At 34.8% G+C, this 71,879-nt stretch overlaps 5 protein-coding genes, 1 long non-coding RNA gene and 1 other non-coding gene across 9 annotated transcripts; 3 read left to right on the top strand and 4 right to left on the bottom strand.

Annotated features, from left to right (window-relative positions):
- The first annotated feature begins 41,945 nt into the window (after positions 1-41,945).
- On the top strand, positions 41,946-44,998 carry LOC112290115 (chloroplast protein FOR GROWTH AND FERTILITY 1). 2 transcript variants are annotated; one of them, XM_024536081.3, is made up of 3 exons: positions 41,946-42,799; positions 43,737-44,095; positions 44,259-44,998. In XM_024536081.3, the coding sequence occupies exons 1-3, from the start codon at positions 42,455-42,457 to the stop codon at positions 44,716-44,718; spliced, it is 1,164 nt and encodes a 387-aa protein (XP_024391849.1). In that variant the 5' UTR covers positions 41,946-42,454; the 3' UTR covers positions 44,719-44,998. The 2 variants fall into 2 exon arrangements, with proteins under 2 accessions (XP_024391849.1, XP_090111368.1); XM_090255242.1 differs by having other exon boundaries at positions 42,357-42,799; positions 43,790-44,095.
- Positions 44,999-47,093: 2,095 nt separating this feature from the next.
- Positions 47,094-48,564, bottom strand: LOC112290542 (chlorophyll a-b binding protein, chloroplastic). Its single transcript, XM_024536902.3, has 2 exons — positions 48,368-48,564; positions 47,094-48,021 (listed from the first exon to the last, which is right to left on the bottom strand). The coding sequence occupies exons 1-2, from the start codon at positions 48,505-48,507 to the stop codon at positions 47,370-47,372; spliced, it is 792 nt and encodes a 263-aa protein (XP_024392670.1). The 5' UTR covers positions 48,508-48,564; the 3' UTR covers positions 47,094-47,369.
- Positions 48,565-50,274: 1,710 nt separating this feature from the next.
- Positions 50,275-51,513, top strand: LOC149987917 (uncharacterized). Its single transcript, XR_016505999.1, has 4 exons — positions 50,275-50,362; positions 50,671-50,803; positions 50,972-51,068; positions 51,309-51,513. It is a non-coding gene; the product is annotated as an uncharacterized LOC149987917 (long non-coding RNA).
- A 117-nt stretch (positions 51,514-51,630) lies between these two features.
- Positions 51,631-51,703, bottom strand: TRNAK-CUU (transfer RNA lysine (anticodon CUU)). Its single transcript has one exon. It is a non-coding gene; the product is annotated as a tRNA-Lys (tRNA).
- Positions 51,704-51,918: 215 nt separating this feature from the next.
- LOC112290543 (uncharacterized) lies at positions 51,919-53,413 on the bottom strand. Its single transcript, XM_024536903.3, has 2 exons — positions 52,878-53,413; positions 51,919-52,329 (listed from the first exon to the last, which is right to left on the bottom strand). Exons 1-2 carry the CDS (start codon positions 53,269-53,271, stop codon positions 52,319-52,321), a joined length of 405 nt encoding a protein of 134 aa, XP_024392671.1. The 5' UTR covers positions 53,272-53,413; the 3' UTR covers positions 51,919-52,318.
- Positions 53,414-53,616: 203 nt separating this feature from the next.
- On the top strand, positions 53,617-57,253 carry LOC112290541 (uncharacterized). 2 transcript variants are annotated; one of them, XM_024536900.3, is made up of 6 exons: positions 53,617-54,142; positions 54,355-54,585; positions 54,860-55,195; positions 55,454-55,883; positions 56,250-56,425; positions 56,731-57,253. In XM_024536900.3, the coding sequence occupies exons 1-6, from the start codon at positions 53,885-53,887 to the stop codon at positions 57,007-57,009; spliced, it is 1,710 nt and encodes a 569-aa protein (XP_024392668.1). In that variant the 5' UTR covers positions 53,617-53,884; the 3' UTR covers positions 57,010-57,253. The 2 variants fall into 2 exon arrangements, with proteins under 2 accessions (XP_024392668.1, XP_024392669.1); XM_024536901.3 differs by having other exon boundaries at positions 53,650-54,142; positions 54,330-54,585.
- Positions 57,254-57,522: 269 nt separating this feature from the next.
- Positions 57,523-60,627, bottom strand: LOC112290540 (ribonuclease H2 subunit A). The gene is made up of 8 exons (XM_024536899.2): positions 60,162-60,627; positions 59,966-60,037; positions 59,642-59,765; positions 59,075-59,162; positions 58,760-58,897; positions 58,509-58,596; positions 58,235-58,358; positions 57,523-57,997 (listed from the first exon to the last, which is right to left on the bottom strand). The coding sequence occupies exons 1-8, from the start codon at positions 60,244-60,246 to the stop codon at positions 57,862-57,864; spliced, it is 855 nt and encodes a 284-aa protein (XP_024392667.1). The 5' UTR covers positions 60,247-60,627; the 3' UTR covers positions 57,523-57,861.
- Positions 60,628-71,879: the final 11,252 nt, after the last annotated feature.

The following is a 71,879-nucleotide window of genomic DNA, read 5'->3' as shown; positions in this document are numbered from 1 at the left end:
GATTTCTCAAAAGTTAATAATCTTCCGGTGTCGTCTTGTAACACGAGTATACAGTGAAAATAAAAAGAAACGGGAATTTTATTAATATTCAATTACCTCAAATATTGGGAGCATCGACGAACTCCAGTACAAATACTGAGTGGTCAGGTTCAGTCACTCCGTTACAGTCAGCCGGGGCATACTGAAATGCTCCGTTCGATTCCAATAACGGGAGTCAGCAGGAAGAAAAGGACCAATTCACACGACGGGTTCGAGGAGCCAATTGGATCCAATTTCGATAATCCAATCCGGGTCCTCTTATCCAATATGAGACCTGAATTGGCCGGTCAACCCAATGCAGTCTAATTACGAGAAATCCAGGTCTTACTACGGGTCTTAGCCAATCTGACGCGAGGACCAATTTGACCTAATTACAAGAACATCCAGGTTACTACGGACATCTTTCCCAATATAAGACCTGAATTGGTCGCGCGACTCAATGTGGTCCCGATTACGGGGTTCGATTCTGTTTCAGGCTGTCCTGTTCTCTATGCCGTTTCAGGGAACGTTGTTTTCGGTAAATGGATTTCTTAAAGGTAAAAACGGAGGAGAAAGCTTGACTGCGAGAGCCAATTTCGGATCCAAGCTTGAGGTAGGAGCCAATTCCGGATCTAAGACGGAAGATTGAAGAAATTCAGAGGATAAGGTTAGGGGGGATATAGTTTTGAGGGAGAATCGGGGAGGGAGGAGTTTTTCAAGTTTTTGCAAGGTTACGAGTTCGGTTTTCATTGGAGGTTTTTGGAAGATCAAGGGAATTAGAGAGAGGAGCTTCATGCTTCGGGTCGGGGAAGGAAAGACATAGAATTTGGATATTTCTTCTTCGTAGAGTTTTGGGAAGACTGAGACAATCGCTGCTGAAGTCAGTGTTGTAATGGTGAATCGGGATTTTTAAATGAAGTGGGTTTGAATACTCTTGACTGTTTTGTAAAATCGAGTTACGTCTGTGATTGAAGGATTAAAGGGGTATCTACAGGATTGAGTCTGCGGAGTGAATGAAATTTATTGGGTTAATCTAACAGGACAGTCAGTGGATACAAGATCGTAAGTACAAAGGGGTATTGAAGATTAACAGTTTGAATTGTTCGGGGTTCTTTGTAACGTCTAGAGACCTATCGGCTGGGGCAAAAAAAAAAAAAAAAAAAAAAAAGACTTCGACAAGCAGTCGAAGAGCATCCGTATAGATTTACGGTACATTGTTGCAGTCGTTTATATTCCAGTAGTCAAAAACTGATAGATTGCTTGACTATCGGTGAATCTCCATACTACCTTCTACAGCCAGATGCCTGGCACGTTCTCGAGCAGGAAAGCACGTAATACGACACCGACAGAAGATTTAACAAATCATTTGTCAACGCTACATACAACAATAGAGATACAATTAAAAGAAGCTCAAGAACGGCAAAAGACCAACGTAGATGCCTATTGCAAGGAGCAACCATAATTCAACATTGGTGATAAGGTATGGTTACTTCATGGCAATATCAAGACTACTTGTCTTTTTGATAAGTTAGAATATTGTAGGCTAGTACATTTTTCTATTTGTAAAGAATTCAATCCTATTGCTTATCAATTATTTCTATCGGAGTCTATCAAAATCTATCCTCTATTTCACGTGTCCCTTCTTAAGCAATATAAGATAGTGAATATTTTGGAAAGAAAACAAATACCACCTCCTCCTATAGAAGTCGATAACAATCAAGAGTTTGAGGTGGAAGAAGTCTTAAACTTAAGGTGGCACCAAAATAGGTTACAATATCTTATTCATTGGCACGGATATAATATTAATGAATGCACATGGGAGCCATCAAAGAATGTTGTAAATGTATCAAAGAGAGTTGAAGCTTTTATCAATGAAATCCATCAAAATCAAGATGAAAAATACCAAATCTTTGCTATAAAAGAAAAAAGATCAAAGAAAGATAATATTCTACTTTCTATCTTTTTTTTTAGCTTCTATGTATTTGTAACATTAAGGAGATGGAAAACCAATCATCAACAGATTCAACTCAAGATCTTTCATTTACGGACTTAATAAATGAGACATTACAATTTTCACAACCTTCAAGACGACAAAATCAAGGTGAAGATCCTCAAAAATGACATGTTCTTCCTTGAATAGATGGCGAGATACAACATGTTTAGTATCATGACCTTAGAAGAGACTTTCGCTGCTTGATCATTTTATTAGAAGTAGAAATAACTTGTGGCAATGTTTCAAATATTTTATTTGAAGGAAGTTATAAAAACATCAATAAAAACTAAATAATGAGGTAGTTTTTTCATCTTGATATAGAATATTATTAATGGCTGATAAGGCCTATCAACCATCTTTGAAGAGAGCAAAGATCAGAGTATGTAGCAAATATAATTTGTCACATCTTGGACTTTGTCAACATATGAAGATCGCTCCTCATAGAACTCATCCCTAGAAGGAAAGGTAATGTCATGGATATATATATTTATCCCAATATTTATTTATATGATTAGGTAGAAGTAAATAAATATAGATTAATTTTATAAAATATTCTAAAAAAGCTTCTTAGAAGCTTTATAGACACAATTTTGACTTTAAATATATTTATAGGTTAGAAACTTAGCCAATAAGTTAATCACATGTTGGTAGCTTGTAAAACAAGCTAAACATGTGGCACATACATAGATAACTTATCTTACAAGTTAAGATATGTGGCTAGAAAAGTCAATACATTTTCGAGGTCTTATAGGACATTGTCACATAACTTCTAGTAAAGAGTATATATGGAGGCAAGAGTGAAGTCTTCTTCACTCTTGTCAATACCTTTCTAGTCTTTAGTCTTGTTTTAAGACTTTCTAATCTTCTTATTTTTGGCAATAGCCAGTCTAGTTTAATATTACATCACCTTTTGAGTGACTTTTTAGTTCCCTTCTTTAACAGAAGAGTATATTAAAGATTCTCTTTCTTTGAGATTTATGTCTTTGACAATACTATCAACTATCATTAAGTGTCAAGGACAAGAACATGATAAAGACAAATGAACAAGTAAGACTTCTCTCAAAGAAAGATGACAAAATAGAAATAACTTGATATATATATTAAGAAAGAAACTGGAATGGCTATTGCCAAAAGCCAAGAAAACTAAAGATCCTTGAAGCTAGACTAGAAGCAAGAAAGTAGTTGACAAGAGTAAAGAAGACTTTACTCTTGTCTCTATACATACTATCTTACTAGGGGCTAGGTGGCAACGTTCTATTAGACCTTTAATATATGATGACTTTGTAGGATACATGCCTTGACTTACAAGGTAAGTTTTTCTATATGTGGGCCATGTAGTTAGCTTGGTCTTCAAGTTAATAACATGTGTGACACATGGCCAACTTGTTGACTACATTTCTAATCCCAAAAAGTCAATTAAAGACACTTATAAAGTCAAAGCAATGTATATAAAGCTTCCATATCAAATACTATAGAATTAACTTATTTTTACCTACTTTTACTTATTTCTACCTATTTATATATATAATTACTGGCTTACATGCATATATCTGTTGTTGTATTACGTGTTGTTTTGCTTAGGAATGCACCAGGCACTTAGCTATAGAAGGTGAGATTATGTTTCAGAACTTGCTAAGAAATCCTAATAGGTTTTATTCATGCGAGAAGAATATAATCCGAATTTCAATTCAAAAGTATTTAAAACACTCTTCTTAATAGTCTTAACCATACATAAATCCCAATTGCCTTGTTACTTTCATATTTAAAAAATTTAGATTTTATCTTGTAAATTCCAATCCTAATCAGTGAGCTTTAACAAGCTAAAACATCTAATCCGACCATCCACTTGATGTGAAATTTTGCATGAAATTGCCAATGCAAGTCTACTAATTGTTCAAGAATTTTTAGCCCAATCTAACTTACAAATTGTGAGAAAACCTCCAAAAATTGCACCTATGTCACTCGGCTACCAACTTAAAAAGTGAAGCACAAATCCTAGCAATGATTTCACCTTTTTTAACCATTAACTTTGTTTCAAAATTGGTGTGTAGCTTGATTATTAAGTCTTCCAACACCATGCCAATTTTCACCTCAATCCGATTAATAGATCTTCAAATATCATAGAAATTCTATCCAACCTCAAATTGCCACCTTCTAAAATCCTCCTGTTCTAAAAACTAGATATCTCTAAATTGCACTGTTAGATTATCACAAAATTTTGTATACATTTAGCAAACCCAATAATCCAAAAAATATAAAACTTTCAATTGTAGATGTCATGCAAATTGCACAAACTAGCCAAAATTGCTAGCCCTAATTATATTATATAAAATCCAAATCACTGATATAAACCCTAACTTTGAACAATAATTTCTAACTCCTCTAAAATCTTCTCAATTTTTTTTTTATTTTTTTGGAATGAACTTCAAGCTAACTCTCAAACTCTAATTTCCGATCTTCAAATGAAACCCTATTTTGCCCGAGGCCGTCGTTTTAGTGCCCAGAGGTCTGATTTCGACCCTATCTCACAAACGATCGACCCTCTGATATCAATCTATCTTAAGGATTTTTTAGTCCAATCCTACTCTTAACTTAATTCTAATACCAACTATATTAATTATTTATTTCTTCTAATCTAATTTCATCAATTTATGGTCTTTCGAAGATAGTAGAAGAGACTCTACAACCTAGAAAGTAAAATTACTAACTAACCTTCAATCTACTAATTATTAAGATAAGAAAATAACCTAAGAGGCTTTTATAAAAGCCATGTTTACATACCTCAAATTATAATTAAACTAAGATAATTAGATATTAATTAAAAATTTAATTTTGATTATATTTTTACTATATAATCGTATTACATCATGATACTATGACATTACCTCCCCTTCTAGAAACAAGTTCTACAAGGAGTGATAATCATATGTTAAAGAAATCTATGATGCAAAAAATTATATTTGCCACATACTCTGATCTTTGTTATCTTTGAAGATGATTAATAGGGCCTTTCAACCATCAATAGTGTCTCATACTAGGGTGAGAAGTCCACCCAGTTATTTGATCATTATTGAGGCCTTCATAACTTCTTTCGAATAAAATATTTGGAACACCATTAAGAATTGTTCCTACCTTTAGTAAAATCACCAAACATTGGAAATCCTTTCCAAGGTCGTGATACCAAATACGTTGTATCTTGCCATCTATTTGAGGAAGAACATGTCGTTCTTGAAGATCTTCATCTTGATTGCGTCGTCTTGAAGGTTGTAACAATTATAATGTCTCATTTGGCAGGTCAGAAAATAAAGGCTCTTGAGTTGAATTCACTGGTTATTGGTTTTTCATCTCCTGAGTGTCACAACTATAAAGAAGCTACAAACAAAGATTGAAAGTAAAATGTTATCTTGCGTAGATCTTATTGCTTTTATAAAGAAGGTTTTCATCTTGATTTTGATGGATGTCGTCGATAAAAAGCCTCTACCACCTTTGCTGCATTTGCAAGATTCTTTATTGGCTTTCATGTGCATTTACTAATATCATATCCGTGCCAATGGACAAGATATTCTAATTTATTTCGGCGCTGCCTTGAATCTAAGACTTCTTCTACTTCAAACTCTTTATTATTGTCCACTTCTATAGGAGGAGGTGGAGCTTGTCTTCTTCTTGGTATGTCCACTATCTCGTATGATTCAAGAAGAGACATATGGAATACAAGATGGATTTTCATTGATTCCGATAAGTGTAAACGATATGCAACTGGATTGATTTGTACAGAAATCAAAAATGGTCCAAGCCTTTGATAGTCCAATTTGTCACAAGGACGAGAGGTCTTGATATTGTGAAGAAGTAACTTTATCACCCATGTGGAATGGTGGTTGTTCCTTATCACCCATATTGAATGGTGGTTGTTTATTTCGATAGACATCCGCATTGACCTTTTAATATTTTTGAGCTTCTTTTAACTGTGCCTTCATCATTGCATGTAGCTCTAATAAATGAATTGCTAAATCTTTCACAGTAGAATTATCAACTTTTAAAAAGTCAAAAGTATCAAGCCATGGATGATAACCATAATTTGCAAAGAAAGGTATTTGTTTTATAGAAGAATGTACTGTGTTATTGTAAGCAAATTCTACCAATGGCAAAAGAGTTGTCTAATCAACTTGTTGGTAGTTAGTGGTATATCTTAAATAGTGCTCCAAAACTTGATTAACACGCTCCGTTTGTCCATCAATTTGAGGATGGAATACCAAAGATAGTTTTATATGCACTTTTAGAATCTTGAAAAGAGTCCGCCAAAATCTTGATACAAATTGAATTTTAATATCTGATATAATATCTTTGAATAATCCATGATAACAATAGAAATTGTCAAGAAAGAGCTTGGCTATTTCTTTACCTGTGATAGATTTTGTACATGGTACAAAATGTGTCATCTTGATAAAACAATCTACTATCACGAATATAGAGTCATAAGAACGTGAGATTGAAAGATCCATGATGAAATCCATAGAAATAGAAGACCATGGTTGTTCTGGAATGGATAATGGCTGAATTAGTCTGTAAGGTCGATGACAAGGATTTTTTTGATCTTGAGCAAACATCATAAGATTGTATAAAATCTTTGACTGCTTTCCACGTTTGTGGCCACTAAAAATTCTTAGATATTAGTTCCAAAGTTTTACTATATCCAAAATGTCCTGCTGTTAGAAAGTCATGACGAGCTTGAAGAATACATAATCAAGCTTCAACTTCTAGAACATATAGGCATCCCTCAAAATATAGTAGATTCTTCTTGAATTCAAACTTTGAAGTATTATGAGACGTTGAAAGATTTTTCTTAATATCATGATTAAGAAGATCAGAAGACATACTTGACTGAACTTACTTAATGAAAGTTGAATCAACAATTAGTATTGATTTCATTGCTCGAAGATGAAGATGCTCTAGCTTCAAGAAAATTATTCGTTGTTGATCAAAAGCAGCATCTCCCTCCTTTGATGCAAAGTAAGATTGTCTAGACAGTACATCTGACAAACCTTGTTGTTTTCTTGGTCGATAAGTGATCTTGAATTTGAATCTTGATAAAGACATACTCCAACGGGCTTTGCGACGATTCAAAATACTTGCTGATATAAAATATTCAAGGTTCTTGTGATTTGTATACACTATGACTAGGCTAGAAGCACCTTCTAGATAATTGTACCATTCTTAAAATGAATCCATGATTACAAGAAGTTCTTTGTCGTGAATCTCGTAGTTGATCTCGGCTACTAAAAATTTTCTAGAATGAAAAGCTATTGAATGAAGTTTATTATCTATTTCCATTTGTCACAATACGACATCCAAAGCAAAGTCTGATGCATACCAAATTCCATAAAAAATGGCTTAGAAAAATCTATGCAATACAAGATTGGTGCAGAAACAAAGGCTGTCTTCAAAGCTTCAAATGCTACTTCTGCTTCTTGATTCCATTGAATTTTGTCTTTGCAAGTCAAATGTGTAAGTGGAGCTCCAACTTGAAAGAAGTCTTTGATGAAGATTCGATATAGTTGGTAAATTCTAAAAAGCATTGGACATCTCTTACCGTTTTTGGTATCTTTCAATCCATAATAGTTTGAATTTTCTTAGGATCTATCATAAGTCTATCATTTGAAATGATATATCCTAAGAAGTCAACTTCAGTAATATGAAATATACACTTTTCTATCTTGGCATAGAGTCCCGCATCTCTTAGTTTTTGTAATACTTGGCAAACATGAAGTTCATGTTCTTGTAAGTTCTTAGAATAGATTAAGATGTCATCTAGATAACAGACAATAAAATCATCTAAAAACTCCCGAAAGACATCATTCATTAGATATTGGAATATTGTTGGTGCATTTGTAAGTCTAAAAGGCATGACATTATATTTGAAATATCCATACCTTGTTCAAAATGCAATCTTCTATTCATCTCTTTCTTTGATGCGTACCAAATTATATGCTCTCTATAGATCTATTTTTGTATAGATCTTAGCTTGATTCAACTGATCAAGAAGTCCAAATATTTTTTTAGGAAATTTTTCATCTAAAAAATATGATGAGGCTCCTGAATTTAGCAAGACAGATGCTTTGAGATGTTGAGGTCTTAGAATAACATTTATCGTAAAACATGGAGAAGGTTCTGAAGAGAGGATAGGACCTCCACTAGGCGTTGTACAAGGTTCTAGCTGCACGGTCCGTATTATAGCTGGACAAATTTGTTTTCCGACATGCTATGTCCTTTCATCGCCGTACTCTTCATTTTATAGTTGTGTCGCTTCTTTGGGCAATGTTGAGCAATGTGCTTAGGTTCTCCACAATATAAGCACAATCCTTCTTGATGATGACGAGTCTTTTTTGGCTCAATAAGATGTTTGAAACATACTACATTAATTTGCATATCCTCTACTTTCAAATATATGTGTTGAAGAGATGTTGGTGTTCATATTGAATTATAGTAACATTGAGGTCCACTTATACGGTTCCCAGATTGGAATTCAAAAAGGCGATTATTGCAATTCACAGCAAAATCAATTACTTCACTCAATATTTGAGGATCAGGTAAGTTGAGCATTAATTTTTTTACCTCATATTGTAATCCGTAGAAAAATTGGCTAATAAGTGCAGCATCATCTCACTTAATATCAGTTGCAAGTTGTCAAAATTGTGAAGCATATAATATTATTGATCGATTGCTTTGTCATAAAATATGGATCTTATTGGTTGCAATACGAATTGCATCATGTTTTCCATATATGGATCAAAACTCTACCAAAAAAGCCTTTAGATTATCCAATATTAGATCTTGTCATTCAAAAAAAGATAAAAACCATAATAATGCTGAACTTGAAAGAAGCATACCAATGAATCTAATTTATAATCCTGGAGTTGGATAGCTTTAGAATTGAAGTCCAATCACAAGTTGTACTTAATTGATAAATCCTCTAAACTTTGATCTGGTGCCATCAAACTTCTTGGGTAGGATAATTCTTGGTTCTCTAATAGTAGAATGGCGTTCCACTATAAGAGAAGGGACATGATTTGGTGCAAATGTTGAAGCTGCTCCAATGATTTTTATATCTTTACTTCCTACCAATCTTGTTGCTACTTGTGGTGGTAAATTGAGTTGATACATCGCAAGTATTAACTCCCTCAATTGCTCTTGCATTTGTACCATTGCACTCTTCATTTCAGCAAATTCTGCCATGATAACACTAAAAAAAGAGAAGATGTCTAATATCGCTCAAGACAAATAAAAGAGAGGACTTAAGAACAAAGAAAATACTAAGGATAATATCAGTTTAAAAGAGGATAATCTACACCTTCTAATATGCTTATGTCTTATTAAGAAAAAGAGGTAATCCACTCTTAATCAAGATTAGACAAAGCTCTGATATTCTAAGTTTACTCTTGTTAATCTGTCAAGGACAAGAACATGATAAAGACAAATAAACAAGTGAGACTTCTCTCAAAGAAAGATGAAAAAATAAAAATAACTTGATATATATATTAAGAAAGAAACTGGAATGGCTATTACCAAAAGCCAAGAAAACTAGAGACTTTTGAAGCTAGAGTAGAAGCAAGGAAGGAATTGACAAGACTGAAGAAGGCTTCACTCTTATTTCTATATATACTATCTTACTAGGAGCTACATGGTGACGTTCTATAGGACCTCCAATATATGTTGACTTTGTAGGATATATGCCTTGACTTACAAGGCAAGTTTTTCTACGTGTAAGCCACATAGTTAGCTTAGTCTTCAAACTAACAACATGTATGGTACATGGCCAACTTATTGACCGCATTTCTAATCCAAAAAGTCAATTGAAGATACCTATAAAGTCAAAGTAATATCTATGAAGCTTCTAAGAAGCTTTTATATCAAATACTATAGAATTAACTTACTTTTACCTACTTTTACTTACTTCTACCTATTTGTATAAGTAATTACTTGCTTACATGCATATGTCCATGACATTAAGATGATTAGATAATTCTTTTGCCATTGGCAGAGTTTTTGTATAATAATTCAATATATTCTTTTATTCAATAAATACCTTTTTTTACTAATTATGGTTATCATTAACAAATTTTTATTTTTGAATTTTTAAAATTTGATAATTCTATAGTATAAGATTTGACAGATCATTTATTAGAGCTACATGTAAAAATAAAGGCACAATTAAAAGGAAATCAAGAACAACAAAAGAGTAATGCACATGCCTATAATAAGAAACAATCATAATTCATCGTAGGTGATAAGATATAGCTTCTTCATTGTAATATCAAAATAACTTATCTTTATGATAATTTGGACTATTGTAAGCTTGGATCTTTTTTTATTTGTAAATAAGTCAATCCTATTATTTATTGATTATTCTACCAAAGTTTATAAAAATCTATCCCACATTCTAAATATCTCTTCTTGAGCCATATAAGATAGTAAATATCTTGAAAATAAGATAAATGCCACCTTCTTCTATAAAAGTGGATAATAATCAAAAATTCAAGGTGAAAGAAGTCTTAGATTCACTTCAACATTGAAATAGATCAGAATATCTTATTCATTGGCACAAATATGATATTAGTAAACGCATATAAGAGCCAACAAAGAATCTTGCAAATGCAACAAAGAAGGTTGACGCTTTATTTGACAACATCTATCAAAACCAAGATGAAGAATAGAAGAATTGTCAAAACCTTTAAATTGAGATGAAGATCTTTAAAAACAATATGTCGTTCCTTGAATACATAACAAGTTATAATTTTTTTGATATCACAACTTTGGAAGAGACTCCCAATGTTTGGTGATTTTATTAGAGGTAAGAACAACTCCTAATAGTATTCTAAATGTTTTATTTCAAAAGAGTTATACAGGCCTAAAAATAATCAAATAACAAGGAAATCTTATTGCCTTGATATGAAGTACTATCAATAGCTAAAAAGACCTATCAATCATCTTCAAAAAGAATAAATATTAGAGTATATAACAAATACAATACATTGCATCCTAGATTTATTCAACATATAATAACCACTCCTTATGGAACTCATTCTTAGAAGGAGAGATAATGTCATAGACATAAATATTTATAGCAATAGTTATCTTTATGATTAAGTAGAAGTAGATAAAAGTAAATTTATTTCATAATATTTTTTAAAATAGCTTTTTAGAAGCTTTGTAGATGTTGCTTTGACTTTACATGTATTTGTAGTTAATTGGTAGGTTAGAAACTTGGTCAATAAGTTAACCACATGTTGATAACTTATAGAATAAGCTAACCATGTGGCATATATATAAAAAACTTCCTTTGTAAATTAAGATATGTGTCTTGCAAAGTAAACACATTTTGGAGGTTCTAGAAGACATCGCAACATAACTTCTAGTTAAGAATATATATGGAGGCAAGAGTAAAGCCTTCTTTACTCTTATGAATCTCTTTCTAGTCTTTAGTCTTCTTTCAAGACTTTTTAGTCTTCTTGTCTTTGGCAATAGCCATTCTAATTTAATATTGTATCATCTTTGAGTGATTTTTTAGTCTTTTCAAGTGACACAAAAGTGCATTAATATTTTAGGTCTTTAAAGTTCATGTCCTTGATAATATATTTTAGTTGAAATATTCAAAATATTTATATTATATGTATTTAAGATCTACTAAATATCATTGCAGATTATGTAATCTTTGTTACATAATCTTTATTACTTAATTACTAATATTAATAGATATCTATATTAATAAAAAAATTATATAAGATAAAAAATTTATAATTATAATTTTAAGTAAAAATATAAATTATTTCATATTTTAAAATATAAATTATTATTTTTTCAACTTAAGTTTATTTCATTTAAGACATATCAAAATGAATGTAACATTTGTGTTTTAAAAAATAACCTCTTCACTTGATCTATAAAAAAAACTATTTAGTAAAATATTATTTATACAAGTCAAGTAAAAATAGATAATTTTATTTTTTGCCTATTCTCTATTTATTACTCTTAAATTTAAAAATAATATAATATGTAAAAAATAAAGGCTATGTATTTAGATAAGTATATAAATATTTCTATGATTTGAACAAGATTACAATAGTCCACCTTGTCATAAGGACGAGTAGTCTTGATATTACGACAAAATAATTATATCTTGTCATCCATGTTGTTCAACCAAAATGAAGGTGGTGCATTAATTTGAGCATGTATTGTATAGGTTGTTCAACCAAAATAAAAGTAGTGCATTGATTTGTAACAAACTTGAATTTGATACCATGTGGCAACAAAGGCCACATCCTATCTAATGTATTTGACTTATTTAAAAGTATTGTATAGTTTTAGTAATCTTTGAATACTACAATTACTTTGGACTAAGGTTTTTATATGCCTTCCCTTTGGCTTTACTTTGATGTGGGCTAAGCATCTATCTTCCCTTCAATTTAGTTGTCAACTAAAGAAATCAGGTTGAAAATCAAGAGACATGCATGCACTTTCTATTTAAATGCAAGTTGGTATAAAATTTTAGTCCTTTCTCGTGCTAGTATCAGGGTAGATTCTTAGTTGCTTTCTTACTCCATGCACGAATAGGAAACAAAAGGACACATCTACTAAAAGATATAATGATTTTGTTGAGATCATTAAATGTAGTCGACGCTCTCTATAATATTTATTGTAGACTATAGTAAATACCATAGCTATAATATTTAGAGTCTAATTGACAACTACTATTTATCCTCTCCCAAATTTCTCTTCTTGTATACGAGACACAACCAGATCAATAGATTTTTATATGTGAAATTCTCTCTCTTTAGAAACCCTCTTGTATGTATGACTTACTATTACTCTTGTGTCTTTCTAAACATTTTCAACACGTTATCAACATGACTCTCTTCTACACACTATCACAATTTTTTTTTTGCTCTAGTCTTAACTCTTCAAACCTATTGCTACTCTTGCTCAATGTTTGCCTCATGATCTTGTTGCTCTTCTTGCTGGCCCCTCACACATTAGCTGCTTGCTTAAACCACTTGTTCCACTCTCTGCCTTGCTTGCTTAGAATACTTGTTTAGAATACTTGATCCAGCCCAATTCTACCCTAGCCTACTCCTTGCTGCCTGCTGCGCCCCGTGCCTACCGCCAAATTGCCATCGAACTGCCACCAAACTGCGGCCAAATAGTCGCAAAACTACCATCGAGTTGTCGCCAAGCTGCAGTTGTAGAATAGACATTAGCTCGTTTTTATAAAATATTGGTTAAATAGATTAATAGTCCATAGAATAGTCAGTTTAGGAGGACGGATGATTGATTCAATTATTAAAAGCGGTTATTATAGGATTACGGTTAGAATCTAGAAATCAGTAGTAATTATATAGGAGTTGTAAAAGTTTGTTGGGAGGCCAGACTGTGATAGTCATGAGCCGGGATTAAGCTTGGTGCTTTTTCTTTGTTTCATTTGTTTTTTTTGTTGTTGAAGAATAATGGATAGTTTTTGAATATTGAGAAGTGAATCTATGGAATAAATCAGAGATTGATTTATGAGTTATTGATTATGTAATTGGAATACTCAGTGATTGAATTATATGAGAAGTTATTGGAAGATTGATTATAGATGGAAGATTATGATTGTTATTTATTGAGAGTTGTATGTGTGTGTTTCGACAAAGGAAGTCTCTGATTGCAGGAATTTTGTGAATTCAGATTGGTTGGAGTGAAGTCTGTTATTCTTGGTGTTGGATGGAATTTATTGAGTTTTGAGCGGTCTTTTGAGAGTGTAGGATTGTACATTGTGGTTATCAGTTGATGAAGGAGTATTGTTACTAGAAAGAAGCATTGTATTATTTCTTAGTATTTTAGTGGTTCAAAATACAGTTAATTGTATGACCCTAACAAGTGAAACTCATGCGCTTAGTCTTTCCTTGTGTTTGAATTCTCCTATACAAGTTTATTCTGGAAGGAATTGTAGAATAAGTAAAATGACAATCATATTTTTGGCACTGTTGCCAAGGATTGACAATAGCATTGAGTGTTAGGAATTAACTACCGGATGAATAGATGGAAAATAGAAAGCAAATTCAGTAATATATAATGAAAGATTATGGTTATTAAGAATGAAAACATTGCAGTAAAGAAAACATGAAAGTCGAAAAAAAGACAAGAGAGAGCACAAGCAAGAGAATTATTACAAAATAAGCAAGAATGTAAGTTAAAAAAGAAGCATCGATAAAGTTGGATTAAGCCATGGTTGCATGCCTATCGACATATCTGAGCATACCTACAAGCTGACTATTCTCTAATATTTCAGACATATATACTGTTAAAAAAATTGCCAAGAGTACTCTCAAAATTTTTTGTTAATAATCCAGCGTATCTCTTGAGCTCATTAACTACAAGTGGAAGAAACACAAAAGAATTGGGTACTCCATTGGATACCTTCCCAATAGTGGAAACTATCAATTCTGTAAAAACTAGTTCTGTAGAATGGCATAAATTACTTGCCAATAAAGGCCAATTCAGCGTATTTCAAAATCCATCGTTTTCACCTCCAATTCAACCAATAAAATTATTCAGGGATAATAATAATAAATTACGGAGGTTCGAAAGTCTGGAAAAGACAATTGGAGAAGGCAGTGGTAATTTTAATAAGAGATTAAGCAGCACATTATCTTCTTCAATGGCGACAGGTGGTCCAGCGGTTCCAATAGTGGTACAAATGAGTCACGTGAGCGATCGCACAATGAGCATGGCTCCATTACCTACTTTTAGAGGCTTTCTGGGTGCGGACCTCGATCAACATTTGTCTCAGTTTCTAACAGCATGTATAGCCATTAATGGTAGAATCAAAGATATTTGATTATGATGGTTATCAACAACCTTAAAGGACACAGCATTTGAATGGTACAACCGCCAACCAGTAGATCGATTTCCAAATTGGGAAGCATTGAAGAATGCATTTTTAACACATTTTCGACCAATAGGTTTTAAGGATCGTCTTTGAAAGAGGTTAATGAAGAGCAAAATGATCCTAGGGGAGGCAGTGGAATCATATTATGGCTGGGTGGCTGATATACTCAATAAGTGGCGAAATCACCAAATATTGGAGGTATTTATCTTATCCATATTAATCAATGGTTTGCAACAACTAGATTTAAAAATGTTTGTGAAGGAAGCTCAACCCGTTGTCATAATGTGTGAAGTCTTGCTTGAGAATGCTCCAGGCACCTGGCTATAGAAGGAAGAATAGAAATTGCGATAACAAAATCCTAAATAGAATACTAACAATGCTCTAATTAGACTATAATAATGGTAAACAAATGTAATCCAATTCAAAACAACTCAAAGAAATTTCAAACAAACAATAAAATTCTTAAAGAAATATTAGAATGATCACAACTTTTACTCAAATATATGTCAATTAAACCTTAATTTAATTCTAGTTAAAACCCTATTGAATTTCACTCAACTTTAGATCAAATCTAATTAAATCTTAAACCCTAATAATTCCTAAATCCTAAGTCAAATCCTAACCAAATCTTAAATTAAACCCTATTCTAAACCCTAAATCAAACCCTAAATCAAATCGTAATCCAACCTTTAATCCTAAACCAAACCTTAAATCAAATCCTAACCAAATCCTAATCCAAACCCTAAATCAAATCCTAACCAAACCTTAAACCCTAATCCAAACCCTAATCCAAATCCTAATCCAACTCTAAACTCTAATCCAAATCCTAAACCCTAAATCAAACCTTAAATCAAACCTTAACCAAATCCTAATCCAAACCCTAATCCAAATCCTAAATCAAATCCTAACCAAACCCTAAACCCTAATCTAAACCTTAAACCGAATCCTAGCCAAATCCTAATCCAAATCCTAATCCAAACCCTAATCCAAATCCTAGTAATTCCTTTGACAGATTTAAACCTCAATATTTAATGAATAAACCGTTGATCTCAATTCAAAATTTGCACACTTCTTAAAAATCAAGTTCAAAACAAGCAAATTTTTTTTTAAAAGGGACCGGAATTACTAAATTGACGAAAACCTCAAAAATGTATTCGGGTGTTAGCTGGCCTCCCTCTCCAATCTTGTTGCCAACCTTCTAGAGCCAATTTCACTTCTTTGCGTCGTTCGATTGGTTTCAAATTTCTCATGGACATAGGAAAACAAGTCTAATATCTTTTTACATAAGTTTTACTCCAACCAATGGATTGCTAATATCTTAAAAACCTTCATTGAACCTAAAATTCTACTTTCTAAGACCTTGACTCAATTAAACTTCAATATCTCTTAGTTCAACCGTTAGATCAAGTTCAAATTCACAACATATATTTAACACAACTATAACCATGAACCCAAAAAAATCCACCTGTAAATCTGCAACAAAACTCTCAAAATCACTAAAAACATAAACCCTATTTTATTTCATAAAATCCAAGTCATCTGAAAAAAACTCAACTTTGCAAAGCTCTTACAAATTCATATCAACTCCAAATCACCCAAAATCAATGCCCATAAAAACCTTATCCAATCTTCTCTCAAACCTTACTCTCAGATCTGCCAAAGAGTCTTAGAGTCGTCGTCGAGACTCGGTTTTGTGCCTCAGGGTCTGATTTCGACCCTGGTTCATAACCGGCCCTCTCCGGGTATCAATATCTAGTTTTTCTAACTTTTTTCTAGAACTTACTCTTAATTTTCTTTTAAAGAATCCTATATCATTTATTTTCCCAATCTACTTTGATTTGCCTTACTTATGGTACTACAAAGTAAGTAGAAGTCACTTTTCTAAAAGGCAGCATTGATACTTTTTAATTTTTCTACCCTTTTGGCTATTAACTATATTTCTAAGATAATTTGTTTTAATACTTTGAACTAAGATCTCTTAAATTATAATAATCTCTACACTCTTTCACCTATTAATCGTGTTACATCACGACACCGTTACAGTGTCTGCATCCCTTAATAGAGCCAAGGTTTGGGAGGAATGCCATTTTGATCAATTTTTAATTGCGAGAGCTACACTCATTCTAATTCAAGGTAGTTATCAAAATCCGACTTGGAATGAATCACTGGGTACTTATCTACGGATGTTAGATATAAGGGTCAATTTCGGTGTCAATATTCAGGGGCCAATAGATGTCACCCCATTATAAGCTATACCACCAAATGTGACAACAGTGTATGCTCCCTATTTTCCGTATCAACAACAAGTGTTAACTGTGGCAGAGTTACTAATATTACCAGTCTCAAAAGATTTCATTGAAGCCTTATTATTGAACCTGATGAAGAAAATGGAAGAAATGGCCATCAATATGGCCAAGGATAAGGAGAAGAGACAAGAGCCTACCAATACTAGAACCAATGTTTGGTGTAGTAATTGTAAGGGCCATAGTTATTTGGTAACAAAATGCCCTTCACCCAAATGATGGATCAATGTATATTTTGCAGAAGAAAGCACTTAACAACTAATTGTTAGAATTTGCAAAGGCAACAACAATTCAGTAATCAGACCATGTTCCCACCAATTTGACCCAATTATGGGGACATCCAATCCACATCCTGTTACATGCTTCTTATCCAGTATGAGACTTGACTTGGTTGGGCAATCCAATGAGGTCCTAATTACGGAGGCTTTCATTCCATTCCAAGCTGTTTCGTTCTCTACGTAATTTTAAGAAACGTCCTATTTGTTGAAAGATCCTCTCAAGGATACAAATTCCAAGAAAGCTCCATTTGCTATTCCAATTTTGAGTCCAGGGCGGACAAATATCTATCTTCAAGGAGTTAAACTCAATCTTATGAAAAAAAAAATGGCATTGGAAATTACCTTAAATATGGTAACCTTATGATATTTTGAAGGATTGGACACTATTCGGCCTTCTATTTCTATGAAGAAACTTCTAGCAATCGCATCAGAGTACCGTGCTACATTGAATTCATCGTTAACACGACATAGGCAATATAATAAGGAAGTTTGTGAAGTCAGTTTGAACCCTGACCCAAGTGCACCAACCATCGATGTTGCGATTGACGGTGTTATAATCTTGGATGTCCAAGTCGATGGTGGTTCTAGTGTCAATTTAATGAACGTTGATACAATGGATGCTTAAGATTTAAAACACTTAGTACCTACGACATTGGTATTACGGATGGCAGATCATAGCCGGGTTAAATCAATGGGTATTTTATGGAGTGTTCAAACTATGATTGTTGGTATTGCATATGCAATTGACTATATGGTCTTTTGGCTACAATTTTTGACTTTATCATATTCAATTTTATTGAGACGACCTTGGCTTTATCAAGCGAAGGCCAAGAATGATTGGAGTTGGGGTACTTTGGCAATTGGTAAGGACAGCGACAAAATGGTATTACAAATGTATCCAGTACACTATCACGGGAAGTCTCAATTGCCAACATCTGAATGGACATCAGACGATGAGCTTAGCTCCAATGATGATGCAGTCGCACCGATTAAAGGAGGCATCTGTGGAGGCAGTGCAACACCCTGGAGTAGTGTACCAATGTAGAGGTCCGGGGGAGTATTTGATATACCCGACGAATTGAAAAAACTCTGAGTATGTTAGTAATGATTGGATGACCAAGTATGATGTGCATCATATTATTGCCCTCGACATAAGATTCAGTACTTTACACATGTCGAACTTATCGACTGATTTTCAACTCGCACGAGGATTGAAACAGAACATCACTGTTGTACCTTTATGTCAAACTATTAACTTGGCGACCACAGCAGAGCCTTAGACAATTAAGGTCTATGAAGGTATTAAGGACCAGGAGTTGACCTATTGGACAGAATTTTTCTTACATCATAAGTTCACTTTTGCTTGGACTTATACTGATTTAAAGGGTATTCCCGCTAACATCTATAAGCATCGTATCATTTTAGAGGAGAACACTAAACTGGTATGGCAAAGGCAACATCGCCTTAATCTTAAATATTCTCTCATGGTGAAGGAAGGATTGGACAAGCTTCTTGCAATTGATTTCATTTACCCGGTGTCGAATAGCGAGTGGGTTTCTTCAATTGTCATGGTGCCAAAAAAGAATGGAAAAATCTATATTTGTAAGGATTTCTAGAAACTTAATGCGGCCAGCAAGAAGGATTATTTTCCATTACCTTTTACAGATAGTATATTGGATATCGTAGCCTCGATGGATTTTTCGGATATAATCAAGTTCAAATTACAACGCAAGATCAACATAAGACGACCTTTACTACGGATTGTGGCACATTTGCTTATCGCGTGATGCCTTTTGGGTTATGTAACGTCCCAGCCATGTTTCAGAGAGTGATGACTCAGGCCTTCCAAGACTATCTCTGGCTATTTATGGAGATCTTTTTAGATGACTTTTGGACATTCAGTACAAAACATGATCATCTTAATTGTCTAGACAAATGTTTGGCTCAATGCGTTAAGTTTGGAATATCGTTGAACTTGAACAAGTGTCAATTTGGTGTTTTGTTTAGTAAATTATTGAGACATGTCATCTCTAGCCGTGGTATTGCTATAGATCTTCACAAAGTGCAACATATAATGAATTTGCCCCGCCCAGAGACGGTCTTTGGTGTTCATGGGTTTGCGGGCCATGTCAGCTATTATCAAAGATTCATTCATTCATTTGCAGTTATTTGTCAACCTTTAACAAACTTACTAAAGAAACCTCCATCAGATGGGACTAGTCCCATCTGCACCATAGAGTGTACTCTGGCCTTTGAAGCGTTGAAGTCAAAATTAATCTGTACACCAATATTGGTGGCTCTTGGTTGGATGGAGTCCTTTTATGTATACGTTGATGCATCCAATATCGCTATTGGATCGGTCTTAAGTCAGAAGGATGACAAGGGTCTTGATCATCCTATCTATTATGCCAGTCAGTAATTAGTGGCTACCGAATGTAATTATATTACTACTAAACGAGAAGTGTTGGATAAGATATACTCGGTTCAGAAATTTTGACATTATTTGCTTGGATATCTGTTTGTTTTTTATGTGGATCATGATGCCCTCAAATATATGATTAATAAGCGTCAATTGAGTAGGTGCATTGCCCGATGGATCTTACTCTTACAAGAGTTCAATTTTATGATTATCATAGGACTTGGGAAGAAATATGCCAATGCTAATTATTTATCTTGGTTGTCTAACATTCTCGGCAATGAGCCTATCCTGAATGCTCTTCTCGACGCCAAATTATTTGTGGTGGATGTGATTTCTCCCAAGTATAGTGAAATCATTTAGTTTCTGATCTTCCATACATTTCTGCCAACTTTCACTGAGAAGCTTAAGAAGCGACTCATTCTGAAGAGTGCCCTGTACACAATGATTTGCAATGTTTTGTATAAACAAGGCAAAGATGGCATTTGATGTCGTTGTATCTTTCCAAGTGAAGTACAGTCGATCTTCAAAGGTTGCCATTTGGATACTTGTGGTGGTTATTTTGCAGGAGATAGTACTGCTTACAAAGCTTTAATGGCTGGATATTGGTGGCCTACAATGTTTTCTGATGCACACTAAATTGTTCGTCGTTGTGATCCCTGTCAAAAAATTAGTCGACCTATGGGCACTTCTGCCATGTCGTTAGTTCTAATCTTAGCACAAGCACCGTTCAAAAAAGAAATATTGATTTTGTCGGTTCCATCACACCAGCGTCAAAACCTAGCCAAAAGCGATATATTTTAGTCGCCACGGACTATGTAACAAAATGGGCAGAGGCTATAGCTACCCACCATGATAATGCCAATATGGTGGCTACTTTTCTATACAAGAATATTATAACTCGATTTGGATGTCCAAAGGATTTGATTAGCGATCGTGGCACCTATTTCCTAAATGCTACCATAGCTACCTTGACGAACGCATATGAGATTACGCATCAAAAAAATACTCCATATCATCCTCGTGCTAATATGCAAACAGAAAAGACCGACAAAATTTTGTGCAAGGTCTTGACTAAGACAATTTTGGAGGTGATATCATATTGTAAATGCTTACAGTATGTAAAAATTAGTTAGAACATATTATATGTTAATAAATCTAGATGTGAGTTAGAGTGGCTAGTAGATTAAATTAAAAGGAGTTGGTATAAGAAACTTTACTTTGTTTCTTTACTTATTTTGATTTTGACATTAAAAAAATATATATAAGACCTAAATATTTAGTATGAAGCCTTGGGAGAAGGTAGAAGCCTAAGGATGAAAATCTAAACTAATAGGAGGCTAATTGAGAGAGATAAAAGCAAAGCATGGTTGGATGAAGGCAAGGAATGGAGAACTTCATCCCTATTGGTCGAATACCATGCCCAATGGACTTCAAGGAGGCTGCCCAAGGCCTTATTAGAAATTAGGGTTCCTCTTTCGAGGGCATTCGGAGATTACAAGCTAGAATTGTAAATTTTAGGATTTGGGGGACAATTTTTGTGCAAAAATTAGAGGATTTGGAGTCAAGGTGAAAAAGTTATAGCTGTTTGAAGTTAAGGTATTTATTTAAGACATACTGTTACTCTTTTGAGAGTACGAGGATTTTTACAATAGCTTTTGAAGATCGGAAGGTGCAACTGGAATGGCGATTTCAAGGCCTACATCTTTTATAAAAGAATTATTGCTTTTGGAGTTCATATGGGGACACATGGGTGCAAATAAGTCATTTGTAAACTCTATTTTAGATAATATGAATTTTGGATTTTTAAACTTGACTAGTAATGGATTTGTGAATATTTGAAAGATTAAAGATTTAGATTCTGTACATAGAAGAAGGGTGAAGAAACAAGAGAAAAACTTAAAAAGAGTGGATTTAGTTTCAAGTGATGAAGCCATAGTTGGAGTAATGGAAGAAATAGTTTTGGAAGATGATTTAATAAAGGTTCTTGAAAATTTAGCTATAAGCATAGATGGAAATGCTATAGTAGAAATATATTCAAAAGAGACTTATGAAGAATTAGAAAAAATAGTGGTAATTGGTGGGTTTGCTACAACCTATGGATTCAAACATGAAGCTAAAATACAAACTAAATATAAAGTTGTAGCAAGAAAGGTAAAGCCTACAGCTATTCAATTACCAGTTGATACTATAGATCATATCAACCAAGCAATTAAGGAGCCAAGTCTAAGAGAAGGACGAGGAATTGGGCATCAATTTATTCAAGAATCATTAATTAAATTGAAGATTGGAGGGGATGATTTCTTGACATCAACGGAGAAAATTATATTTCAAGAAATGCTTATTAGGCATGGTAAGGCATTTGCCTCAACTCCTAATGAAATAGAATGTGTGGATCCTCATGTTGTAGTATCTATGGTAATCTTTACTGTGCCACATGTTCTATGGGATTTAAAGCCTATACCTGTGCCCAGAACTTTACTTCCAAAGTTGATAGAACTATTAAAAGAGAAGGTGAAGATGGGTATTTTAGAATCTTCAATTGCTCCTTATTCTAATAGATGGTTCACAGTACCCAAGAAGTCGGGGGCATTAAGGTTTATTCAGGATATGCAACTTGCAAATAGAGTAACTATTCAAAATATGGAATTAGGTCCTGTAGTAGATGAAGTGGCTGAACAATTTGTAAGTCATGCCATTTATTCTATTGGAGACTTATATTCGGGATATGACCAATTTCAATTGGCTAAAGAGAGTAGGGACTTAACTACCATTAAGACTCCTTTAGGTTTAATGAGGATATGTACCTTACCTCAAGGTGCAACCAACTCAGTGGCTCATATGCAAAATGCTATAAACCAAATATTGAAAGAATTTATTCTTGAAAAAACCATACCATTTTTGGATGATATACCTATAAAAAGAGATAAAGAAGAAGACAAGGATGAGACTATGGAGGTTGAAGGTTGTAGAAAGTTTGTTAAGAAGCATATTGAAGATGTGGCTTGAATATTGGAGAGATTGGAATCAGTTAATCTCATGTTATCTTTGGAGAAATCAAGCTTTGGAGTTGATGAGATTCTAGTGGTGGGACACATGTGTATCAGGTATGGTAGGAAACCAAACCCTGATAAAATTGATGCTATATCTAGAATGAAGACTTGTAAAAATGTTACGGAAGCCAGAAGGTTTTTAGGAGCATGTATATTCTATCACATTTGGGTGCCTCACTTTGTCCATATCTCAGAGCTACTATATAAATTATTAAAGAAGGGTAAAAGATTTGTTTGGGAAGAAAAACATAAAATAGCTATGGAAAATCTAAAAAAGATGTTGAATTCACGACCTGTGCTTAGACAAGTGGATTATCAATGTAGAAGACCATTAGTTGTAACAGTAGATACAAGCCCTATAGCAATTGGATGGGCTATTGGACAAGATAATGTAGAAGGGAGAAGATTTGCTATAAAGTTTGGAGCTAGGATTCTTACCAAGAGGCAAAGCACATATCGACAAGTTAAAAGAGAGCTTTTGGGAGCACTCACCACTTTAAAGGTTGAGAGGAATTATTTAATTGGAGCAAGTATGGTTTTGAAAACAGACTATTTCCCATTATTTGGAATGATAATTAACTGTACTACTCCAGACATTGCCATATTAAGATGGATAGCCTACATAAAAACATTGAATCTTGTTTTAGTACATATCACTGACAAAGAAAACTTGATGGCGGATATATTGTCTAGAGTTAGATATACCTTCAAAGAGGAAATGATGGCACATGAAGGAGGTGAAGATCAAGAAGAGAAGATTTATGGAAATTTATTTGCTACTGGTTGAATGGATTTTGGTGATAAGTTTCAAAAATTCTATGAAGGTTTGTATGAAGGTAGATTGAAGGATATTGGAATTTATTTAAGTACAATGAAGAAACAAGAAAGGTGGATGGATAAAATCTTCAAAGATATTAGACTTCAATCTTATGGTTATTTGCCTAGAGATGGATTCCTATGGAAGAGGCCAAAATGAGGAGATAAAATCTCATTGAGGATAGTAGGAGATCTTGAAACTAAGTTTAAGGTTTTAAGAGAATATCATGATACACTTTGGGTAGGGCACAGAGGAGTTTGGGCTACATATATCAAGATCAAGGAAAGGTATTGGTGGAAGGATTTATATAGGGATATAGAAGACATTGTGAGCTCCTACACAGAGTGTCAACTACAATCTAAAGTTAGCTATAGAGATGGATTAGATCCTACTTATCCACCTTCAATATATTTTCAATGGGTGATTGATTTGGTAGCTATGCCATTAAGACTTTGGGGTATGAAATATTTGGTTTTGGCAAGAGAAGAGCTATCAAATTATGTTGAAGGGAGGGCTTTAAGAACCAAAACTACAAAAGTAATATGCAGATTTATATTGGAAGAAATCTTTAGTAGATATGGTAACATTGGGAGGATGAGAGCTGATAGAGGAGAATTGGATGTTGTTGAAGTAAGAGAATTTTTCAACAGGTATGGAGTTCAATTGAAGTTGACTACTTCTTATAATCCTGAAGCCAATGGAAAGAGTGAGAGGGATCATCCTCCTATCATTTATGCATTGGTTAAAGCATGTAAAGATAAGTCAATTCAATGGCCTAAACTGCTTCCATTTGCTTTATGGGCTGATAGAACTACTCACAGTACTGTCACTAGTTATATGTCCATGGAGTTAATATTAAGACAAAAACCTATGATGCCAACTGAAGAAACCTATCTTACGTGGATGTTTTTATCTTGGAAAGATGATATAAATAGAAAAAGATTATTAGAGCTTTGAATCCAACAAGTGGATAGGTTACGTGAAGACCTACAAATTGCAGCTGAGAGGTTAAAGAAAGCAAGATTGAAAAATAAAGAAAGATTTGATAAGACTCATAGGTTGAGGCCTAAGCCTATAGAGATTGTAGACTAGGTTCTAGTTTATGATAGCAGCCTTGAGCATCAACATAGTACTATAAAGAAATTTGCAAAAAAATGGTTTGGACCATATGTGGTGGTTACAATACATGATAATGCTACATATACTTTACGTGAGTTAGATGGAACTATCATAAGGAATCCAATAGCAGGAAAGAGGATGAAAACTTTCAAGAAAAGAGATGGATTATTTCAAATAGAAGACCTTCAAGAATTCTTACCTCAATATTTAGACCAAGAAGATGAAGAAGAAGAGCCTATGAATAATTCAAAGAAATCTCAAGAAGATGAAGAAGAACAACATGTGGCACATACCGGACGATGTACAGGTTTGGAGGAGATGGACGTCGTACTGTAAATGCTTATAGTATGTAAAAATTAGTTAGAACATATTATATGTTAATAAATCTAGATGTGTATTAGAGTAGCTAGTAGATTAAATTAAAAGGAGTTGGTACAAGAAACTTTACTTTGTTTCTTTACTTGTTTTCATTTTGACATTAAAAAAATATATATAAGACCTAAATATTTAGTATGAAGCCTTGGGAGAAGGTGGAAGCCTAAGGATGAAAATCTAAACTAATAGGAGGCTAATCGGGAGGGATAAAAGCAAAGCATGGTTGAATGAAGGCAAGGAATGGGAAACTACATCCCTATTGGTCGAATACCATACCCAATGGGCTTCAAGAAGGCTGCCCGAGGCCTTATTAGGAATTAGGGTTCCTCTTTCGAGGGCATTCGGAGATAACAAGCTAGAGTTGTAAATTTTAGGATTTGAGGTACAATTTTTGTGCAAAAATGAGAGGATTTGGAGTCAAGGTGAAAAAGTTATAGCTGTTTGAAGTTAAGGTGTTTATTTAAGACATACTGTTACTCTTTTGAGAGTACGAGGAGTTTCACAGTAGCTTTTGAAGATCGGAAGGTGCAACTAAAACGGCGATTTCAAGGCCTACATCTTTTACAAAAGAATTATTGCTTTTGGAGTTCATATGAAGGAGTTGTAAGGAGTTCAAGGCAGCACTTCTAAATCAAAGGTAGTAAGTAAGCGGTTTTGTTTGTAGTAATGGTTGGAGCCATAACTTGAGTATTCGGATGAATTTTTGGCTCAAACTTTAGGAGAATGTAAATTTTTTTGTTAAAAAGCTATAAATACAAATTTCGTGGAATTTGAACTTATATTTTGTAAGATATGAAGAAAATTGCACGTAGATGTATAAAGATAAGGGTTTGAAGTGGCTAGAAGGGTTTTCAAGATATCTCAAGATCTATAACGAATTTGCAATTGAAATTTGTTGTAGAAGTTAATAAGAATACATCATTATCTCATGTAAAATTTGAGTTTTTTTGGACGGTCGGATTAGAAGATATGACGCGTTGAAATTCGAAAAAATCTCCACATAAGAATAAACAAGGTTTTAGAAGATTTTATCATATTTTGGAAGTTGTAGGTTACTTGAGGATTGTGTATTAGGTGTAATTACTCAAAAAGAAAAAATTATATATAAACTTAGGGCTTTCCTTATTTTCATTCTTGATTGAATAATTAATGATAACCAGAAGCCTAGCGTTTTCTTTAGGCAAACTCTCTCTACCCCGATAGCGGGTACCGATTGGGAGACCTAACTCTTTGCAGCTTTGTGGGCATATTGCACCGCATATAAAGTAACTACCAACTCTACTCCATTTCAACTACTTTACGATCAAGAGGCAATTTTATCCATCAAGTTGGAGGTTCAAAGTTTACGGATTGCCTTGGATGAACGACTCAGTGACAAAGAGTCATTACATTCTCGGTTGGTGAAATTGGAAGAATTGGATGAAATATGGGCTACAACTCTTTTGCACATGGAAGCAACTCAAAAACGGAGAAAAAGTTACTATGATAGTAAATTGCATCCAAAGATTTTTATGCCTAGTAATTTGGTATTACTGTATGATAGCTAATTTAATCATTTTCTGGGAAAACTTCAAGTTCGTTGGCATGGGCTGTATCGCGTGATTGAAGGTTTTTCCAATGGGTCTGTTCAATTGGAGGATTTCATGGGCTATCGCTTCAGTACCCGCATTAACGGGAATCAATTATGGTTATATAATACATAAAATCTGGGACGGGTTTTTATTTTTTTTAGAAAGGTGACTTCGAATGGACACAAGGTAGATCTAAGTATGATATAAGTGCATTAGGATGTAGAGGCGGTTGAAAAGATAGTTAGTAATTATTAATGTGTCAGATTGGACGGAGGTGAAAAATGGACAGTATGGATAATATGTTGTCATGATCACCAGTAGTAAGAAAATAGAAGTAGGGCACCAGTTAGAAGTCATTCTGTGTTGTCGTTCTTGGTTGTTTTCTGAGATTTCTATTTCTTGTATTTCTTATATTTTCAAGCGTAGTAGTTCTAGTTAAGAGTTTGAGAGAGGGAGCATCATGGCAATTGAAAGTACAAAGTGAACTACAAACAAAGAGGACATTGGCCAAAATATGAGAGCTAGACACGCATCAAAACCACCTTTTGTGATAATCGTTACCAATATGAAGTCGATAAAGTTGGATATTTGCTGGACGTCGAAAAGAATAAAAAAACTTTTGAAATACGCAGTTGTTCTAGTTTTTGTACCTATCAGATTGCTTACCATTAATTAATATATCATTAGTGGAGGAATATATCGCAAACTATGACCCAAATGATGGATCGAGTATGGTACAAGGGCAAATTATCGAGATTGATGGAACAATCCTGGAAAAGGTGGTGTGTCTTTCCATTAGAGAAATTGTGGTAGGAGCTGATGACTCAAGCGACTTCAGTCCAGAAAGATATTTCAAGGGAGATATGTCGGCCTTTGAAAGCAGCCAAGGTTGGCAGACTACTGAGGCAATTTCACCAGATGTTGCTTCTGAAAGTCAGTGTTATATTTTATAACTTTCAGAAGTCTTCTGAAATTGGTTAGTGTTATATGTTGCTTCTGAAAGTCAGACTTTCAACAAGTTGCTCAAAGTTGCTGAAAGTCAGTGTTATATGTTACTTCTGAAAGTCAACATCGGGTGATCAATTTCAGAAGACATCTAATCTAGATCCTATTACAGGCCTCTTACCTAGTATGAGACTTGACTTGGTCGGGAAACCCAATGCAGTCCAATTACAGGGCTTTGATTTTGTTTCAGGCTGTTCTATTCTTTGTGCCGTTCCGGGAACATCCTTTCTATAAAAGGATTTCTAAAAGGCAAAAATAGGGGAGAAAAGCAGAAGGTCGGTTGTTCCAATTCGGAGAGTCTAAAGGAGAAGAATAGGATCTTCTCAGGGTAAAAGGAGTGGGTAGGTTAAGAAATGGACCTTTTTTTTGAGAATCGGGGTTTTTAGGTGGGAGAGCTAGCTTCATGCTTTTGAGAAAAAGATGGAGAATTGGGATTTTTTGATATATATAGGATTTTGGAGAGACTGAGAAGGGGATTGTTGAAAGTTAGTGTTATATTGGTGAACTGGATTTTTTCCGTAAGAGAGGAAAGGCTGGTACTCTTGATTGTTGATGAAATGGGAGATACTTCTGTGGTTGAAATTCAGAGTTGTCTAGAAGGTTGAGTATTCTGAATGCATGTGTGGTTGTATTGATCTGACTGTACGGATAGAGGATATATGCCAACAATTTAAAGAGGTATTGGGAGTTGGTAAATTGGGGTTTGTTTAGGATTTCTATGATAACTGGGGGCCTACCGACAGGGATAAGAGGAATATCGGTGAGCGGCCAAGGGACATTGGTGCGGATTGCAGCATAGCCTCACAATCTGTAAGCGGGGTTGAACTGGATCTTCTTGAGCATTTGAAAGGGCTTGCAGAGACACTAGTCATAGATGTTTCACAACAAGTCGGAAGGACAGATTGAAGATTACAGCTTGCCAAAGTTCATGGTCTAAGATTAAGGTAATTAACAATAAAGATAAAATAAAAAATATAAAATAAATAAAATAAAATAAAAATAACAAAAGAGATTGAAGTTATAAAGGATCTCTAGATGATTTATATTGGAATTAAGCTTTTACATTATAATTTGAAATAGATTATATTTGGGTAGTCAAGAACTCGATAGACTGCTTGAGTACTAGCAAAATACCATACTACCTCCTACAGCCCGATGCCTGATGTCGTATTATGTACTTTTCTGCTCGAGAACGCATCGAGTGTCTGGCTGTAGGAGGTAGTATGGAGATTCGCTAATATTCAAGCAGTTTATTAGTTTTTGACTGTTGGAATATAAATAATTATAAAAATATACTGTAAATCTATACGAATGTCCTTCGATTGCTCATCAAAATCCCTTTTGCCCTAGCCAGTACGTCTCTAGATGTTACAGAGAACCCCGAACAACCCAATCTGCTAATCCCCAATACCGCTGTATACTCACGACCTTGTATCCATTGACTGTCTTGTTAGATTAACCCAAAAATTTTCATTCACTCCACATACTCAATCCTATAGATACCCTTTTAATTCTTCAATCATAGACGTAACTTCGATTTTTACAAAGCAGTCAAGAGTAATCACACTCACTTCATTAAAACCCCTATTCACTAATATAACACATCGATCTTTCAGCATTGATCGCTAGAAGTGCCATTTTTGACCCCTACCCAAAAACCTTGTATCCTCCCTTTTTCTTAACCTCCCTAATTTCCAAATCTCTGAATCCTCTCCTCCACCCTAATCATTTCCGAATGTTTTTTTCTCTCCCCTCTCAAATCCTAACCTCTGAATTTTTTCAATCTTCTATTTTAGATCCAGAATTGGCTCTATCGTTAGAGCTTTCTCCTCCATTTTTTGCCTTTTGAAAGGTTCTTTTTTCGGAAATAACGTTCCTTGAAATGGCATAGAAAACAAGACAGCCTGAAACAGAATCGAAACCCCCGTAATTGGGACCACATTGAGTCGCCCGACTAAATCAGGTTTCATATTGGCTAAGAAGCCCGTAATAAGACCAGGATGTTCTTGTAATTAGGTCAAATTGGTCCTTCACGTCAAGCTCGCTCAATCATTGATTTAGTCCTTTCGTTTCTATTGATTCCTACTATTGGACTCGAACAGAGCATTTCGTTACTGATAAGTATGCCTTGACTGACTATGACGAGGTGTCTGAACTGGCCCCTGAATATTGGTACTAGAATCGGTCGTTGCTCCCAATATTCGAGGTAACTGAACATTAATAAAAGTCCCCTTTCTTTATATTTTCACGATTTACTCCTGTTACAATATGATATCCATCCCCTCTGAACTTGTGCATCCTCCGGTATCCACCAGTTAACCTGCGAACCTCTGTTAAAGAATCACAATCCTCTTTCATCCTTCCAATTGCATCAACTTTAGTCAAATCTAATTTTCTTCCGTAAGATCCACATAAATGTCCAACAATCACAATCTCTTGTACTCCAAATACGGACTTCATACCCGATAATATAAGATGAACTTCTCCAAGCTCAGTTAAAATCTTTTCACAATCTTGTATATGATCAACAACATATTTGCGACACCCCCTCTTATCTAAAGTTTCATCCTTGTCTCCTTCTCTGCACCCTTTTATAGGAACATCATCCAGAAAAGGCATAGTCTTCTCCGGAATAAAATCTCTCAATACCTTATTCATTCCATTCATCATATGTGCAACTAAGTTGGTCGCGCGTTGAGGAAGAGTGCACATTCTAACCAATCCAAGTGGTATCCTCATCATTGTCATATCTCTACTTCCTTCGGCAAGTTGAAATAGATCATAACTTGAATACAAATCACCCATTGAATAGATCGCCCTTCTTGCAAACGCCTCAGCAAATTCATCCATAATAGATCCAATTCCTGCATTCTTGACAATTACTGCATTCACCGATTGCATATCTTGAATAAAACATAGTGATCCATTCTTCTTAGGTACCGTAAATCATCGACTAGAATATGGCGCAAATGAGGGTTCCAATATTTTCATCTTCATCTTTTCTTTTAATAGTTCCATCAATTTAAGTAAATGTATCCTCGGTACTGGAATCGGTTTTAGATTCCAAGGTACATGCGATACACTGAAGATAACCATAGATGTTATAATATTTGGATCTACACACCCAATTTCATAAGATTCGAAGGCAAATGATCTACCTTGTTTAGCCAACATCTTTTTGAAGCAAGTAATTTCCTCCGACAATAAAGAACCATCAGAACCAATCTTCAATTCTTCAAAAGTCTCTTTAGTAAACTGATGTCCAATACTCATTGGATCTCTTAAACTTGCTTCTTTTGATGCTTCTCCCATTTGTTCCTTAAAATCTTCTGGTAATAGTCCGACAATAGGCTTTACCTTCTTATCTGTCATTTTATATCTCGTCTCTACAGTGACTTTTGGTGCTTGAAAAGATTCAAGTATGGTATAAACCTCTCTCAAATGAATCTCAACAATCTTATCATTATCCCCTAACCCAATTGATGTAATCAATTCCAATGAATCTTTCAGTCCATTTTCTTCATAAACACCTAAAATCCTCTCATCATCTTACAATGTACCTAACTTGCGTAATTCTCCTTCAATATTATATAATCTTTTTCTTCCTTTTCTTTTAAAATCATCAACTTTCTTATACATAATATTTCCATTCTCCAAAATACCAATAAAACTCGCATCAAAGGTACCTTCATCTCGCAAGAGTACCTCCTCTTTTGTACCTCCATAATCTCGCTTTACAGTGGTACCTCTCCAAAATCCTTAAATCCTTCAACAATCTTTGGCAATGGTTTCTCCCTCAACCTATCTCGATTCTGTTCATGGTTAGGAGGTACTGTTAGAAATTGTATAGCTTTCCTCCCATCTGCGCTACATATCCTTGCATAAATAGAACCATCGTCAAGTACTTTTGTTTCCATCCGTGTTGCCGTAATATAAGGTTGTCCTAAAATCAACGGATAAGACGTTATATCTTGAACAAAGAAATGTTGCTCCGTCACAACATCTTCAATCGAAATTTTGACATCTGGACAAACTCCATATAATTTGCCCCGTGTATTATTAGCTACTCGTATTGTCCATCCATGTTCCATATCAATTGGCCATTTTTGCTTCTTATAAAGATCTTTAGACATAAGATTTATTTCAGAACCATGGTCAACTAAATCAACAATTGGTTCTTCTATATCTCCTACTTTTACCAATACCTCAGTAGTTGTCCTTACCCAATGCTTTAGAGTATAATGGCTCAAAGTTTTCATTTCCTTATTACTATAATCTTCAAAACGTACTCGTTGATTATACCCATTCTTTTCATTTGTTGGTTGCTTGTAACCAATATCAACCTCTTCTTCATCTTTATATATTCTTGCATCAATAGCATGACTCATTCCAGTTTCGTCCATTAATTGCCTCTTTCGCTTAATGCTGTCAATGATAACATCATGAAACTCCTTCTTTTTAATTCCCAAAACTTCTTTCAATGTGAATTGATTTGAAAAAGATCCTCCCTATCTTTTCATACTATCTTCCCATCTTTCCAGCAAATAATTCCTTGCCATATCATATTATTAAATTTATTGCAATCTTTCTTAGTGTGTGAAGTGTCATCACACCAAATGCATCTTTGTACATATTCTTATTTTGAAACATTCTTCAAATTATTTGTAGAAGTATTCTCTTGAAGTCTTGCCAATTTGATTTGAAGATCTCGCATTCCTCGTATAATTTCTTCCATCTCCATATCTGCTTTCTTTGATAAAGATGTCAAAGGTTGAACTGTAGGCATTGTTGGTAGTATTGTACGTACTGGAGCTTTGGGTGCTTGTACTATTTTCGGAATATTGCTCCTATCCTTCTTCGTTTCTCTTTTTGTAAGCAACCCCACTGCATCTTCAATGTTCTTCTACTTTGTTGTCAATCCTTCATCTTCTTCTTTGTCTTCAAGAAGGAGTTCTAATTTCCCTTGTAATTCTCCATCAGCAGCTTGAAGAAATAGATCAATTTTACTCAGTTCCAATGTCAATTTTTCTACCTTCGATAATTAAGAGTACTGCCTCTCAAATTCCCTTAGTAGCTCTGTTGCTTACAAATTCTTATTAGGCCATTCAATCCATTCTAGAAACAACTTCTTAGTAACGCAATCAGCATCTTCCAAGAAATATTCGTCTTTCAATGCATGTGAAAAAACCTCCCATGAATTCCCATAACGATCCATAATCGATGTAATATGGTCTCTTATCTCCGGTATCGTGGCAAGTCCAAATAATTCAACCATTTTCTTCTCAGAAATCTGATTTAATTCCATTTCACGAACATAACATCTTAAATACCTTGAAATATTCCTTCCATCAAATTGATCAATTTTATTGACCACTACTTGCAATGCTTTGGTTGCCAAAGCTTCCTTTTGAACATTGCTTTGCTGTTGCTACATTGATAATGAGAAAGCTTGAAACATACTAGCAATAGACAGATCCATGTGCATACTTTGTCCTTTAGAAGAACCTCCATTAGAAACTTCTCCCAAAGATCCTTCAAAATTTTTATTTTCGTTCTCCATAAAAATAAAAATAAAATCAAATGAAATCCAATACCTTCCACCTCAAGCTTTCACATTGGGTTCACCACTTATGTCATATTATGTACTTTCCTGCTCGAGAACGCATCGGGCGTCTGGCTATAAGAGGTAGTATAGAGATTCGCTAATATTCAAGAAGTCTATCGGTTTTTGATTGTTGAAATATAAACGATTACAAGAATATACCGTAAATCTATATGGATGTCGTTTGACTGCTCGTTGAAATCTCTTTTGTCCCAGTTGGTAGGTCTCTAGATGTTACAGAGAACTCCGAACAACCCAATCTGCTAATCTCTGATACTGCTTTATATTCACGACCTTGTATCCACTGACTGTCTTGTTAGATTAACCCAAAAATTTTCATTCACTCCGCATACTCAATCCTATAGACACCCTTTTAATTCTTCAATCATAGACGTAACTTCGATTTCACAAAACAGTCAAGAGTAATCACACCCACTTCATTAAAACCCCGATTCATCAATACAACACATTGACCTTTCAGCATTAATCACTAGAAGTCTCTTTTCTAACTCCTATCCAAAAACCTTGTATCCTCCCTTTTTCTTAACCTCCCTAATTTCCAAATCTCTGAATCCTCTCCTCCACCCTAATCAATTCCGAATGTTTTTTTCTCTTCCCTCTCAAACCCTAGCCTTTGAATTTCTTCAATCTTTTGTGTTAGATCCGGAATTGGCTCTGCCATCAGAGCTTTCTCCTCCATTTTTTATCTTTTAAAAGGTTCTTTTTCCAGAAACAACGTTCCCTGAAATGGCACAAAGAACAGGACACCCTGAAACGGAATCAAAACCCTTATAATCAGGACCACATCGAGTCGCCCGACCAAATCAGGTCTCATATTGGCTAAGAGGCCTATAGTAAGACCTGGATGTTCCCATAATTGGGTCAAATTGGTCCTTCGCGTCAGGCTCGCTCAGTCATTGATTTAGTCCTTTCGATTCTGTTGACTCCCACTATTATATTCGAACGGAGCATTTCGTTACTGGTAAGTATGCCCTGACCGACTGTGACGGGGTGTCTGAACTGGCCATTGAATATTGGCACTAGAATCGATTGTTGCTCTCAATATTCGAGGTAACTGAACATTAATAAAAGTCCCCTTTTTTTACATTTTCACAGTATACTCATATTACAACACGACACTGGCGCATTCTCAAGCAAGATAGCACGTAATATGACAACGGGTTCTAATTCGTTTAGCGGTGGAGGAAGAGAATGAAATCCCAATTTCAATAGATATTAATCAATTGGCATTTCTACAAGGTCGATTGCCCAAAGAAATACTTCTTAAGAATGATTTATTGAAGCACATTTCACAAATACATTGTATAGTGCGAGCATTGGATGTAGAAGGCAATAGCAAACAGGATTTAGAGGATAGTAAGAAGGTGATATCAAAGCAAAACCAAAGAATTGAAGAGTAAGAATGGACGATAAATAAAATTGGGGAATCCAAGCTGATATTGGAACAAAAATGGGTTCACCAATATGAATCTTGGATGAAAGAAAAAGAATACATCTTACAGATTGTGGAAGGACACCATGACAAATTAATCCAAAATCACAAGACATGAGATTTGGAATGGGAGAAACTCAAATGTCAGTTGCAGGCGGAAGGAGACAAGGCAGAGTTATTGACGAAAGAGAAAGAAACATTGAGTGACCAATTCAGATACGAAACAAAGAAGTTGAGGTCTGAAATCGAAGTTTTACAAGATGAGGTGACAAAATTGACGGAAGAGTTAACAGTGAGAAGCTAGTTTCAAGTGTCATTTGAAGATGTTTTAGAACAGATGAGTTAGCAGCAGCATCAATTAGAACTCTGTGATGCCCAGATCTTGAAACTAGAAGCTCAAGTCCGTGAATTGGGTGAGTATAATGAAGATCTATCAAACCAGTTGAGAAAGGAGCCAATGGACGAATTCGAGGAGGAGGAAAATTTGAATTTAGAACTAGAATTAGTGGAACCTACATTCGATAATACAACAAATAATTAATTGGATGGGCGAGAGGAATTAGTAATTTTTTAGAATTTTGTTAAGTAGTTTTTAGATAGGAATCAATTGTGTGTTTGGAACGACGCTGCACAGATAGGAGTGGGGCTATGTAGAATAGATATTAGTTCATTTTTGTAAGATATTGATAAAATAAATTAATAGTCTATAGAATAGTCAATTTAAGAGGACGGATGATTGATTCAGTTATTAAAAACGATTATTATAGGATTATAGTTAGAATCTAGAAATCAATAGCAATAATATAGGAGTTGTAGAAGTTTGTTGGAGGGCCAGACTGTGATAGTCATGAGTCGGGATTAAGCTTGGTGCTTCTTCTTTATTTCTTTTGTTTTTTTTGTTGTTGAAGAATAATGGATAGTTTTTGAATATTAAGAAGTGAGTTTGTGGAATAAATCAGAGATTGATTTATGAGTTATTGATTATGTAATTGGAGTACTGAGTGATTGAATTATATGAAAAGTTATTGGAAGATTGATTATGGATAGAAGATTATGATTGTTGTTTATTGAGAGTTGTGTGTGTGTGTGTTTCGATAGAGAAAGTCTGTAATTGCAAGAATTTTGTGAATTTAGATTGGTTGGAGTAAAGTCTGTTATTCTTGGTATTGGATGGAATTTATTGAGTTTTGAGCGGTCTTTTGAGAGTGTAGGGTTGCACATTGTGGTTATCAGTTGATGAAGGAGTATTGTTACTGGGAGGAAGCATTGTAGTGTTTCTTAGTGTTTTAGTGGTTCGAAATACAATTAATTATGTAATCCTAATAAGTAAAATTCATGTGCTTAGTCTTTCCTTGTGTTCAAATTTCTCTATACAGGTTTATTTTGGAAAGAATTGTAGAATAAGTAAAACGACAATCACAGTCACCAAACTTACCGTTGCCACCGCTATTGCCGCTGCAACCCTGTTGCTGCTGACACTGTCGCTCATCGCTGTCGCCGCCCTAATGCTACTGCCGCTGCCGCCATTACTTGCTGTTGCCCACCGTTGTTGTTTGCCACTGCCGCCCTACTATTGCCATCCTACCACTGCCTACTGCCGCCATCTTATTACTGTTCTTCTGCCTTAATCCACAATCTCCTTAAAAAAAATAAAAAAAATAAAAAATTATATATCTTTATTTTTTCGAGTTCAAGTTTATCATTTTATTTGACTTTATATTTTAAGGTATGTCTTACTCAACTTTTCTACTTGATCTTGTATTTTTTTTACAAATTTATTTATAATGAGTACTTCAACATCTTCAACTGTTTCTACTATGATTCCAATTATTATCAATGTATTCCAATATTTTCAAGCTCTTTTATTTCTACCATTGACTATGAATGGAAATAATTATCTATTATGGGCAAAAATAGCAAAAGCAAATTTATTTACACAACAACTCTCAAATGACATTATCTTTGAAGAATCTCCTATAATGAGTATTTCTACACCTCCTTCTATTCGTTGGAAAGCACTTCTTCTCCTTCGTCGTCATCTAATACTTACATTACAACATCAATATTTAGAAATGGAAGATCCTACAGAACTTAAGAAGAATCTTAAATCTAAGTTTGATCATTAAAAGACCATTTTTCTTCCTTGTGCATGTCATAATTGGATATATTTATGTGTCTTGGATTTTCCAAATTTAAATTCTTTCAATAGTAAAATGTATAGTATTGTCTCACAATTACGATTATGTGGATAAAGCATTTTTCAAGAAGAAATGATTCAAAAAACTCTCTCTATATTTCCTCTTGTATCTGTTGTGCTTGCACAACAATATAGGAACATGAAATTTTAGAGTCATTCTGATTTCATGTCCTATCTACTTCTTGCGAAGAAGTAAAATGAACTACTCTTGTGTAATGTGGAAGCTCGTCTTATTGGAACTACAATTCCAAAATCTCATGCACTTAATATTTCAAAGTCTAAGAAGGAATTATATAAACATGGGAAACGTGCTCATAAGTATCAAGATAATCATAGTCATGACCATTTCTACCCATATGAAAAGAATAAATATTCTACTATTAATTATAGTAGAAAAAAAAATCAGAGATGTGTTCTTGTCATAAGTGTGGAATGATTGGACATTTAGTACATGCATGCTGTACTTCAAAATATTTTATTAAAATATTATAAGAAAATAAGAAATTACGAGTTGAGGCTCGTGAAGTTCATACCATGGAGCATCCATGGATTCAATTGGTGTTGATGACTTAGAGGCTTATATGAATGATAGAACCTCTAAAAATGAATCAAATGATGCGTTCATTGATTCTGCAATAATGCATACTACCTTATAAGATAGATAATTTTTTATTGAAAAATCTTTAACTTGGAAAACTAAAAATATGATGAGGATGGCTGGAGCAAATGCGTTTTGTTTCCAAAAGGGCACAGTGATGATAAAATTACCTGTGGGTTCCATCATAAAATGTAAACATATGATGTTTGCACCCTCAACACCTCAAAGTCTGATCAGCTACTGAGATGTGCATATTAATGTTTATCACCTCTCGACCGCCACTTTAAATAGAAAAGAGGTTTTGGTTCTTGTGAAGAATCATAAAATTGTTGAAAAAGCTTTTGCTACAGAAAATGGTTTATACCGAATTGTGATTCGGCCTTCCATTATATTTAATTTTGCATCATCTATCACAGAGAGTTGTGATTCTCTTTGGCATGGACGATTGGGACATCCAAAATCCACATTATTTAGAAAGATCATTCCATGTATAACTGGGCACAATTTAAAGCCTGCAGATGTAGACTCTATGGAATTATGTCGTGCATGCGTGCAAGGTAAAATCATTATTTGGCCTTCAATTTGGAAACTTACACAAGAATTATCACTAATGCTTGAAAGATTGCATGGTGATATTTGTGGTCCTATTAATCCAATATCACGACTATTTCATTATTTTTTGGTCTTTCTTGATGCATCAAGTAAACAATCCCATATTTCATTATTATCAACTTAAAACATGGTGTTTGCCAATCTTATATTTATGCTTATTTGTTTTCAGGCATATTTTCTTGATTATCCTACAAAAATATTACATATGGATAATGCAAAAGAATTCACATCAAAGTCTTTTGAAGACTATTGTACTACAACAGGAATCGAGTTGACATATTGTATTCCATATGAACATGCTCAAAATGGACTTGTAGAGTCATTTATAAAGCATATACAACTCATTATCCGGACACTCCTCCTTCACACAAATTTACGTGCATGTATGTAGGATCATACAGTTTTACATGCTGGAGCATTAATACGTCTCCGCTCTTCTTCTCTTGAAATTATTTCACCACATGAGCTCATTTCGGGTCGTCTTCCAAATGTATTTCACTTACAAATATTTGGTTGCCGTGCTTGGATTCCAGTACCAGAACCTCAACGACATACTATTGGAGCTCATCAACAAGAAGACATATATGTTGGTTTTGATTCACCAAGTATTATTCGTATTGTTGATCTATCAATTGGCACATTATTATGTGCATGTTTGCAAAATTACCGTTTTGAAGAAAATATATTCCTATCTCTTCAAGGAAGAGAATCCAATCAACAAAGAAATAAAGTACTCATATTTGAAGTACCAAAAATATTTACAATGAATCTCGATCCTAGGACACCTTTGGCAGAAACTAAAGTTGCGAAGATTTTGCATCTAAAACGGATCATGGATGAAACACCTGATGGCTTCAATGATATACCTAGAATTACAAGAATTTCTATTAATGAGGCTCAGAATGCACCTGCTCAGATTGCAGTGCCATTGATTACAATACCTCAAGTTATAATAACAATAACTAAAAGAACTCGTGGACCAGATAAGCAACCACGTAAGAAGAAAGCTATAAAATTGATTAATCTTGATATTATTTCTCAAGAAATTGCCACTCATCTTGCAGGACTACCAATTCATGATGATATATCCGTGCATAATGTACTTTCAATTCCTATGAAAAGCAATCTTGGAATTGGAAGGAATAAGAACAAGTTGAGTAAAGAATTATCTATTGTGTATTGTGCTACAGATGATATTTGGGACAGACCATCTATTACGGTAGATGAAACATTTGCATATATGATTATAGAAGTCCTTTCTTGTGAGGAAGATGATCTTGAATCTCAAACCATTGAGGAGGCGATGTGTCGCTCAGATTTGTCAAAATGGAAAATTGTTATTGAGGAGGAATATGCATCTTTGCATAAGAGGAAAGTCTTTGGTCCAATTGTAGACACTCTTACATCTTGCCCTGTCAAATATAAAATGGTATTAATATGCAAGCGAGATGCTCAAGGCCAAATAACCCGCTATAAAGCTCGTCTTATTGCTCAAGGATTTAATCAACAATTTGGCATTAATTATAAATCCACATATTCTCCAGTCATGGATTCAATTATATTTCCATATATTATTGGAATGATAGTTCATGCCATCCTTGAGATGTATTTGATGGATGTAGTAACTACATATCTATATGGTTCTCTTGATGCAAATATTTATATGAAAGTTCCACTTGGCTTAAAAACATGAACTCCAAATCGACCCGCTCCAAGATAATATCGTGGTATTAAATTATGTAAGGCCTTATATGGTTTAAAACAATCCAGATGCATGAGGTATTAACATCTTTGAGATTATTTAATTACAAATAATTTTATAAGTAATATACTAATCCCTTGTTTATTTATCAAACGAGATAAAACTGGTTTTGTGATCATCATTGTATATGTTGATGATCTTAACCTAGTAGGCACTACATCTGCATGTGTTATAGCTACTAACCTACTTATACATGAATTTGAGATAAAAATACTAGAAAAAATAACTTTCTGCATTGGTCTTCAAATTCTGCATCTGACAAATGGTAGCATTTTTTTCTACCAACTAACGTATATTAGACAAATCTTGCAAAGATTTAATATGATTGATGTTTATCCATTGTCCACACCAATGGTTGGACGTGGTCGTGATGGTCATGATCCATATCGTCTATGTGAGGAAGAGGAGGAAATATTCGAAGATCAATATCCATACCTCACAATAGTTGGAGCACTTTTGTATTTAGCTACAGCTACAAGATCAGATATTGCATTTGCAGTTAGTATTCTTGCAAGACATAGTATATGTCCAACACTACAACATTACAATGGCATCAAACATTTATTACGTTATTTAAAAAATACTAAAGACTTGGGATTATACTACACACAATCTGCACATCCAAAATTAGTTGGATATTGTGATGCACGATATAAATTTGATACTACAACAGCTAAATCTCAAATAGGATATGTATTCTTAAGACATAGAACTACAATATGATGGAAATCAGTGAAACAAACAATAACTGCAACTTCAACCAACCATGCAAAAATTATTGCCTTACATGAAGCATTTCGAGAATATATTTGGTTGCGATCAATTGATAAATTCATTCAAACAACCTGTGGATTTTCATATGATGATTCTCCAACTATCTTGCATGAAGATAATAGTGCTTGTGTTGCACAGATGTAAGTTGGTTTCATTAAAGGCAACAAGACAAAGTATATTGATCCAAAGTATTTTAATTATACCCATGACTTGATTACTGATCAAGTACTTATAATTAAGAAAATTGAATCTACAAATAACCTTGGTGATCTCTTCACCAAAGCTCTTCCATTAAGCAACCATCATCAACTTACTTATGGCATTGATATGCGACGACTTGCTTTTCTTGAATAAGAAAGTTAATGAACTCTTTAAATAATTAAAGAAAATGATGTTTTATTCTTTTTTCTTCATCTATGGTTTTGTCCTTAAATAAAATAAGGTTTTCCTAGATAAAGTTTTAATGAGGCAACAATTGTTGATCTTGCAAGATCACAGAAAAGTATAGATCATAATTCTATACAAATTTTATATTATATAAATATTATGATGAGCGAGGAGGAGTATTGAGATCATTAAATGTAGCCGACGCTCTCCATAATATTTACTATAGACTATAGTAAATACCATAGCTACAGTATTTAGAGTCTAGTGGAGAAGTATTGTTTATCCTCTTCCATTTTCTCTTCTTGTATACGAGACACAACCAGATCAATAGATTTTCATGTGTGAAGCTCTTTCTTTAGAAACCTTCTTGTGTGTATGACTTACTACTAGTGTGTGTGTGTGTATGAGTTACTATTACTCTTGTGTCTTTCTGAACATTCTCAACAGATTTGAAGTGTTACCTTTTAACGGAGAGAGGAGCACGTAGTAGTAATAACCGAGACTGATAATGGCCAGGGACGTGCCAAGTCACCAGTCGAGATCCACATCAGCGGCGCAGGTGGCGGGTGGAGGGCACCCGCCTGGTCTCACGCCGGCGCGAGCTCCCAAGAAAGGCGTCAATCGCAACGCAGGGCGGAATCCAGGGAGCTATCAACCGGTCACTGCACCCTGGGAATCTATCCGCTTTCCCTCGTTCTCGCCACCTAATTCTCCCACACCCGAGCTGCCTTCCTTTTTTCGCTACGCCACACTCCTGCTCAAACTGAGTTGCGCACAGCTCGTAGGCTTACAGGCTCAATTTCTGTCCATATTGCGCCCTATGCGTCGATTCGGTGGCGGAGGGTTTAAGTTTCGTGGCGTCGAGGGTGGTCGATTTCGCTTGTTGGGCTGGTGGGTTTGAGGTTTTGGGTTGAGGTTTTTGACATTAGTCTTTGTGAGTATTGCAAATCTGGAGGGAGTTGGTTGGGTGCGGGTTTTGATGAGACGCGTAGTGGTTAGGATAATGTGTCGCGGCTGGCACTAGCGCTGAGATCTGTGTCTTTGCGCTTAGTGATTTTGCTTCATGCGTAGCGACACGGCGAGATAGTGGTAATTTTTGGGTTTTGTCTTCTCTTTTTGTTTTGATTGTTGGGGGGTTTGGATAAGAGTGGGTGGTGGTACTCATTAGTTTGGTCTCTTGGTTGCCTGCAAACTCTGCGACCATGACCACTTGTGTAAGCAACATGGTATCTCTGCCCTCCACAAACCGCCCGGTTCTCAGGGCGAGAGCGGAGGTTGAGGAGAGGAGTTTGATGTGTGCGAGTGCAAGTAGCGTTCGCTTCGTTGGGTCTTTGAAGGTTAGGCTAAGTCTTCGACCGAGTTTTTCCGGAGGAGCTGATTTGAGGGGCGCTGCAGTGCTGAGACTTGTATCTAAAGGGAAGATCATGAGCTCGAATGCGCGGAGAGATTGTGTATGCAGTACCGCTGAGAGTGGTGGGCATTTGGAGCCACAATCTTGCAAGGATGTGTCGAAGTCCAAGCAGGGTCTCGATTTCTTGCTCAAGCTGGTAATATTCTGCTACTTCTGTGATCGCAGTAGAGATTTTCAAGAGATTTTGACGTGTGCAATATGAAAACTTTCACCTATCATCAAATGGATCCATGTGATAATTGTTGACTTGTGTGTCCTAAAGCATTCCATAGCCATAAGTAGAAAGGTTTTTACTCTTGTCAGTTAGGGCCCACTGATTATAAGGTAAAGCGTGGTTGACAATGTCGGTGTGGGAATGCCAAATTTAAGAAGGGCATTGAATGGATATATTGTTGGGTATTCTTATCTTGGAATAGCTCGCCATGGACATTGAGTTTTCGTTTTTCGCAGTGCACTTTAAACAGTTACGGTTGTGTGCTCCGAATACTATTTATGACACACTTTCTGTCCATTAACCCTGTGTGCAAGAATGTGTCTTTGAAGTTTGGGTCCCTTTCACAAAAACTTGTTCGGCTGGAAGAGCACAATCCGCACGAATGTTTATTTCTTCATCCTTTGTCTTTCTACTTTTCATGTTCCAGTTCCTGTGTTGACCGCCTGGTACATTGTTTAGTAGATGCTGATTTAAGATCTCTCTCTCTTTCTCTCTCTCTCTCTCCTTTTCTTTGTTTGTTGTTTGCGATGCATCAGTCTTTGAATTGGAATTTTCTGCAAACATTCTCTTTTCTCCAACACACGTGTGAAGCTGAGCTTGAAGTTTATGTAATCACCATGACTAAAAGACAGTGAGTTTCCTGATTTTAAAAGAAAAATCTAGCTGGGCTTCTGTTGTGCTGAATTATGCGCCATTAGTAGGCAATCCTGAACACTTAAATTTTCATCGTCTAGAGAAGGATAGGGGACACTCAATGGCAAAGTCATTCTAAGAAGTCAGTTGCCTGCCGAACATATGAAACGACGATACAGATGTGATTAAAGCGGAATCAGTGATGGTCTCCTGTGTTGTATCACAGCTTCCCAGAATTCTACCAGCTGTAGTGATCGGTGTTGCATCTTGGTTATTAAGGCGTCCAGGCATGGCGCTTGCGGGTGGCGAGGCACCAACCTTCGCGGTTGGAGGGGAGGCTGAGCAAGGAGGGGCTTTATCCAGGGAAATCGCTAAAGCAGGAGGAGGTCTAATGGCAAGTGCCTGGACTGGACTGGTGGCAGGTGGTTTGCACACATTAACAGGGCCTGATCATTTAGCCGCTCTTGCACCCCTTTGCATTGGTCGATCAAGACTTCAGAGTTTTTCTGTGGGTGCACTATGGGGCTGTGGTCACGATGCAGGTCAAGTCATATTCGGCATCATCTTCCTTTTGCTGAAAGACAGGTATGTCTGTTTCAGGTTGACTTTGGCTGATAGTGGAGTTGATGATGTAGTACACTCAGTGCTTATACATATAGCTGGGAACAGATGCTGTTTTATGTAGTAGTGACATTCTCTTGGTCTCCTTTCTTACTCTCACCTTGTCGCATCTGTGCTTGTATTGCAGGTTGCACCTTGATATTATTCAAACATGGGCAGCCCGCGTAGTGGGTCTTACGCTGATTACCATAGGAGGAATGGGAATTAAAGAGGCACAGGAAATCGATGCAGCTACGCCGGTCTTAGTTGAAGGAGAAATGCCAGCTGAACCAGAGAAGAAGTCTGTTGGTCCAGCAACTTTCATCACCGGCATCGTGTATGGGTTACAACCTGATGCGCTCTTGATGATTTTGCCGGCTCTATCCCTTCCATCAAGAGCAGCAGGAGCAGCATTTTTAGGCATGTTCTTGCTGGGCACAGTTTTGGCCATGGGCAGTTATACCGCCTTTGTGAGCTCCTTAAACAAGGCTCTGCAAAAGCGTGTACCCAAGATCACTTATCGGCTCACTATAGGCTCTTCCCTGATTGCCATAGGACTTGGTATCACGATCTTACTCGGAGAGGTATTTGGTTTCAATTTGTTTTAGTTCGGTTACGTCTATCGAAATGTAGAGATCTGTGCCAGGTCAGTTTGTTTGTGAGACAATCTTGCACCTAGCCTGACTACTGGTATACCCCCAACTGCGGATGTAAAAGGTCCTAGCCGCTGTTTTCCCCTTTCTAGATTGCTCATCAGACGTCAGGCTAACGACATTATTTCATCTTGTACAACGTAGCACATCCAAATCATCGGTCAAAGACAGCTGGAGTTTTTCTTTTTGTTTACGGCCGTGCAACACAGTTTCCAGAGATCATAATTTTGCAGAACTCCCCATTTTGCATTTGTTCTACTTCAGAATGCTGGTTAGCCCTGTTGTTTTCTGGCAGCTCTGTATGTTGGATTGTTGAAATTAATTAACGTCTCCCAGTCATCTCAATTTACGATGACATGAAAATGAAAGGCAAGTGAAGCTCTAAACTCATTTTAATGCAAGTATTCATGAAAAATTCAATATTTTTCAATTCTCTTGCATTGGTTAACATTCGTTGACGAAGATTAGCATGTTTTCTTTAACTTTTTTTTCACTTGTTTAGATTAATAGAAGTCTAATAGGACTTAGTACGTCACCTCAATCTTTCTATTTTTCTTCATCAATTTTTGTAATCATCCCAGTAATACTGGCAGCAATTTTTATTCGTGTCATGTAGTTTCATTTCTTTGAGTGTGATATTTAAGGTTTTTGATATTTTGATAAACAAAAGAATAGAATTTAACACCTCTTTAGAAGTCTCTTATGGTCAATATTATTTTTTTTTAATTTTTTTTATTTAGAGGTTTTGGTAAAGAATTATAGATCAACAAAAGAAACAAAAAGTTTTGGTAGTAAATTACTAAGACTTCCAAATATTAATGGTAAGTGATCAAAGGAAAAGTAGAGTAAAAAGCATCCTTCCATGTTAACTTAGAGTTAAGAGAGTTAAACCTGAGATAAGCTAGTTGTAAGCTTTTTGGACTTTGGAAATGTATTGGGAATTTTGTGGAAACATTGGATGAGAGAAAACAAGCAATTTACAATATATTTTCTTATTCAAAATATCAGAGAATTTTTTATTTTTTATTTTTATAGAATCAAACTATATTTATTGCAAGTATTCTTGTTAAGTTAAAAAGAAAAAGAACTCCAAATTAAGCTCTATAGATGAATATTCCTAGCAGATTAATATGTTTAAGACTTAAGTTAAAACAAAGTCTTTTGCCATCCAACCACTACAATTAGAATTAATAAATAGATGTAATAAGATTAACTATTAAGAATTTACTCTTAAGTTGGATATTAGAAAGGATGAAAGTTTGACATTGGTGTACATCCAATTAAAACATACAAGCCATGTAACTTTTAATACATTTTTTCAATTTTAAACATAATTTAAGACAATCAAAAATTATACTTTATCCCAATACAATTGCCCAAAAACAAAGTAGTGAAAGTTGAATCCAAGTCCAAAGAGTGTTTAAATAATAAATTGATAAAATCTATTGGTTGCACAAAGCAAGTTGTAGGCATTGACACCACCCAATTTTGAACATAAGTTTGCCACAAAATAATACACCATCTTTTTTCATCTAAAACATGTTCAATCTATAAAATATTTATTTAGAAAGATACTTATTTCCTTTTTTTTTTACTTCAAGGCAATGGACACATGGACAACAAGGGAAAAAACATCTAACCAAACTTAATCTTATAGATGATAAATAATAGGACAATTTTCATCAATGAATTGAATCTAGGAACTATTTTACAAAACTTTCATTTTTTTTCAAAGATATTTTAAATTTAATGATTTATAATAAAAAGAAAAAAAAACTCTACTACATGATTAAAGTCTCTTTCTATCATTAAAAAATCACATATTCAAATCTAAAGTTCTGCCAATACGTGAAAACTTGTGTGATGCATTGCCAAGGTTTTGTAGATTTTTTTGGAACAATACCTTCTAATATCAATTTTACATACTCATTAATACGTTGAATTGACCTCTTTGTAGGAAGTTTTTACTGTGAGCTGAGGCTATTGATTTATAGGTCTACGATCATAGCTCAGCGAGTATGCTGAAAGTTTTTCGACGTGATCGATTATGGAATAAATTAAGTTGGAATATGTTGTGAATAGAAGAAATCGTTACGTATTTTTCAACTTGGAAGAAATTTTACATCTTGAGTGTGGGATTCATGGGAGGATATCTTTCGCAATTTGTGCGATAGTTTCATGAAATCAAAGTGTGTTCGTTACGACTGTTATATAGCTGTTGTTTGCAGTTGATCCGGGAGAAAATGTCGTTACTGAAGTTGGAACAATTATTGTACTACATTGAACAGCAGTGCACCATTTACATTTCCGGTCAATGAACACTAGCAGCGTTACACAAGAAATCTCTTTTCATCGAAAGGTGTACCGACACATTGGAAACCGATCCAACAGACAACAAATGCTACAAATTGGACATGGATCTACATTACAGCGTTAACTTTAGCATCACATGCAGCATAATACATGGGATTCACTCGTATATCTCATGAGTAACATCCTCGGCGGGGTTACGTGTAACTGTGCGCCATGATGGTAAGAGAAACAACGACGGCGACTGTTTGGTCGAAATCTGTATTTATTAGTCATAGCTGCATAAGCACAAAAATCTAGTTCCCTGGAACGAAGTTGGTGGCGTATGCCCATGCGTTGTTGGCAACTGGGTCGGCCAAGTGGTCGCTCAGGTTCTCCAATGGGCCCTTTCCGGTCACGATCGCCTGGACGAAGAACCCGAACATCGAGAACATGGCCAATCGTCCGTTCTTAATCTCCTTCACCTTCAACTCTGCGAAGGTGTCGGGGTCGTCAGCCAAACCCAAGGGGTCGAATGAGCCTCCGGGGTAGATGGGGTCTGTCACCTCGCCCAGGGGTCCTCCAGCAACACGGTAACCCTCCACAGCTCCCATCAAAATCACCTGGGAAGCCCAGATGGCCAGGATGCTCTGGGCGTGCACTAGGCTGGGGTTGCCCAAGTAATCAAGACCTCCCTCGCTGAAGATCTGGGATCCGGCCTTGAACCACACAGCTTCGCCGAATTTCACACCGTTTTTGGCCAACAGTTCGGGAGTTACGCACCCGAGAGCACCAAGCATAGCCCAGCGAGCGTGGATGACCTCGAGCTCCCTGTTGCGGGCGAAGGTCTCGGGGTCGGAGGAGAGTCCAGCGGTGTCCCAGCCGTAGTCTCCAGCGAATTCACCAGTGAGGTATGATGGGGTCTCACCGGACAAGGGGCCTAAGTACTTCGGTCGGTCGGCGCCATACCTGAAGATCAATACATGGTGATTTTACTTCACAATTTACATTTGTGGTCTATGTTGACAATACCCTCGTATACTGCGGTACTGGCTACGCGGAGTGGCCGGATCTATCACACTGCAGTAAGTAGAATTTTCAATTTGGGCTACCCGACAATTCAACTTCGTTACTGCATACACAATCCATCTTCTGGACACTGGCACTTCGCGAATTGTAACGAAGCATGCTATTGCAGTATCAGAAATGTATACTGATCAGACCCACGGTGGAATATGGACTAGGCATACACAGAGAGATGACACGAATTGAGCATGTGAGTTAGATATGCGATGCAAGGGATGAATCACAATACCATATGCTGTCACTGCTAGACGCCTTGCGCATGGTGACTCGCGCCTGCACGTTGCCCACCTTTCGGGAGAGCTCATTGATAGACTTGAGAGCGGTCTGCCCAGCCAGGGCGGTGGAGTGCGTCGCAGTGCAGGCTGCCATAACTGCAGATTGCTCAAAAACCACGAACACAAGCCTTAACTCAGAGGAATAATACAGACTGTATGCACTTGCTTGGGATCTGTTCAAGGGGGTCTCTTATAGTTAGTTTGGAAATCAGAGAGGATTAAACGCATCGACAGGAAATCTGGAAAAGAGTCAAACGCTCCAGTGAATGCCAAGTGCACCGGAACAGGGGATGGAGTACTCTGCTGATTGGATAAGTGGCATGGGACCCACTTTCTGATTAGAAGATTCGTCACAAGCATTACCAGCAATGGATTTGTTGTTCAGATGCAGGCCTGGTCCACATGTACCCTCAGCCTCAAAACTTCGATGCGCAAAAATCTGCGGGTGTGGGTTTGGCTGTTGAATACTAAGCGACTTCGAGGCTACCCATGTTTTACCAATCACAACAATGATAACTACAGTTGTATATTATAAGCTTGATTCTTTTTTGGAATTCTAAGACTGGTTTCAGTTGGCTTTGCGTTTAGGAGAATCAAGCAAGATGTGGACTAGTTGAAACTCTGACATGTGATATGGGTAGTGATTTTGTGAATAGATTTTAGGCATCGATAATAATCTGTATCACGTCTTCACAACGTCAAGCATCATGAATCCTTTCCGGAGGGAGCATGACATGAAACCAAATCACATCTTAAAACCATTCTGTATGTTGCAATCCGTCCAAGGGATAGTCTTGTCTGTGTGAACTTTCCTGTCGGATTGTGTACCTGTTAGATTCTATTCACAACATCGAAAAGAAGGTTGTATTTATCCGCATGTTATACACATATTTGTTGATTTTTTTCTGAAGGTCTTGCTATGCTCGATCTGTGTCTAGACGGTGATTTGAACCTGCAAGCTAAGCTTGACTGTATGTATTGGAAATACTACACTTGGAGAGCTATTCAACACAGAATTGGTATATACTGCAACTCGGGTTCGTGATAGCTTTCCATGCTAAGCAAAAGAGATCTTGTAAGCCAAGAAATTTTGCAGATTTTTCTTGCGAAATAGGGGGTGTTAGAGTAGGAGAATGGATCAGAGAAACATGTAACTAATTCCATAATTAAAATTAGCATATGAGTGAAATAATCAAAGAGTACAAGTACTGTCTTGAGGGGAAGAAGATATTTTTCTACAGGAGTTCTAAAACCTCTTACTAGGAAATGGCCTTATGCTAGAACCACTTTGGGTGCTTTTGGTTAATTGAATTTTGAATACAATTTAAATAAAACAAGTGTCTATGGAGAACCAATCCATTTGAAAGAAGTTGGGTCATATGTGCTTTTTTGGAAAATTATTTTGAGTTATATTTTCCTTTTTGAACCCTTCTGGTTGTCTGAAATGTAAATCGGATTTGTAACTGTAAATAAGAACTTAGGTATTTATTGTTTTGTCAAATATAAAACATGTTGTGTAAATTAAAACACAATGCTAAGGGAATACTTAAAATACATATATCTTGAATGGGTCAATTCTTTTTAAGAAATCAACTGGCTATTATGATCGAAAAAAGGATATATCTTACTTTTTGAGAACCAAGAAAACCGAGTTATAATAGTGAGATAATTTTTAGGTACGTAGGCAATATATTATCATATTTTACTCTCCTTCATTTAAAAGAAATTTAATGCTTAAAATCACATAACATATCAACCGAACCGCTTTATAATAAATTCTTAGTTCTAAGTTTTGTGTGCGGGAATTTGAACGTTTGTGCGAGTAGAGATCCTTGAAATTCGTTCCTCACTCTATTTCAGTGGAGCACAAATTGGCGATGGAATGAGGGAGCGCTGTGCAGATCATGGCAAGAGCACCTCGCTCAACAAGCCAGGGACGTGTGCAAGCGGTATTCCTTCTCATCAATGGTGATTTCGTTCCAAATTTCGCATTCATTTTGTGAAACAAGTGGATCGACAAAATGTGCAAGTTTAGGTCCAAGTGCTATTTAGCTTTATGTTTCTCGCGTTGGTTGCAATTCGGGATCGAGTTCTGAGTAAGCAAGGCATTGCAATGTGTGTCAATGAATTGGGACTGAATAAGTTGATGTGGCCTAGTTTACGATTGTTTAGAATGTGTTTGTGGTTGGTTATGTATTTCGCGGTATTTGTCTGTCTTTTGCGATCACTAAACATGTTTTTGAAAGCACCTTGTTAGGGTTTAAATAAGGTGAAGATGTTTTCTGTCCACATTTTGGTGATATGGCATTCCTTATCACCAAAATGCCCTCAGGAATACAATACATTTTGTTCGAGAAGCCTCATAGAACGAAGCTAAATCATGGGTTGAGGTAAACTTTTGAAGTTCCTCCTTTGAAAGCTCAAGATCCTGAAAGAACGAAAATGAATTCAGAAGCGAAACTGTAGAAGGAGAATTCACACTCATTCGCTACTGTAGAAATGCCTTTGGCATCAAGCTTTGAAAGATTCATTAATCATGAACTGTTAACAATGACCAGCCGCAGCTCCACAGGCAATGGTAAACTAGCTGTTACAAAATCCAAGAGCACTGTAGTTGGACGAGATGGTGACAAGTACCTCCGAACACGCATCGTGGTAAGAAATCAAATACGAATGTATTCTGATTTGACGACTCAATTGTTGAACTCTGCAATCCCTTCACCCGTGATAATATTTTTATCTCCAAATTCCTTCCCGTTGCTCTTACTGGAAATCTGAGCATCTTCGTTTTTGTGCCTCGTTCCGCTTGAACTCACTTCCGGGACCCCTTTCATCACAAGCTCCAGGGGAAATATCAGTTAAATACCTCAACCTTCGCTTGGCATTGATGGACAGGTTGGAGCAGGTAATGGCAAGTCAGCAGTAGGACCAACGACAAGGATTCACACAAAGTGACAACACAAGCTAACATTCTCTCGATTTGCACAGTTAAACTGAAGGATCATCACATCACTGCACAGCAGAGATTCTACTTTTTGACAACTGGACCATTCGATTTGCTGAGTTTGAAACTAAGCAGTGTGAACGACCTTTGTGGGGCGCAAGTAGTGGCATCAGCCCCCAAAGCCTTTTCAATAGACCGGTTAAGAAGCAAAATTGCTGGCAGAAATTAGGGCAGTGGAAGGCCGTTGCAGAAGCTAAAACTAGCAAAGATACACGCCACCCCAGGGGCTCGAACCCTGGACCACAAGGTTAAGAGCCTTGCGCTCTACCAACTGAGCTAGGACGGCTACAGTACACGTTATCGAATTTTTTATAATTTAAATTCCTACTTTCTGAAATGCCGCCAAAAAAAATGGTTTAGACCAGGACCTTGAGCGAGTTTAAATCTTTCACAATGCAATTCTCTGAGGAAAAAATATGCAGTAAAAAGCATAGAGTAACCTCAGCAAGCAACAATCAGAATAGCCTCAGAATCACTACACAAATTCAGGTGCCGTAACTCTGAAGGAAAGACTGGGATATGCTCCATTAGAGAGTAAGGTGAACAGCTCCATGCTGGTCAGAAAAATCACAAATGTGACTATTTTGACAGATTTCAGTCTTTAAACAAAAGGTTTGTGCACTAATTGGAGTCCAATATGGAATAAAAGGATGTACACTTTGGCAACCACAATTTTTTGTGGTTGCCGATGGGAATCCTTGACAATCCATGGTCTATCACTTCCAACAGTGTCCTCATCAGAGGACGTTAGTATAACCCTAGTGTGGACACACTAACAGGTACTACCGAAGCCTCAAACCTGCTGACAGGATAATGCCTTGATAGCAGAGATCTGAAGAAGGAAAGACTGTACATTTGAGAATTTCGACTGATGTCTGCCAGTAAAGAGCTCAAGGAAACTTCACAATGGACCTGCAACACGAAACAGACAGCAGTAGTAGTTAAGTGCTGAGCTCACAAATACTACATGGTTGGAGAGGAAGCTAAGCCACTATAATCGAGATGCAAATCAGACAACCCACGCAACTTGGCTGGAAAGCCAACATGGGCATGCTACAACGGCATACGTAATAATATAGAAAACCTAAGGTAAAAAATTATTTTATTCGACGAAGGACTTGTCAAAAAGCTGGGTCGTAAAGCAGCAGTTGTTTAACTGAAAAAAGAAAACAAGGCTACAATGAATTATCCTTCGACCTTGACACACACGCACAGCGAGCGAGCGAGCGAGAAAGGGAGAGAGAGAGAGAGAGAGAGAGAGAGAGAGAGAGAACAGATGATTACACAACACCACAGCATAAGAATTTGATGCATGATTTTGTCGGTAGCAATCCAGTGTGTCGTCTAAATGAAAGCACAGTGAAAAATATAACACGCAGATGAAAGACAATACACGCCCGGAAACCTTCTCGCAGTTCACTCACAAGAGTTACTCAGCAATGTAGCAGAGGGTGCCTCACCTCCAATGGGGGCCGGAGCAGGATAACCACTGGGCATGATCATGGAAAACAACTCTCCTTCAGTGGCAGGTTCAATAGCCGCAGCAGCAGGAGGGGCTTCTTCCTCGGGCGCCTCTGGAGGAATCCAAAACGACCTCTCGGACATCAAAGGCAGCCAATCCGGCGTAGCTTTCTGGATTCGAAAATCATGTAAAACCTGCTCTAACCTATTGCCGCTACTGCTCCCAACCTGCTCACTCGCAGTGTCCGCCGAGGAATCAACAACGCTCCCGTCGCACCAAGGCTTCACCGAGTGCGAGCATTTCCTGCTAACACTCAAACTACCCGGCGTTTCCATGCGCAAGTGCGCCACCCAGTACGACGCCAACCCCCTCGCGCTCCCCACCATCTTCATCTATCCCAAGTGGCAGCCCTAACCCCAACCTTCACCTCTACCAGCAATAGACACTCTCACTGCAATGTCTTGTCCTACACAGCAAAACCAACACAAGTACCACACAACTAACGATCTATCACGCGTGACCCAACACCCAGCGACCTCGAATTGCACCAGATCACGCACCGCAGGCAAGATTAAAGCCAAATTAGGAAGCAGGAGGTGATCTGCTTTGGACTGAGTCTCCCGACGAATGCAGTCTGAGTTTGAACTCTGTTCGCCATTGAATGAAGCGCATTATCCATTCAATGGTTTGCCTCTGATGTTTCGCAGCAACTGCAGGTCTGGTGGGTACTTTCGAAAATGCAGAAGGGAAATGCCAACAGGAGGAATGAAAGGAACGCAGCGCAGGAATCCATGGCTTACATGTCGAATGCGTTTCCATTTCGCTCTTCCACTTTAATCTGCCGAAATTTTTGAATCAAAGAAAGGTGGTGTCTGACATGAAACTCGTTCACTCTAGGGTATTCATCCAAGTCTTGTAACACAGAAACGTTTGTCGGAAGCTTAAGCTCGTGGGTACTCTGTGCGCTCCGCATCGAAGGCGCTGCGTTCGTGTCCCGAGTGCGCGATGGATTCTTGTGTTGCATTCCTGTTGTTCCTCATGCTGGCTGGTTCATTGTGCTATTGCAACACAGCGGCGCAGAACGTTCATGAATTTTCCAGCGATTCCGTAGTGGTGGAGCAGGAAGAAGTTTGCGTTGTGGGGTCATCGGAGGTGGAAGCACGCTACTGCACGCGCCTACTGCTCAAGGATATCAGCGACAGGGAGAGCTTTTTGCGCTATGTGAGCTGGCTGCGTATCGAGAACACCAATCTGCTGCTTAAGGTACAAATATCTCCGATCGATCTTGTTTTTGATTAGTTGAATGCACGATGATGGGTTTATGTGCAAACCATCGATAGAATGTCAGAATGTAGGTTTGGAATCTCAAGGCGAAGCTATTAGTGCACCAATGCATGATGAAGGTTAAGTACAGTATTGATTGCATAGAGTCGTAATTTGTGTTATCTAGAGCTTTGTTGTTTGCGAATGTGCAGGGGGATGCTCTTGGGTCCTTGGGCACCCGTATGGTAATAGGTTTCAAGGACCATGGGGGAGACGGCTCCAGTGATCTTTTCAATGAGAAGTCGCATGGACCAAAAATTCGGTCGGATTTCCTAGCAGCGAACTTGGGCAAGATAGAGCAACTCTTGAAAGACATCATCGGTGGTGAGGCTGTAGGCTGGAGTAGTGTCGGATCTCTGGGTTTGAATCGAGACGCCAGAGTGGTGAGTAGAAGAGGGTTTCGCTGTTAATGGTTCTTTCAGGCATTTTTGAATCTGTCACTTGTAGAATGTGATGAGAAGTGTATTAGTTGTGCTGCACTCCACCCCTTGCTCTTCTCGATTCTATCAAGTTTTTTGACATATCTTCAGGTTTGTGTTCTTTTAGGTCAGTGATATGTTTGAGGATTATTACAGTATTGGATCACCCTTTACTTTGATGATTAGATAACCTAGTGGGCTGTCATAATCGTATTTTCTATTTCAACTCCTTTTGTAGATCCAGTCACCGTTTAAAACCATGGTCATTCTTCGAGGAGGAGCCAGCCTTGGAATAGAAATAATGGATTTGGTACCAAAATCCTTCAAGGACTTTGTTCTTAATATTAGTTCAAGGGAAGGAAATTCAGAGATTTCAACGATGGGACTGTGGCATTGGCTTCCTGCCTCATCTTTCAATGGACTCGAGAAGGAAGATACCTGGCCATCGTTTTTCTCCTTCTTAGGAGCCCTTTCGTCCGATCTGAATTTGGAAAAAAAGGGTCCCTTTCTTCCGAATTGGCTGGAAAGTCGCGCATCTCTTTGGGGCAAGGAATTGTCTTCCTCGCAATGGCAGGTAATCCTTCCTTACACCTCTCACTTTCCTTAAATGTGTTTCTTGTTCTGCTGAAACAGAGAGTGTTGCAGATTGACAATCACGAGTTTTTTCATTCTATTTCTTTTACCGAATTAACAATCTTCACATACGTGTTCGAAATTATGTTTTTGTCCAATTTACTTATATGTTTAATTTGAATCATTTCTCTATCATTATTCACGTTGAAGGAATTAACTATCGTTGTGCCTTCTTGTGTTGTACTCGTCTTGGCGCTAGGTTCACCAGCGGAGTTTGACCCTAGTTTCACCACAAGATAAACGTCAAAGTCTCTCACTGACTTACTGTGAATCGGCTCGTTCACCCTCACCTCCGAAGTGCACAATAGCTACACATAAAGCAGATACATCAGTTGTGGACTATGACATTCCGAGTGAATCTCAGATACAAGTGAGACTGCACGCAACAGACCTTTCAAAATGTGGCACCGGTAACGGTGAAAATGCAGGGAACTGGGTTATTCAAGATATTTCGCGGACACTCATTGGTAGAGGTGCTCATCGCATGTTACAATCAACGGTGACTTTGTCAGGGTCTCCTGGTTCCAGCCAGAGACTGCATGACGGTTGCTATTTAAGACTCGTGCAGAGCCTGCCAACTGGAGTTTTTGCGGATCAATTCGAACTTCAAGGCATTCAACGTCGTGGAGGTATGAAACTAGAGTTGCTTCCGGAAATCCTAAAGCTACTGAGTGAACAGATATTTCAATGTCGATCCTTGAGCTGGCATAGCACTTGAAGTCGAACAATTACTCATGGGCGAAGCTTCGGATTATATATTTTTTTATTTCTGAAAACTGCTTTTTTCTTCGTATTCTGAAATTTTCTGATTTAATTTAATTCCAAATGCGTTTCATTAGTAAAAATTGTTCCAGTATCCTAAATTTCAATGCTGTGTTACACTCGTTATTCCTCTACTTCAGTCATGTGAAGTTCATGAGCAACCTGAGGCGCACAACTGATGTATGACTTGGAGAACACTTTGCCGGAGGATTGAAGCTTTTATATTGTTGCAGGAATCAAAGGGGCTTGGATACACGGAGATAAAAACCTTGAACAACCTGCCCTGCTCTCCATACAATCAATTGTGGTTGTGGATGTGATCTTACGAACGGTGAATAGCAGTGATGTTACTGCTCCCGAGCCTCTGCTGCAAGCCGTGGTGGCAATTCCTTTGCATGCTCGCTACCCGGTATGTCATGTATTTCCCAAGTTTTGGTTTGTAGGTGTAGGTCGTTTTTTATGCACCCAGTATTTGAAAGTGGAGCTGTTTTGTAGGCCTTTTGCAACTTTGTGAATTGGTTAGATGAGAGGTTATTAACATCCATTTCAGGACTTCGCCGTTGGGGCAGTTCGCGATGCTCGAGTAAAGCTCCTGGTTGTTGAGTAAAGCAGATACTTCTATGTGCGATATTACATTGCTAGTTACAACATATCAGCTTGAACCTCACTCGCAAATTCTTTCGTTGCATGTGACACAAAATGGCGTGAATGCAGCCTCTTGCTGTGGATAGTCACAGCACGGTACACGTCTCCATGCCCCACGTTTTTATGTCTTGCCAACAAGAGAAAACAAATCTCACCGGCACCAGATGGAACGAGATTGTACCAGGATATTCAATGGGCTTGGAAAGGCCTGGAGGCGTGCTGGATTGGAAGGTCCCTGCTGGGAGTCCTGCAGATTACAGTTTTGTGGCCCGCTTCACGGCGATTTGTGCACTCACTGGTGTCTTGGTCGTGTTAGGGGCGTCTGCATCTGTTCAACGTGGTGCTTAGTTGTGTACAATTCATGTAATGATTTCGTCACTAAAGACAAGTTAGAGCTTTTAAGATTCCTCATCTGGTCGCCATTATCCTGTAGCCAAAATATGCATGTGAAGTAATGGACACGTTCATCTCCTTTCCAAGCCTCTCTTCATTCGATCGAAGTGTAACAGCTGAAACTTGAGCAACAGAGGTGAAAGAGACGTTTTCACATCTCAAAATTATTTCCTATGATGTGATTTAATTTATCCATGATTCACCTGTTCAACTTTTAGTTTGAATTGTATGTTAGGTATAGTTATTGACACTTCATCGTGATGAAATAAGACTTCTAAACGAAGTCTCGCAGACAAACTAAAGAACTATCTGACGTGTATGTCGAAGTCATATACAATATGCTCACAAATCTTGTGCGACTAAATTCGACAATCAAAATGTTCAAGTCCAAGTGTCACACTTAAATTAAGATGTGCGGTCCACACTAGCAGACATACATGAGATGAACTCTACCATAGTACAAAAGTGTGCAGAAACAGGAATATTGTTCAGCCAGAATGGCGATTGCATATGTAATTTTGAAACACAGGCAAAACCCACAACAGCGACTGCGTCGCAATATAAGACTTAACCATTCCTGCTAACTAGCAATCACGATTAACGAAAGTTCTTCCATCCACTTGAATTACCAAAAGAAACTAATCCAGGTGCCCCTACAAGTATGATCAAGTCACGCTAAGATCCTAGTTCTTTGAAATGTTTGCCACCAAGATCAGCATTGCTGATCCTGGCACTTGCCTCCACACCATCTAAGAAAGTCCTCTAAAGCTACAAAGAACATTTCGTCATTGTTAAAGAATAAGCCTGCTAGAGGCGAGTAATCACCTGCTGTAACTGACGCCTTTCAAAGTATGAATGCCTCATACGAGCACAAGATTGTTCTCCAACGTGTTTAGGCTTATGCTTTTTTTCCACTTCATCTTCATCATCATCAGCGCTTTCCCTACATCAACATAAGCCAATTTGTACTCATGAGTGAAATTGAAAAAAATGTTGCTGTATTTAAATAGAGTTCAACTTAGCAACAAAAAACTTGGGACCGTTCTCAAGTGACGGCTCATTTGGAAAGAGAGAAACAGATGAAACGCACATTCCATTTACAGGATGTTCCGAATCCAATCTTGATTAAGAGGATTTTGCATCTACCCTGTGACAGATCCGTTACTGTGATAAAACTTACCAGTAAACAAAAACACCGCCTTTTGTTAAATATGGTTTGCACGTTGCCCAGCTGAAACGTACGAGAGATGGGAATCCAAAGACTGGATCGACATGGTCTTCAAGCCAAGTCTTGGTCTCTGGATCTAAAGACAAAAATCCACAATCCCGATCAAATATCCCGCAGTATTCAACTGAAACAAACGCAACACTACGTTGATTTGAGCCCAACAGTCAACTACAAACCCTAATAGATGAAGTTGTGGTGATCCAATTAAAAAATCTAAATGCCTCACCTCCAGGATAGCCTGACCCAAAGCCTCTGGTAACCTCTCTCCCAGTCTCATCAACAACCCAGTCTCGCAGTGCTCTATCTCTTGTTACCTGTTCTGGGGAAGCAAAACAGCACAACATTGTAAACTTATCAAATTTATCTTGTTTACATCATTAACCATATATTGTAATAAACGAACGCCGCAATTAATGGAACAGCAAATAAGTTCATGTTAAATGCTGGGGAAGATTATGGACATAATGCATCCCTTACCTTGGCGACAATGCTAGCAGCGCTAACGATGGGGAAGAGACTATCGGCTTTCTTTGACACAGTAAATCTGATGCCAGGGAATTTCGTTGTTAGCATGTCCTGGTATTTTCCAGGATCACCAACAGTGTCGACAAATACCTGTAAAATCATGATAAAAATTGTACGTACTTACAACGTTGCAATACATGTTACTACTTAAGAGGTGTGTTCTGAATGCTCCTCGTTTAAGAAGTTCATTAACGACGTAGTTAGCAGAGCCATCAACCATTTTAGAGGGCATTCTTAAATGCAATTGGTCGATATTGAAACACACACCTCTGTTAAAAAAACTCCCAGATCTAGTGTGTTCCTTATCAAGCCCATAGCTGACTCGAAGGAGATGGTGTTGAGATTTACTTTCGCTCTGCATATAATACCAAAAAATACAGTGAGATTACAAGGCAAGCATGCCACGCTCAAAGATTATGGGCGAAGATGCATGCTCATCATAAGCGCCACGAATATATGCATCAATATATATATATATATATATATATATATATATATACACACACACAGTGATTAAAGAAGCAAAATAGAAACAGTTCACTCGAACATATACTTGTACTTAACGGACATATCCTCAAAAATGATACACTTTTTAAGTCTCTACTGCAAATAAGTCTTTACCCGCATTCACGACCATCGTCGCGCTTAGACGTAATGTGGTTTGCTGTTTACTAACAAACAGTCAACCCGCACTCACATTTCGTTTCGATATATATGCAACAACTCCCCTTCCATACGGTGCAGAATCCAAAAGCTATTAGCTAAAGAGAGTATGAAGACACTCAGAAGTTAAATCTCGAAAGGGTTCTGGTAAGTCCCTATGAGTGCACTCACCTACGCAACATTTTCGCAGAGAGATCCTTGGGATCAATCACATCCACAGCCCACCCCATTAAGTCATCAGCCTTAAGGTTTTCATACAGCTCCTCACGTTTCGATTCTGTCAAAGCCTTGGAATCTGCTCGGACGCATGCCTAGGCTGTTAATCGGAGATCCATAACTTGCAAAGCCATACCTTCGACTAGCCAGTGAATCAGGAGAATCAAGTTGAAGGAGAACAAAAAATTTTAAGTAAAATCACGGTATCAGGAAGGGAAAAACAAAAAATTAAAATTAAAATTAATGGAATGAAACAAAAACAGGAGAAAATGGAGGAACCTGCAAACTTCAGAGTGGAGATCCTCTCTTTCTGGTCAATCGGGCAGTAAGCGCAACCATAAACCATGGGTCCTGCACAAAGCATTGCAGCATTTCCTTCCTATTCAACGCCAGGAGCGAAATTCGAATCCAACCAACACTAAAGTAATTCTCGTCATGCGGCAAACCCATTGAAATGCAGCGATAATTCACGAACCTAAAACGGGACCGCGTCCAGCTTCATCGATACCCAAGAGGCAGGGTTTTTCCTTCCAAGAGGGCGAGGCCGACCCAGTCACCATCTCAGTCTGTGCAATCCCTCTTCGGTCGTGTTTTAGATTGTTTCCTTTCGTACGACACTCGCGAGTAGAATCAACTCAAGTTTCAACAGCTGCGGCTAAGACGGGCCGTTCTCAGCACGCATAGAAACAATCAAACAGGACTTTTCGCACCCAGAAAAGGCTTCAGAGATGAGGAGCGTAAACAATCAGCGCGCAAAATACGAAGTGCCGAAGCTCTTTCGATAGAACAACAGTGAAAGCAACGCGAATTGCTATTCCCCAAGACAAATTGTGCGAAACCGTGCCGAGTCAATGAACCCACTCAAGAAAACAGCAACGTATCGCTGCTGCAGATCATGAAACAACAGCGAGTGATGAAATGCGAGGTGGGTCTCCAAACACGATCGAAACCCTAATTTTCGAACCAAGTCATCGATTCTTGTGATTACAAGACTCCGTCTCTTGGGACCACAAGAGTCGCAGTAATTTTTGTTTTGTTTTTCTTATACTTCAAATCAAAGTTTAGGAGTACAAATTTTGAATAACCAATAGCAGGAAGAAATTCAACATTCAAACTTCTAACATCTTTCTCACCTTCAAAGGTTGCACCATTTATTAAATGCCTTTCTTAACAATTTTTGTATAATTATGAAGGTATTGAATAATACTACAAAGATTGTATTGCAAGCTCGGACTTGTCTAATAAATTATCAAATTTCAACAAAGTAATACCCTATTCTTTTAGTCCATTTTTTATTGTAGAAAATAAAAAATTTTAATTGAATAAATATTTTTTTATGATATGATGAATGTCACTTTGTTACATGATATTAGAACGTATTGCAAGTACTACTTATGCAATAAATGTTGTCATTCTTATTGTCGCTACTACTACAACTAATCTTGTTGTCTTGTATGTGCATGTACTTAGTGTAAGCTACAAGAATCAAATCAAATCATTTGTTGCTTACTTATAACGTGTTAGTTGTTGAATGTTGTGTTATTAGTAGCTAATTCTAACATGTATGGAGATTCATCAATTGATGTTGTTGTTGCCAAAAAAATAATTTTTGCTTTATCATAACAAGGTATCACTATCATTTGCTATTATTGTTGATATAATATTTGATTGTTTTATTGTTGATTTTATAACAATTATAATTAAACAATCTTATTGTTTATTGTTGTTGTTGTTGTTGCATATGTTGATTTGACAATGATATCATCCTTGATTGACTATCTTATTAATTGATTGAATAAAAATAATTATGGCATTAGGATGTTTGTTATGAAGTACTTGATTAATATATATAAGCTCTACATTCACATAAATGAAATATTATAATATCCTACAAGTACAAACAAGAAATCAAAATGGAAGTTAAGCAAGGCAAAAGCAAAAGCATTAATTGCTTTCAATGTTAAGCCTTTATAGTTGACACACATACGTAAATGTAAGTTAACAAAGGAGATGTAGGATGTTTTGACTATACTTTACAAATCATTGAGGATCATTTCTAAGATCTTTTTTATAAAGAAACTCTATAATCTTTAGAATGATAATAAAGAACTTATACAAAAAAAAATTTAGCAAAATCTTTGACCTTAGGAATCAATATATCAAGTTTGGTAGTAAAATAGAAAAATAAAGTATAATTTTTTATGTACTTATTGCATTGCTATAGTCATAACTCTGCGTATTTAGTTGGTTATATCAAAAAAATTAGAGAAAATCATAAAAGATACCCATGTTGTTTTGTAACATAACTATATGATGAAAATATAATCAAAAATAAAATTTTAATTAATATTTAATCATCTTGGTTTAATAGTAATTCAAAATATTTAAATATTGTTTTTATAAAAGCCTCTTAATTTATTTTCTTGTCTTAATAGCTAGTAGATTAAAGATTAGTTAGTAATTTTACCTTTTAGACTATAGAATTTCTTTTAGTGCTTTAGAAAGGCCATAAATTGGTAAATATATAATAAAAAATATATATTATGGTTGATACTAAGATTAAGTTGAAGATAGGATCGGATTAAAAAATCCCTTGAATAGGTTGGATTGATATTTGAGGATTGACCATTTGTGGGACAAGGTCAAAATTAGACCTCCAACCACTAAAACGGCCTCTTAGGGCAAAATATGGATTCATTCAAAGTTAGATAATTAGAATTTTAAGCTAGCTTTAATCTTATTTCAAAGGTATAAGGCTTGTTTCTATACAATTTGCAATGACTTTGCAATTGTTGTTCAAAGTCAGATTTTGTATTAGTGACTTGGGATTTATTCAATATAATTAAAGCTAGCACTCTCATTTAGTTTGTGCACTTGGTATCATAATTATAGTTCAAAATTTGATAGTACTCGTTTGATTGAGTGTGTTAAATGTATATAAAATTTTGTATCAATCTGATGGTCCAATTGAGAGTTATTGGGATTTTGATATAAGATGATATCAATAATTGGCAGTTTAAGGTCAAATAGGATTTCTATGATATCTAAAGATCTACTAGTTGAATCAAGGTGAAATTTAACATGATATAAGAAGACTTTAAAATCAAGCTACATGCAAATTTTGACTTGACGTTAATAATTGAAAAAAGAGAAATTACTATTGGAACATCTATATCAACTTTTAAGTTAACAATCAAGTGATATTAGTGTAATTTTTGGACTTTTTCTTACAATTTTTAAGTTGGATTGGATTGAAGTTTTTTAAACACATAGAAGACTTATGGTGGCATTTATATACAAATTTTTGCACTAAGTGGATGATTAGATTAGGAGTCATAGTTCATCAAAGCTTATAGACCAAAATCAAGGCTTGTATAGAGAAATCAAAATTCCTTGATTATAAAAGTAATAAGACAATTGGAATTCATGTATGATTGAGGTTACTAAGAAGAGTGTTTTTGAGCACTTTGTATTGGCTTTAAGCACTTTTGAATTGAAATTCGAATTATATTCTTCTTATATAGATGAAACCTATTAAGATTTCTTAGATATTTGTAAAAGACAACTTTACCTTCCACAATTAGATGCTCGGTGCATTTCCAAATAAGACAATATATATTACAATACCTTACAATCTATATTCTTTGAAGAAAAGATATAAGAAAAAAAAATCTATTTTTTGCCTTTATAGTACATGCAAGAGGTAGATAATCTTTAAATAAGCAATTGATGAGCTATCTTATTCATTTAATAAAGATATTATATATCACTAAATCATATAATAAGACAACATAGTTTAACTATATTCAAAGTAATTCAAATAAGCAAGAAGAATAATTAGATAATCACCACTACAAATGCCATAGTTTATTATTCATTATATAGAAGGTTTTCTTTTTATATAGATGATTTATCAAAAAAATAGATTAATAACGAGTTTTTAATGTATATATCCAAGATAATTAGTTGAAGTCTAAATGTTGTTGATGATTAAATATAAGATTGCAATATCAATACTTTCTTTTGTTGTAATGGTTCCAAACATATTTTAGCAATCTAGATACTTTAAAATAAAAAAACCATGAAATTTTTATTATTTTTACAAGGATTTTTTTATCTTTGCACCTAATTTTATTTTCTAAGTAACTTACAATATGAAATAATGGTTGATATTCAAAGGCATTGTCAAAAATTATTGATGAATTGTATAGAGGTATGATTTTTTTTTTTTTTTTTTTTTTTTTTTTTAAAAGACAAAATTATTGATGATGTTTTGAAAAATGGTACAATTTCAATTATTTTGTCTTATCATTTGAATATTTTTACTAATTTTAGTAATTATGTTTAATTAATTATTAGATTTTTTAGAAAGTCAAATATTTTATACTCCAAAAGAGACTCCTAGTTAAAAGTATATTGCCAATAGCGTACTTATTTACACATCAACTTCTATTATTCATATGAGGGATTTTATATCTATTTTATGATTGATTTTTTATTTTGATGGTAGCCTTGAGGAATAGTTGTCTTGTTGTTGTAACAAATATTATGTTGTCTATTGTGGTTTTTACCTTTGAATCTATATGTTATGGATAGGTTGTGAACTTAAAGTAAAAAGATTTAAAGGGACTAATTATAAAGCCTTTAAGATAAGGACAAAGATAGAGAAATATATATCAATGTAGTTTTGAAATTTTGGTTATATTATGTGCGTTGACCATATTTAGATGTTTTTTAAATTTTTTAAATAAATTTTTTTTAAGTGGCTTTGTGAAAATATTTGTTACTTATTTTAAGATTGATACATAATAAAGGCTAATTTTTCTTAATAAAAACTTTTTTCTAGTTAAGTAACAATAAGTATATATGTATTATAGTTCTTATTCTATATCTTCCATTTAATCAAAGTCTATGTATTTTAAGAAGTTAATTTCATTGTTATTTTGATATAATATCTTATAGTCTTGAGTGTCCTTGATATATTACAATATCTTTTTTGCTACAATTAAATAAGATTATTGAGATCTTATCATATATTAACTAATAATTCATTTAGCAAATTATATGTCAATATAAGTTTGAATTAAATTGAGATATTTTTTTACAATATTTTAATATTATGTTAGATGATTTTTTTTAATGTTAATTTTAAGTTTCTTTTTTTCATTTAATTAGAATAGTTATTGAAGCACAATTTTTCATTCTAAAGGTTCTTAAAATATTTTGTATATATATATTTTTTAGGCCATAAATATTCCTTTTTTTACTTGTAAGAATTTTATTTTTTAAAAATATAGTGTGACTTTTTTTTTTCAGATAATTTTGACATTTCAATTTTTTCATATAATTTTTCTTTCAATTTAATCATATTTATTCCATAACTACTTATTATAAAGAGATCATCTACATATAGAAGATTGTAAATAATTTTTCCTTGTGACAATCTCATATATAAGTTACAATCACCAGTGCTTTATTAAAAGCCTATTTCTTTAAGATATGAATCTATTTTTTAATATTAGGCTCAAAGTGCTTGTTTTAATCTATATATTGCCTTTTTAAAAACCATATATTTTTTTTATAATCTTTAAAATCTTGAAGTTGAATGATTTATACTTCTTCTTTTAATTTTCCATGAAAAAAGGTAGTGTTGACGTCCATATGACATAATCTCCAATTTTTTTGACTTATTATTGATATTATTGCTCTAATAGTGGTCTACTTGACTATAGGTGCACAAATTTCTTCATAGTCAATACCTTTTCTTTAGTGAAAATTTTTGACCATCAATCTAGCTTTGTATTTTTATAGAGATTCATCTATATTTAGTTTAATTTTATAAATTTATTTTGTAAAAATGATTGATTTATTTTAAAAAATATTTATAAGAATCCAAGTTTTATTTTTAAATATAAATTTTATTTCTTCTATCATAGCTTGCATCCATCCTTGATATTTTGTTGCTTAATGATACATCAATGGTTTCACATTTGATATTGTTATTAAAACGGCAAATTAATCACATAACTATTCCAAAAATTTGATCTGTTAGCCAACCATTTTTAATTTTTGACATGATTTAAATTGAGTTAGATCTTGAAATCGACAACATTAAAAATTTGATGAAGGAGATGTTATTGGTTGTCTCAATGGTTGCTTACTTATTGAATTCAACTTCCAATGTATAGTTAAAAACAAGAATTATATTTTTTTTGATGTGTTGATGAACTTGATGGTATTGATATAGTATTGTGATTTTTTAAAGTTTCTTTAAGTTTTGATACTGTTATTGAGATTTGTATAAATAAAATTACTTTTTTCTATAGTTGATAATAGAGTGGTGTCATGTGAAAAAGTCATATAATATATAAAAGTGATATAAAATATTATAAAAATTAAAATTTGAGATTTTAAAGAGTTTTTTTTTTTTTTTTTTCTTTACAAGCTTTCTACAAAGCTTTCACTTCTCTAAGTAGAGTTAATATAAACCAACTATTCTTTAAGATTTTTCTTTAGAGGTTTTTTCAAAATATATTTTAAACTTTGGATTTAAGATTTTGAAGAGTTTTTTCTTTCCTTATAAGCTTTACAAAAAAGATCTTACTTGAATTGAGTGAAATTAGTAAAAATTAGCGGTGTCATTTTGAAAAAAAAACAAAAACAAAAACAAAAACAAAACAATTATTCTTCAAGATTTTTTATTGAAGATTTTCTTAGAGTGTATTTTGAATTCAGATTTGAAATTTTGAGGAGTTGTTTCTTTCTTTATTAACTTTCCAAATTGCTCTCATTTACTTTAAGAAAAAATACTATGGATTAGTGGTACTTTTTTGGATAAAAAAGAACCAACCATTCTTTATGATTTTTCTTTGGAGGTTTTTTCAAAGAGTATTTTGAATTTGGATTTGAAATTTTGAAATTTTTTTCTCCTCCTTGTTAACTTTTCATATTAAGTTTTTTTTAGCTCTAAGAATATTTAGTATGAAGATACAATATATTTTTGAATAAAAAAAAAGCTAGTCTCTTTTTAAGATTTTCTTTGGAGGTTTTTTTTTAAGATTTTTTTTAGGGGGTTTTTTCATAGTATATTTAGTGTTTTATTTTGAAATTTTGAAAGAATATATATTTTTTTTTTAATCTTTTCAAAAAGTCTTTGTTTGCTCTAAGATGAATTAATATGAAGATGTCGTGAATTTTTGAATAAAAAAAAGCCAATAATTCTTTATGATTTCTTTTTAATATTTTACTTCAAGATTTTCTTTGGAGATTTTCTTATAGTAGGTTTTGAATTTTGAATGGATATTTTGAGGACTTTTTTCTATCCATAAACTTTTAAAAAATCTCTTAGTTGCTTTGAGAGGACTTAGTATGAAATTGTAATATATTTTTGAATAAGAAGGAGTCAATTATTTTATATTAATATGAATAGTGGTTTTTTTTTCTCATAAAATATGTTATAAAAAATTTTAAGAAGTGATATTTGATGTGTATATATTGAGTAGTTTTTTATAAAGCCATTACATACTCAAATCAAATGAAATATGGAGCTATGACAACTAGTTGAATAAAAAAGAGGTAACAACTTCCATATGCTATTATGACTTTGAAGTGATGGAGTTCATTTGAATAAAAGACATTATTTGACCATATCTAGTTGTAGTCATAAACCATGTGTTTTCCTAAAGTGAACACTTTCACCTTGATTGTAGAGACAATACAATGTAAGGAAGTCCCAATTGGATTGTCAGTTGAACTATAGCTAGATTTTGTCTATGAATTTTTGATAATATTGGTTCTTATTTCAAATTAATACTAAGCTAATTCAATGATAGTATTTATTTGGAGTATTATATCATATTGCTAGTACTTTGGATTATGGTTTCCATATTTTCAGAATTTTTATTGCCTCAAGTTACTAATTTTTATTTTGTATTTAGCATATAAAATCTTATTTTTGTATTCCAATAGCTTAATTTTACTAGTTTCAATGAGTTTGAGCCGATTAAAGCCATACACTTATTCTTTCCAAATATAAATAAATAATTATTATTTTATACATATTTTTCTATCAATAATAGATTTTGTTTTAAATTTGGTACATAAATAATATTTTTGAGGTTTATTTATCACTAAAATCAACTAAATTCACATTTCATTATCTCTTCATAATATATATTATATTATCAATTATAGCTATAACATATTGATAGATTAAATTTTCTATATTTATAAATATATTTTGATTTTTTAAAAAGTCCTTGGATGCACCATTATCTATTATCTAGTCTTTGTCCTAAAAAAATATTATTCAATCATTTTGAATTTTATTTGAAATTAATAAGTATTTTAGATAAATTAGTTAAATAATTTGATCTTGATTGATTACAATTTGTATATACTAGCACTTATGCACCACAATGCCTTGTAATATATCTCAATTTTCTACATTGATGAAATATTTATTTATTGCATTATTCTCTTTTTTCCTCATGAGGTTTACATGTTAATTGATATTACGATTCTATCTTCCAAAATAATGTATTAAAGACAAAATTTGATCCTATTTATTTAAAATTTAATTTTTGTTTGTTATAAATGATATTCTTAATTTTAAAAATTAATAATTTTTTATTTGGATTAGTTTACATGTTCATCTCTATTAATTCTATATGTAGCCAATTTGCCAAGCTTACTAGAATTGAGATAGTTCTTTTAATTATAAAATTTTGAAGAATCTTTCAAATTTTGTAAAAAGATTTTTGAGGATTTTGTGGACTATAATAATTTCCAATGGTAGTTTATCTATTTCTTTTAAGGTATTAAGTAAATTATATACATATTATATAATGGCTACTATTGTGATATTTTTCAACATCTTAAGATTTTTCTATCTATCTAGTATTTTCATGACATTGGTAATGGTCTACATAGAATAAATATTTTCAAGATTTTTCTATAAAAAAAAATAAATCAATAGTTTTGAATATATATAATTTTATTATTTCAATTTATAAAAATTGAAGAAAAATCATTCTTCAGATTTGTTTTTGTAAAATAGCTCTTACTTTAGATTATTGATAGAATATATTTTTTTATTTTCTTTTATCTTGGATCTTATTGTGCCATTACTTAATTTTGCTTCATTCTTTGTTAATGTAGTTCTAATGTGTTGATTCTGTGGTGTGGTGTTTATTGAATCTACTATCTTTTATAGATCCTCTTTTCCAACACACTCTAGATTGTATTCTTCCATATTTTGTAGTTATCAAGGTTATATAGTATTTTCATTGGTGTGATGATTGAGTCCATAGTTTTCATCTTTATTGGAGTTAATCGAAACTCATTATAATTCTATTTTATCCTATTTTTCCTACTTTAATATCATGTTGAGCCATTTCCTTTATTCAGCAAAGATGATGTATCCTATTAAATAATAAATTGAAATAATATAGTGCACTTGTATTCAAAGTAACTCAAATAAGCAACATGAGTAACAAAATAATGACCACTATATGTACCATAGTTTATTGCATGTTACATAAAAAGTTATCTTTTTATACAAATAAATTATTAAAGAGATGGATTAATAATTAGTTTTTGATGTATATATCTAAGACAACTAGTTGAAGTTTAGATATTATTGAAGATTAGATATAGGAGTGTGTGAACTAAAATAAACTTCAAGTAGTTGAAAGTATATCTCAATTAATAATTTTTTTATTATTTAATAATTCTAATATTTTTTAATTATTATTTAACTAATATCTAATAAATATTATGAATTTTTAATTATAAATTAAATAAAATTTTCTAATAGGTGATTTATTCTAATTGAAAAATATTAATTTACTTGTGAATTGATTACATAAAATTTTCTTCTACTTCTTCTTAAAAGACCATTAATCGCTAATAGCTAGTTTAATTTTTCATTCATATATTCTACAATAATAATACAAGCCACTTAAAGACTAAAAAAAATTATACATTTAGAAGAGATTTTTTATTTTATTGTATTTTATTTTAAATAATAAATATCATTCAAAGTTAAAATTTCATCCAAGAATAAATTTTCATCAATAAATGAGAATTCATCTACTTTTAATCAAGGCTCATCTAATACAAGAATTCATTCAAAATTTATCTTTAAATTAAAATTCATCTAATGTATTTTTATCTAAAATCTTAATTCAATCAAATTGTAGATCAAATTCATCTAGCTTTTAAACTCCATCTAGTTTTGAATGTTTATCCAATTTGAAAGCTCACCTCTAGAAGTTTTTGGCAACTTCAAGGCAATATTAGTTCACTAAGCAAACCAACAACAATACAATCAGATTGATGTAGGTAGCAACAACACAATTATAAGCCATCCTTCACCAAGTAGGATATCTTCTTTATTATCTAATAGTCTTCTTTGTCTCACCTCAATCTTAATGCCCTCTAAAGATTCTTTCAATAGCAACTACTAACTACTCTACTATAAAACAAATTTATTCTTTTACATATAAATGCTACTTGATGCTGCTTAGCATCCATAATTTTCTACAATTTTTTAAGATAAAACCTTAATTGCCTTAAAATATAAGATCCAAAGAAATTATTGTTTCATTCCTAATTCAATGCAATTCAATTCAAATACTCAAAAAACTTCTTTTTTTGCTCAATTGCTAGAATCCTTGTAGCACATGTTAGCCTCTAATTTTTGAGATAACAATTGATAGCTATCTAAAAAATATAAGATATATGAACCTCACAAAGAAATCAAGATATAATGTTTGCCATAGTCTTGCAAAGACAACATTTACACAACCCTATCAATTGTTATTATTTGTATTATTTTATGCAATATTATATATGTAGGTTTTAGTTGCTAATGAAGTTATTATGTCAAGCAAACATCATAGTGTCTAGTTTAGTTAATGTACTTGTAGAATAGGTAAATAAACTTTGTGATAAGTTACTGGTTGGTTATTGATAATCTTGACAATTAGACTGATGGTTAGGCAGTTTATTTGGTAACAGTAGGTTGTTAGTTAAATAAATGGTTAAGAATTCAAACGATCATAACCTTTGGAATCCGCTGGCCGACGGATCATCTTTTTAGTAGGATAAATAGGTTGAGAAAAAGAGATCAGAGCCAAACTGTAAAAGTTGTAAGTCGAGAGCTAGACTGTGAGAGTCATAAGCCGGAATAAGCTTGGTGCTATCTCTTTATTTTCTTTGCTTTTATTATTTGCTTATGAAGAATTGTGATTGAGAGAAGTATTGTTGAATTGATAGTCATAGAATGGATTATGTATTGAATCAAGATAGAAGTAGTAAGCCTTGGTATTTTATAGTTTGATAATTGATTTTAGATAGCCAAAGTACAGTCAATTGTGATACTAACAGACCCAATTCATATAACTAGTCTTTCCCCGTATTTGAACCCACATCTATTAGTTCAATTGCTTTGGTATATTAAAGCTTGAACACAAGAAAAACAACATTTTGGTGCTGCTGCCAAGGAAGTGATAACAATATGAAATGTTAGAAATTGATTTTATGAGAGATGGAATTATATGTTGAATAAGAACGTGAGAAGAATCAGTTTTAGGGTTACAAATATATGAGTTATAATTCAAGGCAGTATTGATTTTATAAAGAAGAATGAAAGATTATGAGTGATAATTAAGAGGGGGAGGATTATCAAAGAATTAATCAACAAGCCAAAGAAAGACAAGAACGATTACACATAAGAAATCTCCTACAAAAATGACAAAAAGGATTTGTAGGTCCAAGTAAAAATAAAAGAAGAAAAATTCAAATTCAAATAGCAAGGAGACTAGTGATAACACCAATGGCTGTAGGAGTGCTAGAAGTACCAATTGCAGTACAAATGGGAGCAGTAGGAGACCGAACTATAAGTGTGGCACCATTACCTACTTTTAGTAGTTGGCCGGGCTTTGATCCCGATCACCATATATTTCAATTCTTGACAGCCTACGTGACTGATAATAGTAGAACTGAAGATATTTGATTGAGATGGTTGCCTGCAACTTTAAAAGATATAGCTTTTGAATAATATATTTGACAACTAGTGGATAGATTTTCCAATTGGGAGGCCTTGAGGAATATCTTCTTAACCCATTTTAGATGAATTAGATTTGAAGATCAGCTTAGAGAAAGTTTTATAAATAGCAGGACATTTGCG

This window comes from Physcomitrium patens, chromosome 13, assembly GCF_059467195.1.
Source record: "Physcomitrium patens ecotype Gransden chromosome 13, ASM5946719v1, whole genome shotgun sequence".
Taxonomy (NCBI): domain Eukaryota; kingdom Viridiplantae; phylum Streptophyta; class Bryopsida; order Funariales; family Funariaceae; genus Physcomitrium; species Physcomitrium patens.
Note: the sequence above shows the minus strand (reverse complement) of the source record. Positions and strands in the feature narration are given on the sequence as shown.

What these genes read in the sequence shown, in the direction of transcription:
- LOC112290115 (XM_024536081.3), top strand. Translation starts at nt 42,455, where the DNA reads ATGACCACTTGTGTAAGCAACATGGTATCTCTGCCCTCCACAAACCGC. An exon ending in TCGATTTCTTGCTCAAGCTG is followed by an intron (nt 42,800 to 43,736) that starts GTAATATTCTGC and finishes GTTGTATCACAG; the next exon opens with CTTCCCAGAATTCTACCAGC. An exon ending in TTCCTTTTGCTGAAAGACAG is followed by an intron (nt 44,096 to 44,258) that starts GTATGTCTGTTT and finishes CTTGTATTGCAG; the next exon opens with GTTGCACCTTGATATTATTC.
- LOC112290542 (XM_024536902.3), bottom strand. Translation starts at nt 48,507, where the DNA reads ATGGCAGCCTGCACTGCGACGCACTCCACCGCCCTGGCTGGGCAGACC. An exon ending in TCTAGCAGTGACAGCATATG is followed by an intron (nt 48,022 to 48,367) that starts GTATTGTGATTC and finishes ATTGATCTTCAG; the next exon opens with GTATGGCGCCGACCGACCGA.
- LOC112290543 (XM_024536903.3), bottom strand. Translation starts at nt 53,271, where the DNA reads ATGAAGATGGTGGGGAGCGCGAGGGGGTTGGCGTCGTACTGGGTGGCG.
- LOC112290541 (XM_024536900.3), top strand. Translation starts at nt 53,885, where the DNA reads ATGGATTCTTGTGTTGCATTCCTGTTGTTCCTCATGCTGGCTGGTTCA. An exon ending in TGAATCGAGACGCCAGAGTG is followed by an intron (nt 54,586 to 54,859) that starts GTGAGTAGAAGA and finishes CTCCTTTTGTAG; the next exon opens with ATCCAGTCACCGTTTAAAAC. An exon ending in TGTCTTCCTCGCAATGGCAG is followed by an intron (nt 55,196 to 55,453) that starts GTAATCCTTCCT and finishes TCTTGGCGCTAG; the next exon opens with GTTCACCAGCGGAGTTTGAC.
- LOC112290540 (XM_024536899.2), bottom strand. Translation starts at nt 60,246, where the DNA reads ATGGTGACTGGGTCGGCCTCGCCCTCTTGGAAGGAAAAACCCTGCCTC. An exon ending in TGGACGCGGTCCCGTTTTAG is followed by an intron (nt 60,038 to 60,161) that starts GTTCGTGAATTA and finishes TGCTTTGTGCAG; the next exon opens with GACCCATGGTTTATGGTTGC. An exon ending in TCTGCGAAAATGTTGCGTAG is followed by an intron (nt 59,163 to 59,641) that starts GTGAGTGCACTC and finishes TATTATATGCAG; the next exon opens with AGCGAAAGTAAATCTCAACA.